Genomic DNA, 72,089 nt, shown 5'->3' with positions numbered 1-72,089 from the left:
CGCTGGCACCTTTCACCGTGCCCGAACGACGTTTCGACCACGTCAACGTGGATCTGGTGGGCCCCCTCCCCCCGTCACGGGGGTTCACACACCTGCTCACCATGGTGGACAGGACCACCAGGTGGCCGGAGGCCGTTCCCCTCGTCTCCACCACCACCGCCGACGTGGCGCAGGCTTTCATCGCCACCTGGGTCGCCCGCTTCGGCGCACCGGCGGACATCTCGTCAGACCGCGGACCACAGTTCACCTCCGAGCTGTGGGGCGCGGTCGCCCGCAACCTGGGGGTCAAGCTCCACCGTACTACGGCCTACCACCCCCAAGCAAACGGGTTGTGCAAGCGATTCCACCGCTCCATGAAGGCCGCGCTCATGGCCGGCCTTCAAGACGGCGGTTGGGCCGACCGGCTGCCGTGGGTCCTTTTGGGCCTTCGCACGGCCCCCAAGGAGGACCTCCAGGCATCCACCGCCGAGCTGGTCTATGGCCAGGTGCTACGCGTCCCGGGCGAATTCGTGCCCGACGCTACCAGTCCCTGGTCCGCAGCTCACCAGTGCTCGGACCTCCAGGAGGCCGCCCGACGGTTTGCCCCCGTGCCGACATCCCACCACGGTGACCCCCGGTCCTACGTCCCCCCAGCACTCCGCACAGCGGAGTATGTTTTTGTGCGTCACGACGCACATCGGTGGCCACTCCAGCCGCCGTACGACGGGCCCTTCCGGGTGCTGCGACGGGACGACAAGTCGTTCGTCATCGACATCGGCGGCAGGTCGGACCGGATTGCAGTGGACCGCCTCAAGCCGGCGCACGTGGACGTCGACCACCCACCACGGGTGGCCCTTCCGCCGCGGCGAGGCCGCCCCCCGTCCACGGGGCCCCCCACTCGACCGCCCACCACCTCACCGGACCCCCTCCCACGACCCGCCAGGGGTCGCTTCGGCCGGGTCATCAGGACCCCCCTCAAGTTGACCCTGCCGGTGCAAGTCGATTCTGGGGGGACGTGTGTAGCGGCTGCCGCTGGGGTTTCACAATCGCCTTGCACCTATCAAGGACGCGGAGCGATCACCATGCCGGGCTCGTCCAGGACGCCCGGGCAGGCCCGCGCTCAACTTGCCAGGCCTCGGTCGGGACGCCCGGGCATGCCCGGGCATGCCCGGGCAGGCTCGCCCTCAACTTGCCAGGCCGCAGCCAGGACGCTGGGCCACGCCCCCTGGCGCCGGGCCTGGGCAAACCCCCTGGGTTAATAGATATATATTGCTGACCGATAAACGGGTTTTCAGAGTGCCTGAGTGTTTGATTTCAATAAAGCAACTCAGATGAATTCCAGCTTTTTGTCGCGTCCATTCTTCTGATCGACGTGGGAGCCCCAGCTCCTTCAACGTCATCATTATTTGTTTTCTAAACTAATTTATTCCTTGATGATGCTCAAGAAATGTCATCTTGATCGGATGAAGTTTTGTACTTGTCGAATTATTACGTCATAATGGATGCATCTATGACAACATCATTAACATATTTTATTCCCCATGGAAAGTTCTTTACAATGAGCCATGTCTCAATTTTTTCTAATCAGCACTTTCGGAGATATAGAAGTGCAAAGTTTTTCCGTTTTTCCAAGATGGCGGCCGAACCACGTGACCGATGACGTCATCATTATTTTTTTTTCTCCACCAGTTGATGCCGACATGGCGCTCAAGAAATTTCATCTTGATTGGATGAAGTTTTGTACTTGTCGAATTATCAAATTATGACGTCATAATGGAGGCTTTGGGCCGAGAGAGTTAAAAATTGGGCACAGTCTATTCCAGGGCAAGACAAATATGTGTGTAAAGTTTGGCGATTCTATGTGCAACGGTGTAGACGTGGTGCTGCGAAAAATCTTCGATTTTGCAAGTAACAAACAGACAGAATGAAAAAATCACTCATAGTGACACTTGTAAAAAGAGAACAAAGTAGAATGGCACTCAGTAGATCATCCTTTTGACTTAAAAATAATTGGTGGTTGAAGTCAGTGACCTGATATGCAAATCGTCTTCAAATTTTAAGTTAATCCCATGAAAATTGACAATTTTAGAAATCTGGCCCATGTTGACCTTTTGGCCTATGTTGACCTCAAAAATAGTTGGTGGTTGTTAGAAACTATGTGTAGAATGCAAATATTCTGTCTACGTTTGTCTATCTGCTCGCAAGTATAAGGGAATGGACAGACAAACACACACACAAACACAAAAACACACACAAACTGGAGTGATCAACATACTTGTCGAAAAATATTTTTTTTGCCAAGTAATAATGTACAAGACCAACCAATAAACTTGAAAATCTTCTATTTTCGCAATTAATAACATACTGCCTTGTGTAACTTTTATATTAGGCAAACTGGATAAAGGCAGCAGGCCCAGCCTGAAAAGATTGAAAAACTTAATGAGGATTTTGTTATTTATGTGCAGAATGCTATCGGTATTGATCTTGAACATGGTAGATGTATGGGCAGCATCATTGGTGCTAAATTCTGTCTATGCTATCACTGAATCCTCACCTATAACCGATAAAACTGCATTCATGCACTCCCTTGGAGTTCGATCAGAATACATGCAAAGGTTGGGGCCGCTAGGTTTCATGGTTTTGGAGATATGGAGGAGACACACCGACTAATATGTGTGTGTAAGTGTGTGTGCATGTAAGTTGTTTTTGTTGACTGCTATCTCCATGGGTTGGTTTCAAGACATGGAACAGAGACTCAAAGTATCCACCTCTTTTAGTGTATGTGTCATTACTTGTTATCTCCATATGCGGCCTTCAGAATGTACAACGGAGTCCTCCCAAGTCTTGAAGTATCCGCCTCTGTTTCAGGAAGGGATCATGATTCATGGACGAGTTTGTGCAGTTTTCTTGTTCTCAAAGTTTTGTTCCGAGGGCTCTTTTTGAGGAATGTCAGCGACCCTCGGACAGCTTCCAACTGCAGTTTGTTTGTAGTAATATTCCCAGGGATGTGCTTGCTTTAAGATCTCTGAAAAGTTCTTTTTTTATATATAATTCCCATTGCTCCAACAATCACTGGTACAAATTTAGTCCTCTTCAGCTTCCAGGATCTTTAACTTAATTTTTGAGATTTTGGTATTTGGTCATTTTATTGATTTCTGCATTGTTTTGGGCCAAAATTGCTGGGTACTGACATCTCAATTAGCAATGCCTTCTTTTATTTGTTGTACCTCAGTACTATATCCGGTTGTAATGCTTTGTTACTTCCCCCACCAAAGGTGGATGGAGGTTATGTTTTCACCCCTGTCTGTCTGTCTGTCTGTTTGTCTGTTTGTTTGTGAACAAGATATTTCAAAAAGTTTTGGATGCATTCGGACAAAATTTGGCAGAGATGTAGCGATTGTGACAAGGACAAAATGATTAGATTTTGGTGAAGATCCGGATTCGGATCCGGCTACTAGAGTTTTTAAAGTGATGCTTCACCATTGGGAGATTGGGCGAAAAACGATACATAGCAGGATATCTCAAAGAGTTATCGATGGATTTGGACGAAACTTGGTGGACAGGTTGTGTTTGTGACAAGGAAGAATCGATTCAATTTTGGTGAAGATCCGGATCCAGCGAGTGGAATTCTTTAAGTGATTCTTCGCCATTGGTAGATAGGGCCAAAAACGACACAAAGCAGGATATCTCAAAAAGTTGTGGACAGATGATTGTGATTGAATGTGATTATGTATTGTGATTTTCTAGTCTACTCTAGGATACAAAACGTAAACTGTTCACCTGGTGGAGGTATGCTCTCTACTGAGTGCCCGTCTCGTTTTCTATGTTCATGCTCGATGGAATCATTAGGACATACGTGAGCATTACTTCCTTGTTTTCAGTGATTGATTTTGGTTCATGTTTCCATGAGTTTTCTACAAGTGGGAAATTGAAACTTTTGCAGATGTGCCAGTGGATTACTCTTCATACCTTGTTGTGACTTTTGGTGTACAGCTGCTCAGACATGAGTTCTTCATTCCAGTGGAGTTCGAAAAGTATGCTTGAAAGTTTGGGACTGCTAGGTTTCATGGTTTTGGAGTTATGGAGGAGACGCTTCGTACACATCTTTATTATGATGAAGTGAGAGAACAAGTTTGAGTTTTAGGGCATTTCACCAATCATTCACGGAGTTATGGCCTTTTTGGACTTAGAAAATACCACTTGTTATATACAGTCAGTTTTCCAAACTTTTCCCATTTACCCTTCACATATTTAACTGAAACTTGGCCGAATGTTGCCCACTGATTGGCCGAATGTTCGCGCCTTCCACACTGTTTGGCCAATCAGTGTGCCGCTTCCTTCCACCTTCCTTTCACCAATCAGTGGCCAGCCTCTTACCCCAGCCAATCACACGTTCCCTGGGCGTGGCTCCAGCCTGCCTTGCACGATGTTTGTTGCTATGCCAGCTGGTGATGTGGCTGGCTGCGGCCCCATTGGCGGTGCCCCGATCTGGCTTCCTGCCTGTTCTTCCTGTAAGTCTTATTGTGGCAGAAGGGAATTAATCAATGTGTGCACTAATGGATCTATCTAATGTATATGAGTGCGTTGCCATAAGGGACACTGGGTTGCTCACAGAGGGAACGACACATGAGGGAATTTTACCCATAGTCCCTGTACTAATTAGCATGCCCCGCTCCCTCATGGCGGGGACAAAGATACAAGCTTAATCCGAGATTTGAGCTACACACAGAACTTATTACAGGTGAGGTTCCCTATCACGACAGTCGAGCACCGACCTATGCAGATCTACCTGGCTCTAGATATTCCTCTACCCCTAATTCATAACAATATATATGTATATATACATATATATATATACGTACAGTAATCCCTCGCTATATCGCGCTTCACTTTTCGCGGCTTCGGTACATCGCAGGTTTTTCTCGCTAGTATATGTAAAATTATATATCAGATTTTTCATTATATCGCGGGATTCTGCGGCCTACAGGTATTTTTATTTTTTTAGATTTTAATTATTTTTGCGGTAAAATAAGCATTTTCTAGCCTAAAAAATTAATAATAATATAAATAATAATATAACACATTAATTATAACCTATATTAAAATAATATTACAGTAAATCGAAATAAAATACGCATTATAAATGAGTAGACAAAACAACAACACAACATGCATTTTAAAGGCCATTTTCCCTGCTAGAGCGGGGGTTAGCCTTGTGGTCCCCATGACAATCTTCTCCATTTTGCCCTATTTTCTGCATCTCTCCTTGTTAACCCCCTTGCCCGCATTTCTTCTTCCACCATCTTTAGCCAAGTCTTTCTTGGTCTTCCCCGTCTTCTACTTCCTTCCACATTCATTTCCATCACTCTTCTCAACCAGTCACTTTCATCCTTCCTCAACACATGACCAAACCATCTCAACCTGTTCCTCTTCACAGCATCAATCACAGGCTCTATTCCCATCATCTTTCGCAATTCATCATTTGTCTTCCTCTCTCTCAACGATACTCCGCACATCCGTCGAACCATTCGCATTTCCACCCTTTCCAACCTTCGTTGCTGCTCTACGTTCATTACCCATGTCTCGCTCCCATAAATCATAACACTTCTCACACATGCAGCGTATACACCTTTCCCTTCAGCTTCAACGACACTCCCCTCATCATCAGCACGCCACTCAATTCCCGAAACTTCTTCCATGCACATCTCACTCGAGCAACCGTTGCCGAGTCTGATCCACCTTCTCCATTCAGCATGTCTCCGAGGTAGCAAAATGTTTTCACACCTTCCAGCTTCACACCGTCTCCAAGATCCAACTCAACATTTCCTCCATCTGCAGCTCCCTCTGTGCACACCTTACATTTGAATGTAGGTGCCACACTGGTTAATGACCCTCTCAGACCACTACATTTTTGATGAACCCACTCAGCGCACATTGTACACTGAATGGAGTTCACTCCGACACCCTTCCTACACACAGCACAGGGCCACTTCGCAGTTCTTTCCACCTCACCACATGCTTTACCACTTGCCATCACCTTCGTCTTTCCGATATTCACCTTCAGACCTTTTGTCTCCATACATTCCTTCCACGTGTTCATCTTTTCCTTCAGTCCATCCATACTTTCCGCAATCAACACCAGATCATCTGCATACAACAACTCCCACGGTAAACCCTCCTTTACGTTCTGAGCCAGCACCTCCATCACAGCTACAAATAGTAGTGGACTTAGTACCGACCCCTGATGCACTCCCACCTTCACCTCAAACTCACCACTGTTCCCGTCCTTCGTACTTACAGCTGTGCGCGCTCTTTTGTACATTGCCATCACTACTCTGATCAACCATTCCTCCACTCCTAACTTCCTCAATGCCCATGTCAATACTTTGCGTGGAACCCGATCGAATGCTTTCTCCAGATCAACAAACCCAAGAAACAACTTCTTCCTCTTCTCCATGTACTTCTCCTGCAACTGCCTCACAATGAAAAGCGCGTCTGTAGTTCCGCTTCCTGGCATAAATCCAAACTGCATTTCGTCGATTTCACTTTTTTCCTTATCCTCCTCTCCAACACCCTTTCCAATACCTTCATTCCATGCTCCAATAACTTTATCGCTCGGTACGAGCCACACTCCAGAGGGTCACCTTTCCCCTTGTATAGAGGGACGAGGGTACTCAGTTCCCAATCCACTGGAATGCGGCCTTCTTTCACCACCAGATTACAGATCTCTGTCATTCTCTTAACACCCCAACTTCCTGCTGCCTTCAACATATCTCCCACAACTCCCGTCGGTCCTCCCGCTTTTCTACCCTTCATTGCTTTTATCGCTTCCTCAACTTCCTTCTCAGTTATCTTCTCTGCCGGTCCTAAAACTGGGTTACTCTCCATGTTGCCATCCCATTCATTCTCTGTATTCAACAGCATTTCCATATATCTTTTCTATCTTCCTTTAATTCCATCTGGGTCGACAACGATTTGTCCCACTTCATCCTTCAAGCAGCTCACCCCCATCACATCACACCTCTCTTTCGCTATCTGCTTTGCAATCCTGAATACCGCTCTCTGACCCTCTTCCGAATCCAAGCGTTCTCCGAACATTTTCCTACATGCCTCCTGCGCCTTTGCTACCTCTTTCTTTGCAGCCTTCCTGGCTGCCTTATAACTTTCATGCTCTGCTGTTTCTGCTCCCCGTACCCTTCGCCTTCTGCCACTCCTTGAACTTCTTCCTCTTCTCGTCAATCCTCTTTCCAACTTCATCATCCCACCACCATGTTTCCGAGTGCCTCGGTGGTCCTTTTGTCCATCCACATACCTCACCAACGGCTCCCAACAGACTAGCTTTCATTGACATCCAACCACTTTCAAGCTCAACCACCTCATCCTCTACCCTACTCAGCCTCTCTTTTAATGCCTCCCTTACTGTCACCTCTTTCAACCTCCACACCTTCATTCTCGGTTGGTACTTCACCCGCCGAGCTGTCCTCGCACCTTTCACCCTTACGTCGCAGACAACCAAGTGGTGCTGTGAAACAGCCTCCTCCCCCGGGATTACCTTTGTGTCTCGGAGGTGCCCCCTATCTCGCCTACGCACCATCAGGTAGTCAACGGTTGTCGTCGACCCACCTGACGTGTATGTAACAAGCTTATTATCCTCTTTCTGGAACTGAGTATTACAAATCAACAAATCAGCTCCATCAGCAAACTCCAAAATCCTTTCACCTTCTCCATTTCTCACACCATATCCGTAACCCTCTCCTCTCCGGCCTTGCTCCCCCAGCTCTCTCTGTGCTCTGTCCCCCAAATATTCCTACAGGTCGCACAAGATCTGCCAGCCACCCTCTGATGGTTAAACTGCCGAAATCTCGGCTCTCTGCTCACCTTCACTCTTTCATTCCTCTTTTCTCCCGCCTCTGGAACAAACTCCCACACTCACTTCAATCACACTCCTCCCTCCAGGTCTTCAAAACAGCTGTTCACCACCATCTCTTATCTTCCCCCATCCAAAACCTTGATCTTTTCTACCCCCACTAATTCACCCCAGATCCACCTTGTTTGAAATTCCAACTTCTTTCCTGGAAGTCTTGGCAGTGTCCATATGTTTTATACCTCTCCCACCCCCCCCCCCTCCTTCCCATGCCTCCCCCCCAAAGCCCTCTCCCTCCCACAGTTCTCTCGATGTCTCCATGTCTCTCGGTCCCTGCTCTCAAATGTTGTGTTTGTGTCCTTCCCCCTCTCTCCCCATCTTGTCTACTGCTCCCGATGTTATTTGTTTTGTGTGTCTGTTTGTCTTTCTGTGTGATTAATGTTCGCTCTTTCACGAGCCTCGATCTTGTATACAAAAAAAAACAAAAAAAAAAAAAAAAAAAACAACCCCATGTACTCCGTCAAAACCATCCATACTCCTTCCCACATGTCCATTTAGGTCTCCTCCTACCACAACAACTTCCTCATCTTTCACGTTTTCCATCAACTTCTCTATCGCACACCAGAACTTGTCCTTCTCTTCATCGCTCTGACCAACCTGCGGAGCATATCCCGAGATGACGTTCACCAAGAGCTTTCCAATCATCATTTTCACCATCATCAACCTATCACTCACTCTAGTCACACTCACCACACTGTCTACAAACTCCTCAGAAAACAGGACACCAACACCATTCACACCCTCCAGGCACCCTTGCCACACAAACTTGTATTTCTGTCCCTGCCTACCCTTCACCATTCTCACACCACTTCCCTTCCATCTCGCCTCTTGCACACAACATATGTCCACTCTTCTTCTGACCAATACTTCCACCACTTCTCCTGATCTCCCTGTCATTGTCCCTACATTCCATGTCCCAAACCTCAGAAACCGATCTCCACTTCGGGCTGTACCCTGCCCACATGTAGTTGTAATTGTCATGGTTCTCTTTTTGAGGCAATGTTTTTTATGGCCGGATGCCCTTCCTGACGCCAACCCTCTTAGTCGCCTCCTACGACACGCAGGGATACGGCGTACCTATTCTTATCCAGGGTACACACTGGGAAACGTTTAAAACATGGAAATCCTGGGGGGGGGGGGGGGGGGATCACCGCTGCGGTTTAAACATATTTAAATAAATATTTAAACAAAACCATGAAAACAATCTGGGAAAAGTCTCTAAGTGAGAACGTGGATTTGAGAAAGCAGGAGCAGAGGTGAAAGAACAAACGAGAATATAGGGGGCGGGGCACAAGTCGAGACGAGGAGGCAAATGAGTAGACAAAGAATCGCGCATTTTGAAAGTCCCGTATTCTGGGGGTAATTAACTTGTCCATGATTCTGGGGGTAATTAACCTATCCGTAAGGAGGGTTCTTGGACGGTTCTTCGCTACTTTAAGTAATTTGCAAGGTTGATGCCAAACTGTGTCCTGCAGTTTAATGATCAATATGGTTTTAAGAGTCATCATACTTTGGGTAACCTCTAATTTACAATAACTTATGTTTACAACTTAGAGACACATGATCATGATGATGATTTCGATGATGTTGTCTAAAGCTGCAATTAAATTAAGTCGCTGAGTAACATGAATGACCGAGGTTGTGGAGGATGGGATTTTTCGGTCATTACCTTTTGATACAGATGAGATATCTGCTTCATCACTGCATCAGATCAGGAATAACCACCCTCACCTCCTCTCCACCCCCCACTGCTTCCTACAAATTAACCATCAGGAAGCTGCTGCATATGCAAGAGGAAGCTAATGCATTTCTTATTAATTTTCAAAATTAATCATCATCTCTATTTTGAATAGCTCATGAAGACTTCTTTATGCTTAGGCCTCAGGTTTGATTAAAGGCACTTTTGTCAATTATTGCCTTTTGCTTTCAAAAACACAATTTGCATCAATGTAAATACTTTGTTGTACTGTTCTTGTGTAGTTCCATGATCATATGTGTATGTTTGTTTGTTAATTAATTGCAATTATAAAAGAACTTGCATCAATGTACTGTACAGCTATATATACACGTACAAATATTTTTCTAATACGTAAGGACTAAGGATGGGTCTCAAAAGTGTGTTTAAGAGTGTAGAAAGGGTTCATAAGAGCGTGGGAAAGGTTTATAAGAGTATGGGGAGGGTTTTTAAAGGCTTAAAATATATAAAAATAATAAAATAAATATATGGTTTCTACTTCGTGGATTTTCACCTATTGCGGGGGGTTCTGGAACGTAACCCCCGCGATAAACGAGGGATGACTGTATAAATATATATATATATATATATATATATATATATATATATATATATATATATATATATATATATATATATATATATATATATATATATATATATGTATATATATATTGTTGCGGATATGGGATTTGCATCCATCCATATCCGCTTGTAAATATTCCCCTATTTCCTCAATACTTCCCAACTATCCCCAATCCCCCATTCCCTAGTCCCATTTTCTGTAAACAACACTCTGTAGACCCGACCTCCCCCTATTTCCCCCATTAAATGTCACATCCAGGTCCACCGCATCTCACGTAGACAACTATAGGACATCTTGCTAGTTATTCTTAGTCTATGTCAGTTAAGGACTCGTTTCCATTAATTCTGACTCTTCGTTGCACCAGAATGTGATTGTATGGCACCGTTAGGAAGTTTAGGACCTCCCAATACCTCCCCGCAGCTCTTCCTCACGGTTCAGAAACAACAACAACAACAACAACAACAGCAGCGGTGGGCGCGGGGAGTGCGCGTCCTCACTCCGGCTTGGGGGTAGGGGGTGTTGGGAGGGCACGAGGCCTTCCCCACGAGCCGCCATCAAACATGTGCTCGACGGGGTTACCAACTAGGGGCTCCCCGTCAGCTCCTCGTCAAGGGCGGAGCTCGGTAACCCCCGCACCCAATGGGAGCGGCGGACCGGTCCCATCTGGGGCGGAGCCAACCAGCCGAGGGCGTGTGACTCCCCGCTGAGCATGCGCAGGAAGAGGGAGGTGACGTCAGATGCGCGCTGAGCTTGGAGAAGGAAGACGCCACCTCCGAGCGCTGTGAGGCCTCCCTGCATCTTTTGGACCGTGCTTGATCCTGTCCCCGAGCCAAGGTGCACCTTGTGCTATCAACCGACCTGTCCTTCCCTGCCATCAATCCCTGTGTAAGTCAGCCTTGTTCCGTTTGTCTGTGGTCTGTCTGGGGTAGATAAGATTGTATCTAAGTGCCTATCTCTTCTGTGTCTTTTACCTCACTCTACCTTGTAATCTACCCCTTTTCTCCACCACTAATTATATCCTCCTCCGGAGGTCTTGAGAACTGTACCCCTTGCGTCATTTCATCTATCCCAGTCGTTGTGTCTTTTCCATCATTGATTTAGCGTAGCGCGATTTGGCCAACGTCTGGGTGAATCGGGTGAGTTGGGGGTAATCGGGTAAACTGTACGAACATGGCGGCCATTCCGCTCGGTCAAGCAACATCTTTAGCCGTGTCCGTAACAATTGGTGTTGGGGAGTGAGATTCGAGGCCCGAACCAAATTAAAAAAAAAAAACATCGAGGAAAAAATTTGGTCAAAATTATAAAGTACCGAAATTTGCTTTTGTTTTACAAAAACCCGAATTTTGAAAGTCGCGCTATGGCAGATCAAGACGGCTGGGTTCCGGTAGAGGAGAGTGGGGTAGAATCGACCCAGGACCCCAGGGAAGAAGTGGGGAAAATGGTGGAGGAGAGTAAAGAAGGTGGGGTTGAGGGGGTATCAGGTGCACAAAATGGCGCTCTCGCGCACGTGGTTACAGCGGCACCAAATTTTGCCGCGCCCGTGACCGTAGCAGCGGGCTTTGATGTGGGGGACTTCATGGCGCAATTCACCGAGATGCTGAGAATAGAGGAGGAGAAATTGAGTAATAAAATGGAAGCAATAACGAACGGATTGGGAAACCAAATGGAAGCAATAACGAACGGATTGGGAAACCAAATGGAAGCAATAACGAACGGATTGGGAAACCAAATGGAAGCAATAACGAACGGATTGGGAAACCAAATTGAAGCAATAACCAACAGAATGGGTGACCGCATGCAAAAATGTGGGGAGACCATGGATCGCATGGTGGGCGAAAGGGTCCCAGGGGTGCACGAGGAGGTAACGCGGGTCGAAAAGCGCTGGTTGAGCGAAGCGGAGGAAAGCACGGGTAACCGGACGGGGGTAGAAATCGCGACACGGGGTTTGGAAAAGCCGGCGACCGATGAGGTAGAGGGAATTTTATTAAAGCCAACGGTCGTCGAGGGGAACAAAGACAAAGCAGTGCTGGGAATTAAAATTGAAGAGATGACGGAGGTAGCCCGGGAATTGCAGGGAGAAATGGAAAATGTGCAAAGTCCCTGCTCACATCATGATGCTGTGCTTAACCCGAATGGAAGTTTGCAGGTTTTGGTGCAGGGAGGAAGAAGAACCCCGAAGGTGAGACGTGCTGTGTATTGTGCTGGGAGATTTTGTAAAAGGATGTTTAGCGACAAAAGAATTGTCGCGCGATTGGGATCGATATGGCACCCGGGCGTTGGTGAAGGGTCCCGTGTGAGTAAAAATGGCACGCGTGTGAAGAAAAAGTGTGCGTCGGCGAGTGGGTGTGTTATAACGTGTGGGAGTGAAACCGAGTGCGAGCGAGAATGCACGTCGGGGTGTACCGAGTGTACGTGCGAGGGTGAGAGTGACACGAGGAGTGAGTTGGTGGTGGAGCGGGTGCAAGAATGCACGCTTGGAATGGTTGAGGGTGTGCGAGGAAGCACACCTGAGTTGGCCATGGCGCGAGTGTGGGAGAGCCCATCTGAGCGCGTTAGTGGGTGGATGCCAGAGTGCACGCCCATGGTGAGTGTTACGGAGGACGTAACGGAGGAGAGGTGTGGACCGAGGTGTGCGCGAGAGGTGTGGTGTGTAACAGGGAGAGCGTTGGTGGAATGTACGGACGGCGTTGGAACGCCGGGTTTTGTGAGGGTAAAAGGGGTAGCGTATGCGTGTGAGCATGCAGGTGAAGCATCGACGGTAACCGGGTTAGCGGTTAGGGCGACGGATAGCCGATGCGAGCACTCGGGGCGCGGTGTGCTTTGTTGGATGCGAGGCCCGGCGCGGATCGAAGCTGCGTCGTTTCTCTTCGAAGCGTCGTTGCCGATTCGGGCTTGGCCCCGCCCCGCACGGTCGAGTCCGGGCCTTGGCGGGCGAGGCGACCGGTCCGGTTCAAGGGCGAGTGGGAGGAAGCGGAACGGTGCCCCCTCGTGGGGACGGGGTTCCGACCGGGGGAGATTGAGCCATCGGGCCCGGGACCGCAAGGTGCCGCGCCGAGATGGTGCGTGGAACCTCGGCCCAACCAAACCACCTCCCTTGAACCGAAAGCCGGACGGATTCAACCTGCAGGCGACCAAACCACCCGAATTCATTGCTCGGCTTTACGAACCGAGTTTAATGATGTCATGACGCACCAAGGCTAGGATATAGCGGACTGTGATGATGATGGTAGTGATTTGATACGAAATTTATAATAGTGGGTAGAATTGGCAGTAAATGAAAATTTTTTGAATTGGTTGGAATTTGGACGAGCAAAATTGATAGTGGGACCTCCCCGATGTGGTGGGATGGGCAATCCACCATCCCTCACGGCGAGGGGGGGCAAAGGAGCACTAGTTATGGGGTTGATGGCAGTGAAAACTAGCCCGGGTGGGTTAGGATATTGTGTGTAGGGATCTAGAAGAGATTGACATTAGGTAACGTTAAGGTTTAGTGAGTGACTGATACCTGTAGTGGGGACGCAGGTAGATTAGTATGGATGATAATGACGAGGGAGCGCAATAGTTTAAAGGGACGACTGGGAAGCGCAAGTTTCAGAGGGGAGTAGTTAGATGAGATGATGCTGTGTGAGAACTGGACAGGTGTGTGGAGCAGTGAGGGAGTAGTGAGTGTTGTGGATCAGCGCGAATGCGCTTGGGGGAGAGAAGGGTGCAGGTGGCACCAGGTGTGAGTGCACAGGTGTGCACCAACAGGTGAATGGAATAAATGGTTGTGTGGAAGACATGGAGTGTGGAATAAGTGGAGTATTGGAATGGATGGTCGTGGAGTGAGTATGGTGGAAACGATGGAGTGGAGTGGGTGGTGCGAAGGTGTGAATGGGGGAAGAGTGGACCCCCATCACGAATACCCGGGGCGGGTAGTGTAAGTGTTAGGTAGAGGGTATAGGTAAATTGTGGTTGGATATTGGCATCTGTGGTGCGGGTGACAGAATGGTATTTGGATGGGTGCATTAGTGTTGTGGAAATGGCTGGGCGTGTAGCCTGTTAGTGTGTGTAGTTGGTTTGGGCACTCCACCACTGTGAGGATGTCGGCCAGGTGAGGCCGCAGGTGGGCTCTGGGAGCCGGTAGTTGTGGATGGGGCCCGAGGATCCGGAGGACGGACCCGGGTAGCCCAGTGCCAGAGGGCACCGAGTGGGGTGACAGAGCCAGGAGGGGCCTTCCCCAGTAGATAGGTTAGGTTAAGGAGCAGGTAAGCTCGGGTGGCAACTGCAGTGGTGGAGGTGTGCAGGTGGGTAGACCTGCTGGGAGAGCTACACGTCACAGCCCAGAAATTGTGCGAGGGCACCGGGAGATGAATCGGGGGAGTGAGACCCCAAATTGAGAAGCACCACAGTTTGGGCAATGGGAATTGGTTTTTAGAACCCATAGAGTAAGTTGGCCAATGGATTGGCAGGGAAAGACCCCGGGTAGTGTAAAGTGTGTTAATGTCATTTAGAGGATAGTTAGGATTGAAGTCTCCTCGCACCATCTACATGCACTCACCTGAGATGACGTACCTCCACACCATGCCATGTTTTGTTATTTTATTGTGCAGATGTTTGGAATGTGAGACGCATCATGACGTGGGTGTGACATTGTGCTTTGTTGTTCCATCTCTTCCTCCTTATGAGGATTGAAGACGAATTGGGTGATGGCAAATTTTGGATAGAGGGATTGTGGTGACGAATTTGGTATAGAGGAAATATGGGGAGACGTGACAGTAGCGACGGATTGGTAATGTGTAGATTTTGTACATATGGGGTAAGGGCAAGGGTAGTGTAGGTGATAGGGGGGTGACGTACGGTAGGGACGAGCTTTCTCACTTCGCCCTCCGTACGCATTTCGCCTTGCATTGCCTTATTGATGTGTACCCTTGTGACCTTACCCCTCGCTCATTTGTCTCTTTTGTCTCCCACATGACCTGTGCGCCATTGGGTGCCGAGGGGAGCGTGCGTGAGTCGGCCATTGTGCGCCCGGCACTCTCAGAACCAGCTGTCTGCATCGATGCACCACATTATGGACCCCATGTCTGTGGCCGAGCACCACTTATGGACCCCATGGGTTGGGGCATGGCCCCTCTGCTGGAACCGGCCATGAGGGCCCGAAATCTTGCTGGCGGGCCTTGGCCACAGGGCACCGATGCCCCACAGGTGAACCACACGTAGTCGGCCCTGTGGGCCATAAATAAAGAAAATAAAATGGACACGTTGGGCACACTTTATTGCAAATAGGCCGCCAGTAAGAAAATGAAAGAAAGACAACAACTGGAAGACAATAATAATAACCAGCAGAGGGAGCCGAAGAGCAAGAGACACCTGCAGGGTTAGGGGTTGTTGTTTTTATTTTCATGAACAATGGTGACTGCACCGATTGGTGCTTGGGTGTGTATTGGTGCGTTTTTGGGTGCTTTAATGGTGCATTGATGCAGAGCAGACTGTCTCCCCCCCAGAAAGAACAATCACAGGTCCTGGGTTAGTCTTGTAAATAAAGTAGCGTCAATTGTAAATAATGCTCCCTACCGGCTGTATGTTTAGTTTGAGAATGCTTTCTGCGATTCGGTTATCCTGTGGGTGTGTTTCTGTTAGGAGAAGGGTGCAACGTCGCAGGGGGACATATTTACTCATTTGTGAACATCTGTAAAACTGTCGCACTCAGGGTTGAGTTAATAGTAGAGGGAACTACATCTGAGTGCCACACTAACGTAGGTAAAAATTTATCGGGTCGGGACGCCCCGAGGTAGAGAAGGGTGCAATGTTGCGGATATGGGATTTGCAACCATCCATATCCGCTTGTAAATATTCCCCTATTTCCTCAATAATTCCCAACTATCCCCAATCCCCCATTCCCTAGTCCCATTTTCTGTAAACAACACTCTGTAGACCCGACCTCCCCCTATTTCCCCCATTAAATGTCGCATCCAGGTCCACCGCATCTCACGTAGACAACTATAGGACATCTTGCTAGTTATTCTTAGTCTATGTCAGTTAAGGACTCGTTTCCATTAATTCTGACTCTTCGTTGCACCAGAATGTGATTGTATGGCACCGTTAGGAAATTTAGGACCTCCCAATACCTCCCCGCAGCTCTTCCTCACGGTTCAGAAACAACAACAACAACAACAACAGCAGCGGCGGGCGTGGGGAGTGCGCGTCCTCACTCCGGCTTGGGGGTAGGGGGTGTTGGGAGGGCACGAGGCCTTCCCCACGAGCCGCCATCAAACATGTGCTCGACGGGGTTACCAACTAGGGGCTCCCCGTCAGCTCCTCGTCAAGGGCGGAGCCCGGTAACCCCCGCACCCAATGGGAGTGGCGGACCGGTCCCATCTGGGGCGGAGCCAACCAGCCGAGGGCGTGTGACTCCCCGCTGAGCATGCGCAGGAAGAGGGAGGTGACGTCAGATGCGCGCTGAGCTTGGAGAAGGAAGACGCCACCTCCGAGCGCTGTGAGGCCTCCCTGCATCTTTTGGACCGTGCTTGATCCTGTCCCCGAGCCAAGGTGCACCTTGTGCTATCAACCGACCTGTCCTTCCCTGCCATCAATCCCTGTGTAAGTCAGCCTTGTTCCGTTTGTCTGTGGTCTGTCTGGGGTAGATAAGATTGTATCTAAGTGCCTATCTCTTCTGTGTCTTTTACCTCACTCTACCTTGTAATCTACCCCTTTTCTCCACCACTAATTATATCCTCCTCCGGAGGTCTTGAGAACTGTACCCCTTGCGTCGTTTCATCTATCCCAGTCGTTGTGTCTTTTCCATCATTGATTTAGCGTAGTGCGATTTGGCCAACGTCTGGGTGAATCGGGTGAGTTGGGGGTAATCGGGTAAACTGTACGAACACGGCGGCCATTCCGCTCGGTCAAGCAACATCTTTAGCCGTGTCCGTAACAATATATATTTGTTACGGTCCGCGGATTAGGATGTTATTTTTACCGAGAGGAGGTATAACCGCGACCGAACAGTTGTTCCCTGACTAAACCCGATTTACCCAAACGTTGGCCGTATCGCGCCACAGCTACTCAATCTGGAAAACTCTAAAGCGACCGAATGCAAAGAGGAAGAAGACGTACAGAAGAGTAACTGGGTTTATTATTATTTACACACATAAGCAAAAAGAAAGCAGTCACGTTTATTTACAGGGGACATGAGACGCAGGTGACACAGTGCAAATTACTAGCTTATACTGACTTAGTTTACTACCCAGGACAGAACAAACAAAACAAACTCACGTAGGCAAAATGGGGACCTTGCAGGCAGGAATGGCTGGAAAGGCTGAGCAGGTGGGATCACAGGGCACAGTGAGCGGGTCCACTCCGGGCGGGAAGCGGGGGGGGGGGGGGGGTGGGGGCGGCGGCTCCTTGTAATCCTCTTTACAGCGCACACCGTCAGGGCTTCACGCGGCTGGTTGAAACGGGGCTGCACTCCTCTGCTGTATCTCTCATGTAGCTTGCTTCTTAAAAGCTCCTCGGCTTTCTCTTGGACCCTTCCTTTTCGTGTACCTCTCCACGCAGCTCAGCTCAGCCTTTCTCTCACTTCTCTCCAGCCCATCTGCCTGGGGGACACCCCCGCGGCGGGTTATATAGGCCCCACCCCTCAACCTTTGCGAACCTCCCCCAAACGCTCTTCCTCCGCCCTCTCAAACCAAACCCCTCGTGCTTGGTTGGTTGTTCGGGGCTGGCTCACTCCTCCCCTATATGACGAGGTGGAGACACGCCCTTCTTTCCCAACCCTGCCTCGTGGACAATGGTGGTTGAAGAAAACCGCCCAAAATGCAGTTGGCCATTGAAATGAAATGAAAGGGGATCTACTCTTATTTCACTTGGTGCAATGGAGTATTTAAATTAATGGGAGACACAGCCTTACCCTAAGACACATAATAAGATATAAGCTACTGAACAAGGGTTTTATCGTGTCCTGCAATGTGGTGTTTATGGAATAACTACCGAGACGCCCTTTGACCTTCACACTACGGAGGTATTTACAAGGAATTATTACATTTTACAGAGGGTGATATTTACAACAATTTACTGTACAATACAACACAATAAAAAAAACACAATCCTCATATCCGCAACAATATATACATATATATATATATATATATATATATATATATATATATATATATATATATATATATATATATATATATATGTAGAGAATAGAACCATGTTCCACACCTTGAGTTCAAGAGATAACAAGATTTAATGATGAACCAATATCACAGCGCTGTGGAGGGTGTAAGAGTCATACCATTCACAATTGGTACCATTCACAGCGCATTCACAGCCAAGTCATACCATTCACAGCGCTGCTGTCTCAACAATGGATGGAGATCCTCAATGCCAAACAGGAAATTAGAGCTGTCTCCCTTGACATATCACGTGCCTTCGACACGGTCTGGCACCCCGCTCTGCTCACCAAACTCTCCTCCTTTGGTATCAATGGAAATCTCCACGCATGGCTGGCGGACTTCCTCTCTAGTCGTCGTCAACGTGTGGCCCTGAATGGGTTTCTCTCATCTCCTCTTCCTGTTCAGGCTGGAGTTCCCCAAGGCAGTGTTCTGGGCCCCATGCTTTTTCTGGTCTTCATCAATGATCTCTCTGACTCTCTCGAAAATCCTCTCTATCTCTTTGCTGATGACTCCACTCTCTGCCGCTCCATTCCTCTTCCCTCAGATCGGCAGTCTGCTGCCTCCTCACTCTCTGAAGACCTGGACAAAATCACAGACTGGTCAAACAAGTGGAACATGTCTTTCAATCCTGACAAATCTCACACTCTTACTATGTCTCTCCGAAAAGATCGACTGGACAACCCTCCCATCTACTTTCTCAACAATCCTCTCCAAGAAGTTCTGTCGCTCAAGATTTTGGGTCTCACTATCTGCCATGATCTTTCTTGGGAAAACCACATTTCCAAGCTGGCCTCCAAAGCCAGTCGCCGACTGGGCATCCTCCGTCGTGCGAAGTCCTTCCTCGGCACACCTGAGCTCCTCACCACATACAAGGCTTTCATCCGCAGCTCAATGGAATACTGTTCTCCCCTATGGGCCGGTGCTCCTGCCTCACACCTAGCTCGGCTTCACGCTGTTGAAACCAAAGCTTTCAGAATTATTGGAATCTCCCGCGATGAAGCTATCTCTGAGGGCCTTTCACTCACTCACCGCAGGCAGGTAGGTGGTCTTTCTGTCTTCTACCGACTCCTCTCCGGCCTTGCACCCCCAGCTCTCTCTGTTCTCTGTCCCCCAAATATTCCTACAGGTCGCACAAGATCTGCCAGCAACCCTCTGATGGTTAAACTGCCGAAATCTCGGCTCTCTGCTCACCTTCACTCTTTCATTCCTCTTTTCTCCCGCCTCTGGAACAAACTCCCTCACTCCCTTCAATCCCACTCCTCCCTCCAGGTCTTTAAAACAGCTGTTCACCACCATCTCTTATCTTCCCCCATCCAAAACCTTGAACTTTTCTACCCCCGCTAATTCACCCCAGATCCACCTTGTTTGAAATTCCAACTTCTTTCCTGGAAGTCCTGGCAGTGTCCATATGTTTTATACCTCTCCCACCGCCCCCTTCCCATGCCCCCCCCCAAAGCCCTCGCCCTCTCTCAGATCTCTCGATGTCTCCATGCCTCTCGGTCCCTGCTCTCAAATGTTGTGTTTGTGTCCTTCCCCCTCTCTCCCCATCTTGTCTACCGCTCCCGATGTTATATGTTTTATGTGTCGGTTTGTCTTTCTGTGTGATTAATGTTCGCTCTTTCACGAGCCTCGATCTTGTATACAAACAAAAAAAAAAAAAAAAAAAAATATTGAACAGCATGGCCACATACACTCCTAGAAAATTGGCAACCCAGAGTTTCTTTATATACACAAAATTATACAAAAAATCTCCGCTGAAAAATGAGCACGGACAAAGGAAAACTGGCTCGACATTTCCCACCGAGACCCTATCTTCTTTGGCATGAGCACAAGAGCACCGTGACATTCTCAAAACTTATCTTCCATGCTGGCTTTTGGTCAAGGACAGACAGACGCGTTTTCACGAGGGGGTCTAACAGAGCAAGCAGTTTCACTATCTTTCTACATTCCTTGGCACAGTTGGAAAATATAGCATAGTTAAAAAGCAAGAGGGAACATAGTAAGCTTAATCCTTTTCACAAAGCAACCATTATTAAATGCAAACCACAATTACATAAGGCACAATAAAAGGCATGATCTCGACATTCCCCCATTTGGTCTCTACGAGACTACGTATCACAGAGACCAGGCCACATCGGCTTTATTTGCAAAGCAAAAGAGAATAGTGTTATATGTGGCCACATCGGGCTTTATTGAGTGTTGTATGTGTGTCCTCCAAGGGCATGCCACGCACATAAAGTACCTCGCATGCACGCTTGAAAGGTGTGTCATGTTGTGCGTGTTTGGAACATGAAGGTCCAGAACATGAAGATCTATTAACATTTCAGATCCGCAACGAAGGCGCCTGGTCCGGCCAAGGATGTTGCCCGGGGGGGTCTAACAGCCCACCCTTGGAGCAGCGTAGGTGCGGCTGAAATCCCCCCCAATCGAAGGGCTCCCCGTCCTCGCACAGACCCGGTCCTTGCCGATCTTCGAAGTTAATCGACGTCCATGCTGTTGTTCTGAGGAATACATAATGTAATTAATATCTTGTGTCACGTGTTCCTGGTCAGAGTACAGAGCATTACAATTCAAAGTAAAGAGAGAGACTTCCTTTTGTGTCAAAGACGTTCATGGACGCATAATCAGCTTGTGGAACCAGAGTATCAGTGTCAGGTCCTTTGGCAGCCAGACCCAGCATTGCAGTCAGATCCATAGTCGAATCAAGCGGAGATGTGCAGCTGTGTGCTTATAATACATAAGAAGCATTAGCCAATTCCCGCAGGGGATTTACAACAAAATCATCACAATAAATCAAATAAATCAACAGTCTTCTGATGCGCCGGTCACATCGGCATCGCCCAGGGGCTCGTTCAGGTCGACGGCCTCGGCGGTCAAGATCATGGTCTTCCGACGGCGGTTTCTTCATCGTCCATCCTGAAAAATACTTTCTTACACACACCATGATCAAATTCCTAGCCCCCCGTCCCACCAATTGGCATTTAGTTACCTTATCTCTCAGATGGTTGGCTTATTCATAGCCGCATTTCCTGTGTCGTGTCTGGAAATTCAAATGCCATATTTACTTTCACCAATTTCCGAAAATACCTTCCTTTTAATCATCTTCCCTACATCTAATAATACATGATTTACCAACCATTTCCCCCCCAACCATAATCGGTCAATGGAAATAATCGGTATTCTCCCCTTCAAAATTTCACTGTTATCCTATCAATACCTGGACATTTTTTCCCTTCCTTCCTAGATACGCGAATTTCACACCAGTATATACCCACTGGAAAAATTATCTGAAAAATAACGAAATCGTCTCCAAGTTCTCTAGCTAATCTCCGTCCGCAATCACCAACTTTACCCTCCTGTGCATTTTGCCTTAGGTTTTAGAACCTAGAGTCTACCAAAACAACAACAACTAGCCTCCCAAAGCCATTTCCCTGCAAGAGCGGGGGTTAGCCTTGCGGTCCCCATGACAATCTTCTTCATTTTGCTCTATCACCGCCCTTTGAGCAATAATTCAATTGATGTGATTCCCACGTACCTGGTGGAGTTCTGTTCACCTGGTCTGCAGAGCCGTGATCCAATCTTCACCAGCCCCCAATCACCTCCTCGATTGGGGTCATTCTGCATGTAGCAATCTAACGCAACGTTATGAAACGAAATTCACAACTTTACATTCATTGGTCCCCCCAGTGCAAGCCAACCCCTTGTATCACCTTCTTATCACAAAAACAACAGTCCATAACTAACCACTTTCCTTTATTTCCTGTCTTTTCCATTAACTTTTTACAACCTTTTCCTCTACTTCCTCAACAATTCCTGCAGTCACCTGTCATTGACAAATAATCCATCTGAGTCGACTTTCCAATCCAATCATCTTTGCACTTTCCACGACCTTCTTCACACTTCCTCCCAAACCTTTCCTTCAGACACAACCCACATGAGTTATGAATACAATTTCCCCTTTCAGGCGCGTGTCTAGCCACTCACAAAGTGTCCACAAGACAACGTCACCATATTTCACACCTCGGACCAGCCAGGGGTCCCTTGAGAGATGCATCCTCAGGTTAAAATCACCTCAGCTCTTGAGAGCTCAATTTTGTTCCATGGCCTATTCTGACCCATCTTGGCCCACCACCACCTCTACCTTCTGCCAAGCAAGAGGCAGGAGCATCATTACTCCCTCTTCCCTCTGCCCACCATAACTGGCAGACAGACAATGGCGAGCCACAAGCCCCAATGTTCTTAAACAGACAGATTCAACAACATCCAATAAGTGAATTCATTTTCCCAGAACTCATTCCCCTTTCCAACCAACATTTACACCTAAGCTTTAGGAACATGCCTTGTTCCAGGTGTGTGCGCATCCACATCCTTAAATTGGCCGACCCCCATTTGTATCCCGGCTGCCCCACCACCTGGAGCATGGTTACCCCCCAAAATGACATTGCACGAACCCTTTCAATACCTGTCTAAACCTACTACCATTTAACGACGCTTCCCCATACACTGTTATGGCCCCATCTGGATTTTTCAATCTTTATTTCAATTTAAATTTAACCCGATTTCCTCCAATTCCTTCCTACAGCATCACATGCACCTGTTACAGTGAATATATTTCCCCTGCCCCCTCCCCTTACTCAGGAGCCATCATTTTGATAAAATCATTTGAAAAATAGCCAATGGCAATCCATTCTGTTCAGATTGCGTGCTCCCAACAGAATACTGGATCCCAACCTCCAACCAAGCCACTGTTTCTCCGAAACAGCTCCAATTTTTTTCTTTTTCCCCCGCACAAAAGTCAGTCCAAGCCAGCAACTGTACACAAAGATATCCCAGCACGCCGTGACCTTCACACCCCCACCAAGCTAGCATTCCCAAAAACAAACCCATGTTGTCTTTTTTTCCAGTCATACAAACCAAAGTACACTTTTGTTTGCACATGTACTTTAACCACGATTATATGAGACTCAACACCAGGACTGCTCCGTGGAGCAAGGCACCAGAGACAACTCCCCTCTCCACCTGGACTTACCCCAGGTAGAATTTGGCTACCTACAGAGAAAGTACTTGCACAACACATTTACAAACCAATTCGTCCCCTCGTTGTATTAGGGGACATCTCGAATGTTCCACCACAATTCACAGTAGGTGACCACCCACCTGCCCTTGAAGTCCTTCTCAGTCATCTTTCCCACGAAAATGTAATCGATTTGTCTGACGCACGACGTCTGTTCAGCAAATTTTTGAGACACCCAAGCATGTCATAACACATGGGCTGTCCAATTCTGAAATCTCACGAAACCTTTTCTGAGGGTCAAATGTAACAGACAGACAGACCGGCAAATAGGCAGGGGCAAACCCCGAGGCCCCAGACACCATCACCACACACATACCCCGCATCACATAGGAGTATCAACATTTGTCATAGGAGTATCAGCTTGAAATATACACCCGCTCTAATCCCCCAGAGCTGAGGAAACCAGCCAGCCTGAGCCGGACAGCAAATGCCATATGTCTTCGTCTCAAATCGAGGGCAAAATTTTCACAATGGCAAACAATTAATATATTGTCCACATTCATCTTGGTCACCCCAACCCATCCTGGCTCTCCCCAAGAGCTCCGTGTCCGGACAGACAGACAGATAAACAGACCGGGTGAAACCATAACCATCCATCCTTCCGATTGGACTCAGCACACATGCCGCCCGCTCACCAGTCATGTACACTCAGCACCCATAAATGGCACACGCCAGCATCACATGTCATTCTTACCTTTATTCAACGCATTCCGCAATCCCAAGTCAAATCCCAAAACAAATTAAAACAGACGTCATCTTAAAAAATACAACTTGCCTCTGCAAGAGGGGTCTCACTAAAATCCAAAATGGAGCGAAATGGACCTCAAAATAACCAATAACTTCCCCACAGCCTTCCTAGGGAGGCGTGCTCTATCATGCAGCACCCTTTACCTGGTGCACACCTTCCGCACATTCCTCCCGCTCCCAGGCTTCGTTGCACACCTGACCACCGCACACACTCGTCGTTCGCACACTCCATTCCAGGTGTGCATTCCTTCTCACCTGCCACAACCAACTCGTACTCCGTGCCACTCTCAGCACCTTCCCTGTGTCTTTGCACCAATGCATCTCCAGGATGCATTACGCAACCCATCCACACATCATTCGCACGGTGTGAGCCACATCATATACCGACAGTTGAAACCTCGACCGTTTTCATCCCTCGGATGAGCGTTCGACCCACATTATCTTCTCCAATACTTTCCCCCATCCGCCTGTGGGGCAGCTTGTCTCGCATTATCTGCCCTGAGACCCATATGCATTTTCATAACTAAATCATACCACCAAGCACTATCGCTTGCCTGGAAAGCCGTTGTCCGGCGCATTGATCAACACAAATGTGCCGATGCATCGTCCAGCTGCCATTCCGCATCACATCCGTACCTCGGTCTTGTAACTGCCATTCTCTATTTCATCCGCTGTAGACAACCTCATTCACCTCATTCAGAGAGACCTCATCCACACTATACATCATTCATTGTATGGACAATGGACAAGAACAAGACTTCCTGTTGGCACCGGAAATTCATTATTGTCTTGAAATCCTACATTCAACCACGTCAATCGCCTCATTTAATATACTTCGCGTTACTATCAACGTTAATTCAGCATTCCTCTTATAATTCCATTATCAAACAATGTATTCCTCATGATATTGCATGGCAGGATTCACAGGCGACCACTATACCGACATGGCGCATAGCACACCGCATGAAGCACCTTGCTGGCAAGGCATGAACGACTCACGTGTAGGAAAGTTGAAGTGGCCCACAATGCATTTGGGCACACATCCTCCAAGCAACCTCATAGCAGGGTTCTCCCCCATACTCACGCATCTTCCTGTTCCATAATGCGCCTTTCTCTCCAGACGGCTCTCCCACACTCGTCCGTCTCAATCCCAACTGCACCTGTTCACAGGATTTTTGGGTCTCTCCCAATCTTCTGCTTATCTCGCCGGCCTCCATGCTAGCCGGGCTGCATCCCCATGCGGCAACTCCGCACGTTATTCTTTCCCTCATCTTCAGTTTTTCATAAAGGTGCAACCACCCGATGTGGCTGGTTGCATCATTTTCTTACCTGGCTCATTTTAATCCTTTATTCGCCTGACTCGGCCACCCGAATGCGTCGAATACACGCACTCCGTCTCCAGAACTCAAATCATTCTAGTTTACTTCAGATTGAGTATTACTCCGACATACCTTAATCTCCCTTAAGATATTTAATTAACGTGCACGGAACATTTTCCCGTCCATGCGCCCAGGCGGTCGCTCCCAGCGCACGGCAGCACGACCCCCATTTGCAAGAAGCAGCTCGTGATGCGTACAAGGCGCAAGGAAGCGCCCCGAGGCCATCCACCGAAAAATCCTGCCTTTTAATTTACCGCGCCGATATTTCCCTAATCCGGTCCTCCCGCGGCGCTAACTCGCGGTCAATGCTTGTATAGCGCTTCTAACTTGTCTAACTTATCCTGGCCATCCTCCTTGGGTCTTCGTTAGCCCGCAGCCAATACTTTCTCTGGTTACTATCAACCCCATCAACTCCATCTTGTCTCTAGACAGCCCTGCCTGGGAAGTTCTTGGCTTTACCAAGAAGTCCCCCCTTTTTGCTAACTGACCCCCATTTCTTGGTTCATCAATAGACGACTTGTTACCCGAGCCAAATAGGCCTGTACTTACACACCAGATTCCAATTTGTTCGTGATCCAAGCACGGAACGACGAAATAGAAGACAGACAGCCTGGGTGAGTGAACGGAGCTCAATTTGGAAAGACCCCTCAGTATGAAAGCTCACGTTAATCGAATCAGTGCTGGCCAGCCTCTCCGCTGTGTCCCCACAGGGTCTGCCTCCCAAATATCGCTCAGAGTCGGATCCCACTTCTGACACCAAACTGAGGAGAATAGAACCATGTTCCACACCTTGAGTTCAAGAGATAACAAGATTTAATGATGAACCAATATCACAGCGCTGTGGAGGGTGTAAGAGTCATACCATTCACAATTGAACAGCATGGCCACATACACTCCTAGAAAATTGGCAACCCAGAGTTTCTTTATATACACAAAATTATACAAAAAATCTCCGCTGAAAAATGAGCACGGACAAAGGAAAACTGGCTCGACATTTCCCACCGAGACCCTATCTTCTTTGGCATGAGCACAAGAGCACCGTGACATTCTCAAAACTTATCTTCCATGCTGGCTTTTGGTCAAGGACAGACAGACGCGATTTCACGAGGGGGTCTAACAGAGCAAGCAGTTTCACTATCTTTCTACATTCCTTGGCACAGTTGGAAAATATAGCATAGTTAAAAAGCAAGAGGGAACATAGTAAGCTTAATCCTTTTCACAAAGCAACCATTATTAAATGCAAACCACAATTACATAAGGCACAATAAAAGGCATGATCTCGACATATATATATATATATATATATATATATATATATATATATATATATATATATATATATATATACATATATATATATATATATATATATATAACATATATATATATATATATATATATATATATATATATATATATTGTATATATATATATACTGATTATGGTGTACCATACTCTGTTACAGACCATCGCAGTTTCTTGGCAAAGTTTATATGGGTGGTTTGCCATTGCCTTCCAGGCAGTATAGTTCGGGCAGGAATTTGGGATCTTGCAAATAACCTCGCTGAAAATACCGGTGGGAAAGTTGATCCAGGTGTCGTAACATATATATGTATGTATATATATATATATATACATATATATATATATATAATATATATATATATATATATATATTGTTATGAATTTGGTAGAGCAACATCTAGAGCTAGGTAGATCTGAATAGGTAGGTATTCGGCTGTCGTGACAGGGACTCTACATGTAATAAGTTCTTGATGTTTAGGCGTTTGTCGGGGGAAGATGTATGATTGTGGATCTACCTGGAGGTTCGAGTGTTAAATAGTGAGGGATTAAAGGTAACGCCCCTGTGAGTTTCACCTAGTAGTCAAACCTTTGTCCATTATGGCACTGCAAACCACATAAACATTAGTTAGGTCCTTAGCGCAACATTAAATAATTCCTTTCCCTGACAATGACTTCGGAACAAATGGACGGGAAACCAGGCCAAAAACACCGCCACAATTGGCCGCCACCGTTTACACCTCCAAGGCCTACAAACCTCGCCTGGCACATGTTATAACACAAGGACCGCGGGGTCGGGGACGGGAGAGTGGAGCGATGCCGCAGAGGGCGTGACCTGGGCGAGCCGGCGAGTTGGGAGGCTATTATTGGCTGAGGAGTGCGCCAATGTGACGTCATCGGCGAGAGATATTATCGACGGTCGGACGCCATTTTAGGGCAGTTGGCAGTTGGCACTGAGCAGTTGGCACTGAACAGTTGGCACTGAACAGTTGGCACTTGGCTGCCAGCACTCCCGCAGAGAGTCGAGTCGAGTCGAGTCAAGTGGAGTTCGTTTGCTTTGTGCAGCCCTGCGTTGGACCGTTGGAGCAAAGGAGCTCGTGGTGTGGGTGGGCCGTTGAACCGACGAGGCCTGGTGGCGCTTGGAGGCGGACGGAGAGGGCCGCGGGGCCGTGGAACTTGGAGTGAGGCGTGCCGCGGGACGAAAGGAGCCGGGGTGTTGGACGGCGGTCACCAAGACGACAAGGACGAGATAAGGCCGTACCCACGAATACACTTTGCATAAAACTAAAAGACGTGTTATTTTCGTATTCACCTCCCTCGTATCGTGTTTGATATCTGTTGTGTGTGGGATCCCAATTTAGGCTTATTCGAGTTATTAGTATTACCGGCGCGGGCTTTTTCACTGTCTTTACTAATAAATAATAAATCCTTATATTATTTTCTGTATATATCTGAACGCAGTTTTCCTGGGTGTTTCATTTTAATAGTTAGGGCTGCGGAGCTTGCTGTGTCTGCCCTTCCGCGCGTCTAACTTTGTGTTGAGTTTGAATCCGCCATTGAGTTTTCGCCTCGGGAGTGTAAAGTCTCGCAATCGGCCATCCGTAACTGTGGTGTTAATCACGGTTGCGTAACAAGTGGTGTCAGGAGTGTAGGATTCGAACCCGTCGGACAAATTTTTTTGTCCGCGGCGAGACATCGACACGGTCGGGCGTACATTGCGCCCGACGTTCGAACGCAAAATTTTTATAGGCGAGGCGGAGAAATTTAGTAATCAATTGGGCATACGGAGCGCGATATCGCGTCTTCGTCAAATTTAAATTGTGTTTTTGGAATTGAAATAAATACGCGCGCGGGGAACGACCTTCCGAAAAGCGGATGTCGGAGGTCGACGAAATGGAGGTGCGTAGCGAGGCCTCCGTCAGCATTGGGAGTGAGCCGGAAATAGGGGAATTTGATGCAGAGGTGAGCCTTGGAACCTCCCTCGTCCCGAGCACCAACTTATGCCCCTCCCCTACCGGGGAGTCGGGAACAAGTGGGACGGCCCCTAGAGACGACCAGGCTTTAATGAAATTTTTAAAGGAATTAATGGATGCTCAGAGTGAGCGAGCCAGTCGGGAATTGAATGACAAAATTGAAGGAATGGAAAAGAACAGTGAGCGATTGGGAAAGCAGATGGGAGACATGAACGCACAGGGTGAGCGAAACCTTGCAGAAATTCGGGGAATAAATGATAAAATTGACGGGCTGGAAAATAAAATGAGTAATGATATGGGAGAAATGAAAAGTGGGTTGGAAAATAAAATTGAAGGGATGGAAAATAAAATGGAGTCGCAGGGGAAGGAATGGAGGGAAGGACTGAAGGACATGAGTGACCAAATTAATGGATTAAAAAGGGAAATGGCAATTGTGGTAAGTGTACAGGTGAGCGGAGAATGTCCACAGTTCGATGGGGAATGTGTACAGGTAGATGGGGAATGCCTGCAGGTAAACGTGGAGTGTCCACAGGTGAGCGGGGAAGGAAATTTGGAATGTGAGAGTTGTAATGGGGAATGTTTCCCACATTCTGGCCTGGTTGTTTATCGGGACCGTGTGGATGTCACAACACCCCAACCGGGGGATGAATTTGGAATTGTGCAGCACCAGGGCGGTGGTGCGGAGCAAGAGGAGGTAGAGCTTGTCCAGGCCCAAAGGAGTCTGGGGGAAGAGGTGAGTTGGTCCAAGGAGGTGGTTGGAATGACCGAGGGGACGCTCACCGTACACTGCTATTTGGAAACAGAGGCTCCAAAATTGGACAACCATTTGGGGGAGTGTGTTGGCTCCGGGCTGGATTTGGATCTTGGAGGATCGGGAGATAGAGCTTCTGGAGATTTGGTCCCTGTAGGGAATTTGGATCAACTGCAGGGAGGGGCAGAACAACCGGTGGTAGAGGTTGTTCCCTGCAGCTGCGGTTTGGCAGTGGGAATGAAAATTTGTAAAAGAAAATTTAAAATAAAATTACAATGGGAAATTGATTTGGAGCAGCCATGGTGGGGATTGGTCCCCGGGCTGCGGGATTTGGACATGGAGAGGTCATGGGTGATGGCCTCGGGCAAAAGTTGCCCCTTTCAAAATTTGGGTATGCCGGCCAGCTGGGGGGCTGTGATGGCGAGATTTGGACGTGGGGTCCAGCCTTGGGTGTCGAGGTACGACCTGGGTCCCACGGGGGGTCTGGTGGAGTGTGGCGTCCCTTGTCCGTCGGGGCGCCATCCGAGCCGGCGGCTCGGGCCGGCAGGGTCACCGGACCCTGGTGGGGGTTAAGACCTCCAGGGAGGTCCGAGGTGGTTTCTCAAGCCTGGGATGGCAAATATTGAGGACCACTAGGGGGAGGTGTTGTGGGTCGCGCTTTGGTGGTGGCACTGCGGACGGCCAACTTGGGACTGATGTGGTGACCACCCGGGCATGCGGCCTGGCACTCTCCTCCAGGGACTCTGGGACAACCAGCATGTGGTGACCTGGCATGGTGGTTGGTCTATGGACGCGGGTCAAACCGAATGGACAGGGATGGAGATAGCCTGCCGGACAACCATTGGGGCATCTGTGGAACGTGATGGTGTGAGTGACCTTCCACAGATGCTCCGTTATGATTTATGGACTCTCGGGTTGGGAAGAGAGCCATGGGGATGTGAATCGGGAGATGTGTAACGAGCCGAGCATATGGGCCATGCTCGGCTGGCATGTGTATGGCAAAGCATCCTTCTTTGGTGAGGTTAGTGAAATGTGACAAATGGTTGGCATGGGTAATCTGTGGGTTAGATGGAAATTTAAGGGTGGATTTTGAAATGCCATGGTGGACACTGTACAGTGACGCCATTATTGATCCAGGTGTGTAGACCAAAGTGTTGGAGGCTGTGATGAAATTAATAGGGTAGCAAGACACAGCTTTCAACTGGTTGCGGGGGCAACTGTGCTGATATTTGGGACGCGGGATGATGGGGATGTAGTTGTGTAGCCTGAGGGTCAACGTGGTGCTGTGCGTGTCCGAGGTGTGTGGACCATGTCTTCTGGGTGGGTCTCCTGGTGGAGCATGGCTGTTGACTGGACCTTGGTGTGGTCAAGTGTGGGTGAGCACTGGGGGGCTGCAGTTCTGTAGTCGGACTGGGGGATGATGGGGAGGTGCAGGGGACGTGGCTGTAGGGATGCCACGCACTGCGACCGTGCCCCCCAGGGCCGAGGTTGTGTGTGCGGTAGAGTGTGTTGTGGCAGCAAGTGCTCACCACATTGGCCAGCTGGGGCTGCTGCAGCTGTGTTCCTCGCAGGGGGGCCGAAGGATGGATGGTGGGTCGCGCCCTTATGGACACTCATGGGCCATGTTGGCGTTTTGACTGCTCACCTTGTCCCGGTGACCCTTGCACGGTAGAGGTGCAGAGCTGTCGTGGCCACGGGTAGTTGTGTAGCGAGGATCACGTTGGATGCGGATCCACATACCTGCCAGTGTAGTGGGGACAAAAGAGAAATTTGGAAGTATTTGGTAGGCCCAATGTGAAATTTTGGGAATTGTATGGGTGGATTGCACTTTGGACCTGACCAACCTGCAACTACCTGCACTTGAGGTGAGTGTTTTAAGGAGTACTGTCCCAGGCTTCAGGATTTGCTTTGGGAAATTGGGGACATGTAATTTGGAGTTGGGAGGCGGGTGAGAGTGATGACATGGCCGGTGAGGGGATGGAATGGGAGCCACAGTGTCTTGTGGGTGGCGTATGTTTTTGTATTGTGGTTAGGTGTTTTGATGTGGTCGTGAGAGTGGAACCTGGAGAGTGAGTGATGATTATTGGAGATAATGAGGGGCGATACTTGTGCTTTTGGAAATGTGCTTTTGGAAATGTGTGATGGTTTAAATGGGAACTGGGGGATTTCACATGTGGCAGGCCATGGCAAGCCTTGTAACACCTTTTACACCAAGAATTGTACTGAATTGTGCTGAGTTGTGTGGAGAATTGAATGGCAGCGGGGGAGGAAGTGTGTTTTGGGGTCTTGTGGGTGGGGAAGGTGTGTGTGTCCGCAGGTACAGAGCAAGCTCTGATGCCTGCGGGCCCCCCTCTGCGGCAATTACCCCTGGCAGCCGGTGGTAACTGGAAATTGGAGCTCGTCGGTGGAGGGTCTGGTTGGGCGCCGCGGGGTGAGGAAGTCCCCCGGTGACCCGTGTTGCTGCGTGAAAGCAGGAGGCAAAGGAGCCTGGTGTGTGTGGAGACCCTCACCGGCGAGGTAACGGCGGAAAGGGGCTGTTGGGCTGTCACGGGGCCAAGAGGTAAAAGGGGGGGGGGGGCAATGAACTTGTAAGTCGGTTGACTTGTTTTTGGGACTGCGGGCACCACAGCCTGATGCGCCCCCACCATCTTTTTGTGCGGTACCTCCCCGCTGCCTAGTTGAGGAATGCACACACACGTGAATGACATCAATGCCATGGTCCTGCAGGGGGTGTATCGAAATAAGTGCTTTGTTGATTTTTGAAATGCCTTGATGACCTATGGAATGAGAATGAGTGGTTAAGGGGTCTGTGTTGCATGAATGTGGGCGAAATCCACCGAGCCGTGTCACTCACCTGTAACATCTGGACAGGGCCCGTGGAAATTTAGGGGGATGCATTGGGGATGGCCCCGCAGGTAAGGTTGTGTCTTGTGGCATCCACCGGGGGACGCGGTCTGTAGACCGGGGTATGTACAAAGGTTAGAGTTTTGAGTTTTGGAAAGATGGTTAAGTTTTGTGGTTAAGTTAGTGTTGTGTGTTGTTTGTTTCCTCCCTCCACAGGAACAACGAAGAAAATGTACATACTTGCATGATGGTTAAGGGGTTCAGCATGTTAAGGAAGTGTAGGTAGGTAGTCCGACTCACTTCCCACAGCCCTTCCTGATTTATTTCATAGGTTAATTAAGTGTGTGACAGTAAGTGTTAAGGCTGGAATGGTAGCGCCTGCGGTGAACCTTGCAGGAGCTACGGTTCCAGGGGGGGGGCTGTGTTATGAATTTGGTAGAGCAACATCTAGAGCTAGGTAGATCTGAATAGGTAGGTATTCGGCTGTCGTGACAGGGACTCTACATGTAATAAGTTCTTGATGTTTAGGCGTTTGTCGGGGGAAGATGTATGATTGTGGATCTACCTGGAGGTTCGAGTGTTAAATAGTGAGGGATTAAAGGTAACGCCCCTGTGAGTTTCACCTAGTAGTCAAACCTTTGTCCATTATGGCACTGCAAACCACATAAACATTAGTTAGGTCCTTAGCGCAACATTAAATAATTCCTTTCCCTGACAATGACTTCGGAACAAATGGACGGGAAACCAGGCCAAAAACACCGCCACAATTGGCCGCCACCGTTTACACCTCCAAGGCCTACAAACCTCGCCTGGCACGTGTTATAACACAAGGACCGCGGGGTCAGGGACGGGAGAGTGGAGCGATGCCGCAGAGGGCGTGACCTGGGCGAGCCGGCGATTTGGGAGGCTATTATTGGCTGAGGAGTGCGCCAATGTGACGTCATCGGCGAGAGATATTATCGACGGTCGGATGCCATTTTAGGGCAGTTGGCAGTTGGCACTGAGCAGTTGGCACTGAACAGTTGGCACTGAACAGTTGGCACTTGGCTGCCAGCACTCCCGCAGAGAGTCGAGTCGAGTCGAGTCAAGTGGAGTTCGTTTGCTTTGTGCAGCCCTGCGTTGGACCGTTGGAGCAAAGGAGCTCGTGGTGTGGGTGGGCCGTTGAACCGACGAGGCCTGGTGGCGCTTGGAGGCGGACGGAGAGGGCCGCGGGGCCGTGGAACTTGGAGTGAGGCGTGCCGCGGGACGAAAGGAGCCGGGTGTTGGACGGCGGTCACCAAGACGACAAGGACAAGATAAGGCCGTACCCGCGAATACACTTTGCATAAAACTAAAAGACGTGTTATTTTCGTATTCACCTCCCTCGTATCGTGTTTGATATCTGTTGTGTGTGGGATCCCAATTTAGGCTTATTCGAGTTATTAGTATTACCGGCACGGGCTTTTTCACTGTCTTTACTTATAAATAATAAATCCTTATATTATTTTCTGTATATATCTGAACGCAGTTTTCCTGGGTGTTTCATTTTAATAGATAGGGCTGCGGAGCTTGCTGTGTCTGCCCTTCCGCGCGTCTAACTTTGTGTTGAGTTTGAATCCGCCATTGAGTTTTCGCCTCGGGAGTGTAAAGTCTCGCAATCGGCCATCCGTAACTGTGGTGTTAATCACGGTTGCGTAACAATATATATATATATATATATATATATATATATATATATATATATTTGTTACGGTCCGCGGATTAGGATGTTATTTTTACCGAGAGGAGGTATAACCGTGGCCGAACAGTTGTTCCCTGACTAAACCCGATTTACCCAAACGTTGGCCGTATCGCGCCACAGCTACTCAATCTGGAAAACTCTAAAGCGACCGAATGCAAAGAGGAAGAAGACGTACAGAAGCGTAACTGGGTTTATTATTATTTACACACATAAGCAAAAAGAAAGCAGTCACGTTTATTTACAGGGGACATGAGACGCAGGTGACACAGTGCAAATTACTAGCTTATACTGACTTAGTTTACTACCCAGGACAGAACAAACAAAACAAACTCACGTAGGCAAAATGGGGAACTTGCAGGCAGGAATGGCTGGAAAGGATGAGCAGGTGGGATCACAGGGCACAGCGAGCGGGTCCACTCAGGGCGGGAAGCGGGGTGGGGGGGGGGCGGCTGCTTGTAATCCGCTTTACAGCGCACACCGTCAGGGCTTCACGCGGCTGGTTGAAACGGGGCTGCACTCCTCTGCTGTATCTCTCATGTAGCTTGCTTCGTAAAAGCTCCTCGGCTTTCTCTTGGACCCTTCCTTTTCGTGTACCTCTCCACGCAGCTCAGCTCAGCCTTTCTCTCACTTCTCTCCAGCCCATCTGCCTGGGGGACACCCCCGCGGCGGGTTATATAGGCCCCGCCCCTCAACCTTTGCGAACCTCCCCCAAACGCTCTTCCTCCGCCCTCTCAAACCAAACCCCTCGTGCTCGGTTGGTTGTTCGGGTCTGGCTCACTCCTCCCCTATATGACGAGGTGGAGACACGCCCTTCTTTCCCAACCCTGCCTCGTGGACAATGGTGGTTGAAGAAAACCGCCCAAAATGCAGTTGGCCATTGAAATGAAATGAAAGGGGATCTACTCTTATTTCACTTGGTGCAATTGAGTATTTAAATTAATGGGAGACACAGCCTTACCCTAAGACACATAATAAGATATAAGCTACTGAACAAGGGTTTTATCGTGTCCTGCAATGTGGTGTTTATGGAATAACTACCGAGACGCCCTTTGACCTTCACACTACGGAGGTATTTACAAGGAATTATTACATTTTACAGAGGGTGATATTTACAACAATTTACTGTACAATACAACACAATAAAAAAAACACAATCCTCATATCCGCAACAATATATACATATATATATATAAATATATATATATATATATATATATATATATATATATATATATATTAGGGTGGTGCTCAAAATAATTTTGTTTAAATATTTACTGGGACATGGCTTTATGTTGTTCCTTTTGTTCCAAAATGAAAAGACACCAAATATGAAAGCAATCTGATTTTATTTAGGGGTGCCACATCAGCCTTCAAACTAAAGGTGTCTACAAAACTTTTCTATATATGGATCGAAAGCAAAACCAGAAGTTTGTTTTATGAAAATCCACCCTCCACTCACTTTCTATGTATTCTAGCAAACACAAGTTACAATAGCTGCACAAATAGCACTATATTGCTATGAAAACTCAAATTCAATGATAACAATCCAAATGTTCAGTTCATAAAATGAAGAGACACCATATCACATAATATTAAAAAACCCAAATATAATGAGAAATGTAACTCCTATTTCTGGGCCTGTTTCACCACTGTTGCCTTTTTGGCATCGGGGTACATCTTCCTGTGAGCAGCAACAACTTGGAGCAGAGCTTGCTTTTGCTCTTCATCCTTTGTAAGGAGCTTATTGTAGTCTTGTATCAATGCGACACCCCTTTCTGCCCTGTCGTTCACCACGACTAAGCCATTGGCGGCTTTCTTTGCTTCCTGAAAGCTGGTTTCTTGCTCCCATGAACCAGGATCCTTATCCATCCAATCAGTTGGGGTCCCTAGGATGCTGAAGAAATGCTTGGTGTGTTTTGTTATGAGGCCAGCGATTGACAGGGCGGTTCCTCGTTTGATAGCTGGTCTCTTTGGAGAGGGGTTTTCACCGTCATTTTTCAATGCTTCAATCATATTGATCTTGCTTTCTTTGTCAATTCTGGTGTCAAAGAATGCAAATGCCACTAGTACTGGGCTCATGTACCACGTGTGGCGGCCAAGTGCCTTCAAGGCTGCCTGAGCCATCTTCTGATTGATTTGTTCAAACTTTTCCAACTTCTTGAAGAGGTTAATGTCATTCAGGGGAGCCTCAATAGCTTGTGGAGCCCGAAACCAAGCCTGTACATACACAAGGCAGACAAAAATGTTGAAGGCTCGGAGTTCTCTCGCCTCTCGAAGTGTCAAGTGGAACTCTGACCGAAACATGAACACCTGTAGTGAATATAGTGCTTTTGCCATCCATCTGGCTCTGTGCATTGCTCCTGGAGCCATGATCCGGATTCCACGAGGTGGGATTCCTCCCATGTAGATGACAGTCAGTTCTAGGAGTTCACGATAATCATCTCGTGGCTGCTGATCTTTCAAACACACAAGAGCAAATTCCAGAGCTTCATCCATCATGTCATTGTTCTGTGCAAACTCAGCTGCCGTATCAGGATCTGTGAATCCATTTTTTGGTTGGTGATGGGCAATGGACGGCCACTTCGCCTGAAACCGCTTAAAAAGCTGGATGTCAGGGCCTGATGAAGGACCGAAAAGAGTGGTGAAAACATCTCCCAGAATGATTTCGTGCGCATGATGGCGGCAAGCCAAATGAATTAGTTCAGTCTGTAGCTTCTTTTCAATGAGGACAGCAGCCCCTCCACGAACACCTGAATTGCTGGCCGTTGTGTCAAAAGACAAAGCCTTCACCTTGCCCACAAGGTTCCAGCTCTTCAGTGTGTCCACTACAGCGGTTGCCATAGATTCTCCTCCCCCGTCAGGTAACTTGGGAACATTCAACAGCTGCTCCATTCCATGGTACTGGTTGGACACAAGGATTGGAAGACGATCCACCTTCACATGAACAAAATCTCCAGTGACATCAGGAAGAAGCTTTCCATCCCAATGGACCACTAAAGGACCCTGCACATTATGATGAAATGCTTCTTTTATTTCGTCCATGGTTTTGCATCGATGCATCATGCGATTCCGCCGCACTGTCCAGCGGTTCAGTGCCAGCTCTGCAGGATCCCATCCTACTGCTCTACAAATGGATGCCAAGTTGTGGACAGCCATTCGGTCACTTGTTTTCGTACGATCCAAAGAAGCTGCGACTTCAGGAGTGACAATGTTGATAGGCCTTCTTTTCTTGGGACGAGATATCCCACCATCAGATGATGAAGAACCAGCCTGTGCCGTGGTCTCAGAGTCAGAGTCTGAGTCTGTGACTTCCATAGCAGTAGCACCCTTCATGACCATTTCCTGTCTCTTATTTTCCTTCTCTGCCTTAGTCTTCTCCTTTTCTTCCCTTTCTTTCTTTCGCTTCGTTTTTGCTTCCAACACAGTGTCTACAGATCCCATTGAAGCCTTCCTCTCTGAGAATTGATCGTGAAGAAACTTCCTGTCCTCGGGGTTGGTGATTATGGCCTCCGAATCTGCATGCCTAAGATCAAACGTCTTCTCCAAGGAGGCCTTGAAGGATGCTTCCTTTTTCTCTTGGGTCGCACCACCCCGCTTTGCACCTTTTTGGAGGCTCCTCCATTCTTCATATAGCCTCTCCAAACGATGGATGCAGTGCTGCTTCGTCGTTGTAGGTAGGTGAGCTTTTTCCCAGAACTTCACAACCTCTTCAATGGTGAGGGTTGCACTCTCCCGGGCAGTGCGATTCTCCTTCTTCAGGTGATGGAAAAACAGGACAAGAGATTGATGCACAGTCGGGAGCTTGGCACCTTTGATGGCATCTCCAGAAGTGGACCCAATGAGATACACATTATCCTGAGCCCGAGTTTTCAATGAAACACTGGTACTAGCACATGCCATATCTGCAAAATAAGCAAGAATGTGGGTAAAATCCTGTTAATTCGTACTCCACAGGGCCACTCTCTACAAAAGAGCCACAGTCAATAAGTTAGGCCTACATATTACACACTAAAAAAGCGTACCCATGACCCCGGGAACCTGTACAAAACATGCATGAAAATTGCCCAGATAGTGATCATAGGAAGTCTCAAAACTGTATGTATAATATATTGTATATAACTATATATATAATGTATAATCTGTATTTATGTATATTTATTATTTAATGTATATTTACTATATATTTATTTTTAATATTATATTTAATGTATATATATAATTATGTATTTATTTTGTGTATATACAGCCCAAAAAATGGGAATTCCTATTTTTGCATGGGGGAAAATCCATCACTGATGTGGCACCCCTAAATATTATTGGATTCCATTCAAATTTGGTGTGGTTTCCTTTGACACCAAAAGGAACACAAATAGACCATGTCCCGGAGAAAATCTACATTTTGATTTTTTGAAGCCCACCCTAATATATATATATATATATATATATATATATATATATATATATATATATATATATATATATATATATTGTATATATATATATACTGATTATGGTGTACCATACTCTGTTACAGACCATCGCAGTTTCTTGGCAAAGTTTATATGGGTGGTTTGCCATTGCCTTCCAGGCAGTATAGTTCGGGCAGGAATTTGGGATCTTGCAAATAACCTCGCTGAAAATACCGGTGGGAAAGTTGATCCAGGTGTCGTAACATATATATGTATGTATATATATATATATATATATATATATATATATATATATATATATATATATATATATATATATATATATACAGACTTGGCATTTAATATGGAATATTTTTTTTTCCTTGACTTGGGTTTACTTTCTTAACTCACTATATCAATCTGGTGAGTTTCTTTTACACTTTGGTGATTTATTTGTTGAAAGAAGCATGTCACTGATTGTCTGTCGCAGCAAGAAGTCAACAACAGGATTGTATCACAGGTGGCGTGGCAAAATGTACGGACAGGTGCATTTGATGATTGGCTTCACAGTCGGGTATACAAGGGTTGTTGCGTTCTGTATTAGTGGAAAACAACTGCTGCACGTCTCCAAAAGTTATTGCCGCTTCCTCTGGAGGTGGTCCGTCAACTCGACAATGCTGTTTGTCATGGAGTGGTGGCTTTACGAAATTACGGCATGAAACAGCGTGCTATTGCTCGGCAGTATGGCATCACTCAAGGTCAGGTGTCAAAGATCCTGAAACGAAATGCTCAGAGCGGTGTCCCTAATCCAATACCGAGGCCGGGACGTCCCGCAGAACCACAAGGAGGGATGATCGCCAGCTGCACCGGTAAGTCCGCAATGGCCGTACCAAGTCAGCTAATCGGCTTAGGGCTGAGTGGCAGCAACTGACAAATGTGCCTGTATCCAGAAGGCTAATCAACCAACGACTGGTTCAAGCAGGCTATCGTGTCACGTGTCCCCTGAGAAAGCCATGCCTGACCAGACAACACCACCAGCACCGAATGCAGTGGGCCAGAGAGCACCATCAATGGCAGCCAGGACAATGGAATCACGTGACCTTCAGTGACGAGTCTAGATTTCTGGTCTATCGTCAAGATGGCCGCGTCCGAGTGCGCAGACAAGTGCATGAAGCCTACAACAAAGATTGTATAGTGCCAAAAGTCCAAGCTGGAGGTGGTGGGGTGACCGTTTGGGCTGCTTTTCATGCAGGGGGCAAAACTGACCTGGTTGTTCTGAATGGAAACCTGAACCAGTTCAAGTACAGGGCCATTCTGGAAGAAACATTGCTTCCATTTGCTCGTGCAGCCTTTCGAGGAAACTTTGTCTTCCAAGATGACAATGCACGTCATCATCGTGCTCGCATGATCCAACACTTTCTTGCTGACCGTGGTGTAGAGCATATGGAGTGGCCTGCCATGTCCCCGGTTATGAATCCGATAGAGAACTTGTGTGGCAGAATTAACGCGTCAAATCGACCACTTGGACCAGCAGCCTGCCTCTGTGCGTGAATTGCAGCAGGCTATTGTCACTGCATGGCAAGCGATTCCTGTCCAAACCTTGGCAAATCTCGTGAACAGCATGCCTCAACGTGTACTTGCTCTCCTGAATGCTCGTGGAGGTTACATGAAGTACTGAACTGTAATTTTACTGTCCGTAATACCAGTCGTAATTTAACTTTTGTTTTTGTTAAAAAAATTTTTGGCTAATGTGCAAAATAAAGAGATATTTCTGTAAAACGTACAGAAGTTTAACACAGTACTGTCCATGAATTGAGTTCGATATCAGTTTACATCACTTTCAAGGATTTCAAGGATTATTTGTTTCGAAATGTCAAATGTGGTTTTTGTTTATTTTAAAGGTCACATTAACAAAATCTAGAATAATTTCAACATAATTCCAATGAACTTTTGGTTCTAAGACATCTTGAAAAGTAAGTTCACCCCCACAAAAAAAATATTCCATATTAAATGCCAAGTCTGTATATATATATATATATATATATATATATATATATATATATATATATATATATATATATATATATATATATATATATATATATATATATATATACACACGACATGACCAAAATGATGCGGACACCCCTTCTAATTGGTGGATTCGGCTGTTTCAGCCACACCCATTGCTGACAGGTATTTTTAATCAAGCACACAGCTATGCAATCTCCATAGACAAACATTGGCAGTGGAATGGGCCGTACGGAAGAGCTCTGACTTTCAACGTGGCACCGTCATAGGATGCCACCTTTCCCGCAAGTCAGTTCGTCAAATTTCTACCCTGCTAGAGCTGCCCCCATCAACTGTAAGTGCTGTTATTGTGAAGTGGAATCGTCGAGGAGCAACAACAGCTCAGCCGCGAGGTGGTAGGCCACACAAGCACACAAAATGGGACAGCCGAGTGCTGAAGTGCATAGCGCATTAAAATCGTCTGTCCTCGCGCTCGGTTGCATCACTGACTACCGAGTTCCAAACTGCCACTGGAAGTAACATCAGCACAACAACTGTTCGTCGGGAGCTTAATAAAATGGGTTTCCATGGCTAAGCAGCCGCACACAAGCCTAAGATCACCATGCGCAATGCCAAGTGTTGGCTGGAGTGGTGTAAAGCTTGCCGCTATTGGACTCTGGAGCAGTGGAAACTCGTTCTCTGGACTGATGAATCATGCTTCACCATCTGGAAGTCCAACGGAAGAATGTGGGTTTGGCGGATGCCAGGAGAGTGCAACTGCCTGAATGCATAGTGCCAACTGTAAAGTTTGATGAAGGAGGAATAATGATCTGGGGCTGTTTTTTATGGTTTGGGCTCGGCCACTTATTTCCAGTGAAGGGAAATCTTAACGCTACAGCATACAATGACATTCTCGACGATTATGTGCTTCCAACTTTGTGGCAACAGTTTGGGGAAGGCCCTTTCCTGTTTCAGCATGGCAATGTGCCTGTACACAAAGCGAGGTCCATACAGAAAAGGTTTGTCGAGATCGGTGTGGAAAAACTTGACTGGCCTGCACAGAGCCCTGACCTCAACCACATCAAACACCTATAGGGATGAATTGGAACGCCGATAGCGAGCCAGGCCTAATCGCCCAACATCAGTGCCCAACCTCACTAATGCTCTTTTTTTTCTTTTTTTTTGTATACAAGATCGAGGCTCGTGTAAGAGCTAACATCAATCACAAAAAAACGGACACACAAAACATATAATAAAGGGAGCGGAAGACAAGATGGGGGGAGAAAGAGGGAAGCACACAAGTACAACAGCAGAGAACAGGGACAACGGAAGATCCATGGGAGGGAGAGGGCTTCGGGGGAGGAGGCATGGGAAGGCGGGTGGGGGATGGGGGGAGTGGGAAAGTTATAAAACACATGGACACTGCTGGAACTTCCAGGAAAGAAAGAAGTCGGGATTTCAAAAAAAAAAGTGGATCTGGGGTGAATTAACGGGGGTAGAAGAGATCAAGGTTTTTGGATGGGGGAAGACAAGAGATGGTGGTGAACAGCTGTTTTAAAGACCTGGAGGGAGGAGTGGGATTGAAGAGAGTGAGGGAGTTTGTTCCAGAGGCGGGAGTAAAGAAGGAGTGAAGGTGAGCAGAGAGTCTTGATGTTGGCAATTTCACCAGAAGAGGGTTACTGGCAGACCTTGTGTGACCTGTAGGAATATTTGGGGGACAGAGCACAGATAGAGCTGGGGGAGCTAGGCCAGATAGGAGTCGGTAGAAGACTGAAAGACCACCTACCTGCCTGCGGCAAGTGAGTGAAAGGCCCTCAGAGTTAGCTTCATCACGGGAGATTCCAATGATTCTGAAAGCTTTGGTTTCAACAGCGTGAAGCCGAGCTAGATGTGAGGCAGGAGCACCAGCCCAGAGGGGAGTACAGTACTCCTTTGAGCTGTGGATGAAAGCCTTGTATGTGGTGAGGAGATCAGCTGTGCCAAGGAAGGACTTTTCACAACGGAGGATGCCCAGTTGGCGACTGGCTTTGGAGGCCAGATTGGAAATGTGGTTTTCCCAGGAAAGATCATGGCAGATAGTGAGACCCAAAAGCTTGAGTGACAGGACTTTTTGGAGAGGATTGTTCAGAAAATATATGGGAGGGTTGTCCAGTCGGTCTTTTCAGAGAGACATAGTAAGAGTGTGAGATTTGTCAGGATTGAAAGACATGTTCCACTTGTTTGACCAGTCTGTGATTTTGTCCAGGTCTGCAGAGAGTGGGGAGGCTGCAGACTGCCGATCTGAGGGATGAGGAATGGAGTGGCAGAGAGTGGAGTCATCAGCAAAGAGATAGAAAGGATTTTCAAGAGAGTCAGAGAGATCATTGATGAAGACCAGAAAAGCACAGGGCCCAGCACACTGCCTTGGGGAACTCCAGCCTGAACAGGAAGGGGAGATGAGAGAAACCCATTCAGGGCCACACATTGACTACAACCAGAGAGGAAGTCCACAAGCCATGCGTGGAGATTTCCATGGATACCATATGAGGAGAGTTTGGTGAGCAGAGCGGGGTGCCAGACCGTATTGAAGGCACGAGACATGTCAAGGGAGACAGCTCTAGTTTCCTGTTTGGTATTGAGGACCTCCATCCATTGTCGAGAAGAAGCAGCATGTCCAGAGTGAAGTGACCTTATCTGAAACCAAATTGATGATCAGAGATCAAGCCATTGGAGAAGAGAAAAGATATGATATCTGAAGCAATGATGGATTCCATTACTTTGCTGATAATTGTGAGAAGGCTGATTGGTCTGTAGTTCCAAGGATCTGTTTTTGCACCTTTTTTTGTGTAAAGCGGTGATGTTGGCTGATTTCCAAGGTGATGGCAGATGACCTTGATCAAAAGAGAGGGTGAAGAGAACAGAGAGAGGGAGGGAAAGAGTGGCAGAGCAGGATTTTAGGACCGGTGGGCTGATGCCGTCTGGTCCAGTTGCAGAATCATCGTCGAGGATTGACAGAAACCTCTCCACCTTGTCAGGAGAGAAGGACACAGAGTCCAGGAGCAGCTGGGTACAGTGGGTACAGAGAGGGATGGGTTTGAGACACAAGATTTTGAGGCAAACACAGAGTTGAGGCATTCAGCTTTTTCACTTGTGGAGTCAGCTGTGTAGCCATTTGAGGTAAGTGAGGGGATGGAAGGGAACAAACATGCAATACATCTGATGAGGAATGGAGCGGCAGAGGGTGGAGGAATGTCTCTGTACCCACTGAATGAGTGTTTGACGAGATGGGATAAATCTGTGCAAGAGAGAGAGCAATTTACTTTGGAAGAATTCTCAGGAAGAGTTGATGTCAGAGGCAGTAGAGATGGGAGACCAGTCCAGATGATTGATGGCTGCTTCAAGGCCGTGCCAGTTGGCCTGAGTGAAATGCCAGACTCGTCGACGCTGAGGAGGCTCTCTGAGAATGGCCAGAGAGATTTCCACTTTAACAAGCACATGATCAGATGAGCCGATTGGATCAGAAGAAGAGCAGCAGACATTTTCAGGGAAGTTAGTCATAACCAAGTCTCAAAGAGAAGATGCTCCATTGACTGAGATCCGGGTCCGTAAATTGACAGATTGTGTCAGTCCCAATGAATCACAGAAGTACTTTGCTGAGGAGCCATGCTGGTGAGATAGGTATCCACACCCAGACAGCTGGCATGATGACAATTGAAATCACCACATATGAGGAAGAGAGAGTTGGGATGAGTTGATAAAAGTTGGTCCATATTATCAGACAGCGAGATGTAGATGGAGTCATCACTGTTTAGTGGACGGTACAACACACATATGAACAAAAGGTGGAGCGAAGGGGAAGCCGTAGCCAAAGGTACTCCTGGGGGTGAGGTGGAGAGAGTGCAGTGCAGGGCTAGTGAGGAAGAGAGTTTTTGATAAAGATAGCAACCCCACCACCAGGACGAGGCTCAGGTCTATCTTACCGGAGGAGGGAGTAACCCGGGAGAGATACTAAGGAATCAGAGACATCATGAAGGAGGAAAGTTTCTGTTAAGCAGATCAAGTCTGGTTTGTCAGAAGCAACCTGTATGGAGAGATCAGTCAAGTTTGAGCAAAGGCCCCGGATGTTTGAGGTCCAATGATGTTTGATGGATGTTTGAGGTTTACCGTATATTCTTGTGGCTGAATGGAAGCAAATCCCTGCAGCAATGTTCTAACATGTAGTGGAAAGCCTTCCCAGAAGAGTGGAGGCTGTTGTAGCAGCAACGGGGGAGACCGACTCCATATTAATGCCCATGAATTTGGAATGAGATGCGTGACGTTCGGGTCTCCACATACTTTTGGTCATGTAGTGTATATACAGTCATGTGAAAAAGTAAGTACACCCCATGTAAAGTTTTGACTTTTTCAACATATTTCAACATACAGCTATTTGATCTTCATTTCAACAATATTGATAGATAAAGGTGATATAATATAACAAATATCATGAAACATTTACATTTTGAAGTCCATTGTATAATTTAAATGAACATAAATGCAAATTTCGCATGTGGAAAAAGTAAGTACACCCTTGGCTCTAATAGGTGGTATTGCCCCCTTTGGCAGAAACAACCTCAAGTAGGCGTTTCTTATAACTGTCTACCAGTCTCTGACATTGATTGGGAGAAATTTTTGCCCACTCCTCCATGCAGAATTCTTTCAGCTGTGCGATGTTTGAGGGGTTTCTTGCATGCACAGCTCATTTCAAATCCCCCCACAACATCTCGATGGGATTTAGATCCGGGCTTTGACTTGGCCATTCCTGAACCCTCCATTTCTTTCTTTTCAGCAATTCCTTGGTGGATTTACTGGTATGTTTAGGGTCATTGTCATGTTGCAAGGTCCACCTTCGGTTGAGCTTCAACTTGCCGACAGATGGCCTCACATTATCCTCAAGCACCCTCTGGTACAATGAAGAATTCATAGTGGATTCTATGATGGTGAGCTGCCCAGGCCCTGATGCAGCAAAATTGCCCCAAACCATAATATTTCCACCACCATGCTTTGCAGTTGGTATCATGTTCTTGTGGTCAAATGCTGTCTTTGATTTTCGCCAAACACGTCTTCTGGTACTGTGGCCAAATAGCTCGACCTTTGACTCATCTGTCCAGAGCATATTGTTCCAGAAGTGCTGGTCTTTGCCTAGGTGTTCATTGGCAAACTTTAGTCTTGCCCTGATGTGCTTTCTGGACAGCAAAGGTTTCCTCCTGGCACACCTCCCATGTAGATCAAATTTGTGCAGCCTCTTTCTAATGGTAGACTCGTGCACTTTGACATCAACAGTGGCAAGAGCTACCTGTAGGTCCCGTGATGACATTCTGGTGTTCTTAGAGACTTCTTTCAGCATCTTGCGGTCTGCTCTCGGGCTGAACTTGCTGGGGCGGCCTGGCCTGAACAAGTTGGCAGTTGTTTGGAATCTTCTCCACTTGTAGATGATCTTCCGGACAGTCGAATGATTGATTTCAAATTGTTTGGAGATCTTTTTAAATCCCTCCGCAGACTCGTAGGCATCTATAACCTTCTTTCTGAAGGCCTCAGAGAGCTCTTTTGATTTTGGCATGGTGACGCCGCACACTTCAACAACAAAGAGCAAACCAAACGAAATGTCTGAGGTTTAAATAAGACAGGTTCCTCCAAGATCCTCTCTAATGATGTTCTAATCATTTGCACCTGAGCTGGTGCACCTGATTCTAATTTTAGGTATTTGAAGTAGTGATAAATGTAGGGGTGTACTTACTTTTTCCACATGCGAAATTTGCATTTATGTTTATTTAAATTATACAATGGACTACAAAATTTAAATGTTTCATGATATTTGTTATATTATATCACCTTTATCTATCAATATTGTTGAAATGAAGATCAAATAGCTGTATGTTGAAATATGTTGAAAAGGTCAAAACTTTACATGGGGTGTACTTACCTTTTCACGTGACTGTATGTTGTCGTGTGTCTACCCTGTACTGAAGACCTCAGGGTGACAGATGGCCGATGGAGCTTTACCTCCGAGGTGTTTACCCAAAACTATGGCGGTGTTATCTCTTTAGCATGTGTTGGGAACGGAGTCCCTGGTCTTCGATCGTCACAGACAAATAAACGTACAAGACAGGCACGACTAGGAAATGCAATAAATAATGATTTAATGAAAATAATACCAGGATAACAAAAATGAATGTACGGTAAAATCTAATTCCTAATTGGGGCACCCCCATACTGACTCGTATACAACACAAGGGGATAGAAAATGCAAATAAATGCGCAGTGTGGTGCTTTGGCTGTTACTCTGCCTGGCATATTTGACCGATCCCTGAAACACCGCACAGGAACCACACAAGATGGAGCGCAGTCGTGCCCAGAGCAGCCACCGACCCGTGAAGTAGCGGCAAAACTCCTTCCTCCTCCACTCGTTCCACGCTCCACAAAGCTCCGCAGTTTCTCAAGCGCACACAGCACGAAGCACAGCCGTCACAAAGCCAGCACCAAGGAGAGTATATCAACTGTGACTGCTCAACATGAAGGCCAGACCAAGAGAGAGACATGGAATGCGTCTGCTCGCAATGAAACCCAGCACAAGAGAGAGTGAAAATGGTGCGACGTGTCCCTTTTTACTCTGACGCTAGAATGTTCTCTCTGAAGTCACCCGCGCTCCAATCGTGCCGCGCCATCGCATCGCCCCAACCAATCGTACTACGGGGCGTGGCCTAACGGCCACACTTGGCGCCCATTGAGAAGATTTGAGCTCGGTGGTGTCGGTGGTAGTGGCGGATCCGGTCGGCGATCACTTTATTTAATTTAGGCGCTGATCGCATGGCTGGTGGTGTAAGTGTTATAAGAAAAAAGGGAAAACTACAGAGGCGACTACACACAGGGAATTTACCCTTATACCCTAACTAATTAGCATAGCTCGACCCTTCGCCATGGAGACACATAACGCTTCCACGGACATCCGGGCCTGACTTGGGTATATGAAGGTGGCTTCACGGCATATGCTAATCTATCCAATCCTATCTGGACTAAGGCACTTCATTGCCTATCCCCATAAACGTAACGATATACATATATATATATATATATATATATATATATATATATATATATATGTCAAGTAGTAGATTTGTTATTGCCTAAAGTTCAGTTATAGACGTTGGTTGCTAATGTGTTATGATTTAAATCTGGTTTAAAAATGCTATTTTCATGAAGTTAATAAAGGGTTTTTGCTTCGTTTTAGTTTTGGATGAGGAGAGGCTCGCTGAGGTCATGCTGAACAAATTGTATACGTGTGCTTTTTCAAGGCTAGATAACATAAACCTGTTGTTTTTACCATATGTATTTTGTTTTAATCTCAGCAACGCATAACTCTGTATAAACATGCTTTGGATTACTCATGTACACAAACCCATAAAATATATGGGTTTGTTTGGCTAAGCATACACTCTCCTCTTTGTGAGTTACATTTCTGTTTTCTCGGAGCCCAGAGAAACATTTGGTCCAAATGATAAGGAAGGGCTGACTCCCCCGAATGATAACGGTGGGAGGGACTCTCGCCAGTCGCTTCGTTCTCTCGGAGATTTTCTGATAATCGTATTCGTATATAAGTGAATGAGAATCAATGCGTTTTCAGGAAGGCTTGACGTGGCATGAGACTGGCTCTTGCTATAGATGTCTTGGCCTCCTCCGGATCTGTATAAGTTGGTTTTTAATAAAGCTGCGCCATTCCAGGCTATTGTGGACTTCTTTTGCAAACGAAGAGCTGATTCTTCACAGATGGTACCAGGAGTGGGGTGTCAACAGACGCGGAGGACGGGAAACGGAGCCCGAGGGACAGGAGGAAGGCTGACCTGAGGCCGGCGCCGGCACGTTGATTTGATTAAAGGTGGGAGTTGTTTTATATCAGAGGGCTATTATTCCAAATTCGTACCTTCCTCCCTCGCGCGGGTTCAGTCTCCTTGTCTTCCGCGCTGTCTGCACTCGAACAGAAATTGTAAGTAAAGGCTCATTTAGGCCTCAGAATGACGTGGTTTTGTTAAAGCCAGGATAAACAAGTAAGGATACAAGTAAGGACTTAACAGTAAGCTTAAAGTTACAGTTAGCACCAGGAGGGGAAAGTGAGGTCGGACAGCCATATAGGTCGAGCCAGGCCGAGAACTTTCCAGGAAGGAACAGCCCAGAGACAAGATGGGGTATGCCATTGCATGCCAGGGAAGGAGGGCTGTGGTTAACTTAGACGGCCAAAGGGACATGGCCAGGAAGGGTGAAATGCGTAGGTACCAGGTAGGTTTGACAAGAAGGTAGTGACAACTACGAGGTCAAGCCAGGAAGCTCTAGACTAAGTTCTAGACAAGAGGTCCAGATAAAGCAGGCCAGGATCTGGTGGACAAGAGAAAATAAATAAGCTCACAGGAAATGGGCCAGGTGGCCACAGGGTGAGAAGGACAGGTTAGGTTTTGAAATATTGAAAATTGAAGCAGGAGCTGCATTGTAGGAATTTGAAGCTTCAGAGCCAAAGGAAGCAAGTTCAGGAAGCAAAGTTCAGGACAAAACAATTAAGGAGGTAGTTAAACAAGTAAAACAGCGAGTGATGCCGCTGGACCAGATACCAGACCAAGACCCCCCAACCCCCCAAGACCTGAGCTCAGTCCCGGGGCTCTAGGCAACACCCCCCACCCCCCCCAAGACCTGAGCTCAGTCCCAGGGCTCTAGGCAACACCCCAACACCCCGCCCTGCCTTCCCTTTTTTCACCTCAACCCACCCCCCGTCCAACCAGTCCCAAAAATCCTTTTCCTTGAATGAGAGACGTAACATGAATGAGCAAAGATTGTTTGGGAGTGGCTGGAGAAAGGCATGATTTGAGTCGATCTGAGTTTCGCGCGAAGTCTGGGAGACTTCTATGAGTATATGAATGAGGAATGAATGTATATTGGGATGTTAATTGACGTGTGTATCTAGCCAATGTATTTGTCTGTATGACATATGCAAAGCAGAGGGTTTCGGTGTGAAGCTTTGTAAGTGATCTGCTCGACGTGCGGGAAATTCAGGCCGGGAATGTCCATTTTAGCGTCTATCCGAGAGAACAGGCGAGGTCCTGAACTGAGTCCGGATTTTCATCTGTTTGGGAGTTGTTTGGGAAGCGAATTGATATAAATCGGGTCAGGAAAGCACCCGGAGTGCCCTTGTCGATCTACTGTTGATATGAAGCGGTTTCTTGGAGATGGTTGCAGAATTCGAATCAATATGTGTGTTTTACTTGAATTGAAGAGTTCATTCAATGGCAGATATTGTGTATTGTATGTGTGGGATGTATCGCTGAGGCAGCTCACCTTTGGAATTGGTGTCATATAGTGCATTTTGGATCAGAGAGGTCAAGCGTCGGAGATCCTGTTTTTTTGCGATGTTTACGAGTTAGGGATGAGTTCTGACAGCTCAATGTTCTGCAGCTCACTACATGTCAGGTCGCAGATTTGTTATGACAGCTTTTCGCACTTTGTTATGACAGCCGACTGCATGTCCCAACGTGAGGTAAAACCCCGCCGTGAACGCGAATAGAGCGGCGTGCAGGGAGTGTTGGGATTCGTGTGGAGGCACGAGGGTGCGCGCCAGGACGGAGGGCGGCGTGGCGTCGTCGCGTTGAGATGGTTGTGCCAGGTCGATCGGCGATCTCTGAATTTAAATCGGATTTTTGTCATGTGTGTTGTGAAATTAAACGTCTATCCGAGAATCCTGGCAATGTTCGTTTAATTATCTGCTCAGAGTGCCGGCGATAACTCGCCCACTCTCAGAGGAGGATGTGTGCCCAAATGCATTGTGGGTCATTTCGACTTTGCTGGATGTCGGACGTTCATGTCAGACGAGCCATGTCGGAATAGTGGCCGGCTGCGACATATATGCCAGGCAATGTTACAAGATGGATTTTTATTTAAGATGGATTTATAAGATGGATAGATGGATGGATTTATTTAAGATGGCTAAAATAAACGATTTCAAGACAGAGTAATTAATTTCCGGAGCCAAGTTCCAACAGGAAGTCTTGTTCATACAGTAAGGTACAGTGCGGAGTGGCGGCTGGAAGATGCATCGATGCATTTGTGTTGACCAATTCGAAGTTTGACCTTTTAAAGTTTAGTTGACCTTTGTTCGAGATTTGTAAGGGAAAGAGGTCAGAGGCAATTCACTAACCTTGGAAGAACGACAGGCGGAGTCAGTCTACAGGGTGTTGCTTTAACGACAGGATATATAGGACTTAAATCTGGAGAAGATGGATTTGAGTCACGTTAAATGGAGGACATTTGTGAGGATGAAGAGATGCAAGTAACGTGGATTAAATTGTGGTATCACGAGTTGGGTGCCAGAGATATTGTGGTTATTATAACTCACTGATTATAGGGGGCGCCGGGCGCACCGAGTACAGATCGGGTTGCATGATGGAGCACGCATGCATGGATTTTGGCTTTGCGAGGCTCCGGATAGAAATTGGCATTTCGATGCTGTGGATTATATTGTGCCTGCCCGGAAAGGTGATGTCCGGTGCTGGGGCTGGCGACATGCCTCTGTTATTTGTCTGTCTGTCGGTCTGATTGTAAGTCTTTGGTACTGGGAGGGCTAATTGAGTGCTTAGGCGTCATTGTTCCATGGAGGCAGGTCCGGGGGTTTTGGTCCAGCCTGCAAGGAGTCCAGGGGCTTGTTTTAGGGCTGGGTCGCCAAAAATGGGATGCTGTGCCCATCTGGATGTAAAATTATCCATCAAGGACGGGGAATAATGTGCAGTGTGATTGGGTAAGAGGTAAAGGCCATAAAACACCAACCCCATGAGGAACGAAATAAATGGAGAGATGTTGGGATCACATGATGGTTGGGATTGAAGAACAACCTACTGGGATTTCAAACCTGTGTTTGGGTCTGGGGCAACTGGGTGATGGGCAACAGTGTATGAGTGAGTAATTATGATCTGTTTAAGTGTAAGAGGCGGTGGAGAAGAAAGGGGTGATGAAAAGTTATTTGTTTTAGTGTGAAGTAGGTTGGTTGCTTATTTGTCACAGTAAGATGAGAGTTGTGTTTTTAAGCTTGGTCTTTGAATGAATTGTTGCTTGGAATGTGTTGATTGGAAAAGTGATTTCTGATCGCTGATCCGATCTGGTTTTGAATTGTTGATTTAATTTTGAATTGATTGGAGGTAATAAGGATTTGTGTTGATTTCCTGATTTGAGTTGATCTGGAAACAAAGACAGATGGGATTAATGTGTATATCAGGAACATTTTGGAAAAGAAATATGGATATATGACATTACTAAAATATAACCAAGCAATTGAGAGTTCTTGGGTTAATGGGATATAAATAAATGCATCTACAAGTTGATGGTTTATAAAAATTTAGTTCTGGATGATACTTAAACGATGAACAATGTTGGCAATATACAAAGAATGTGACTTGTTTTTTGGGGGGAAAACATGTGGTTTAAATTTGGTTGGCTAAGTTTTAAAGATGGAGATGTTTCGCAGAACTCTTATGATTATTTACATGAGTGGTGGACTATTCCATGGCGAAGCATTTTCCAGTTTATTGAAAGTTGGATAAGAGGGAGTATCCAGGAAAAGATGTTCAAGTGAACTTGGTGCTGTGAAAAGAATGTCGAGTTAATGGAAGTGTTTTGTTCGATTAATTTTGTTCAATTTGTGTTCAAATGACCATCGATGTTGGGGGCAAAGTTATGGGTGAATTTGGTGAGTGGTTGTGGGCAAACGAAGATTAATTTAGATTTATCATAGTTAAGTTCGAGGAAGTTGATTTGAAGCCAGAATTTTATTTGGATGTCAGAAAGGAGAAAGGAGATGCTGAAAGCCAGAAAGGAGATGCTGTTGTCTACTCTGAATGACAGGTGGCGGTATCCAGGGCGCTGAGGAGTTTTGTTCACGTTGTAAAGTTTGTTTATTTAGTTTGTTTATTGTAGAGAAGAGTGCTTTTGGGATTCCGGAGCCAGAGTGGATAATTTGAGGGTAGTAGGTGGAGTAGAGGACATCTTTGTAGTGCTGTAGGCGGTCCTTGTAGGCTTGGGGGTGAACTAATTTGGGTTTAATAGGCACAAGCTGGTCTAAACAGGGTGAGGAGGATGGCGTGATTGATGATGTCAAAGGAGGCGTTGAGGTGAGGAGGATGAAAATGTTGAGGTTGCCGGCATCAGAGGAGAGAAAAGGTCGCTGGTGATTTTGAGGAGAGCAGTTTCAGTACTGTGGCTGGAGCAGAATCCGGATTGGGATGTTTCATACAGGTTATTGGCAGAGTGGTGATGTTTGAGTTGAGTGGCCACAGCATGTTCCAAAACTTTTGACAGAAAGGGTAGATTGGAGATGGGTCTGAAGTTATTTAGGGTGTCAGGGTTTAGTCCAGGGTTTTTCCAAAATGGGGGTGAAGTTTCTAGTTTTTGGGGAAATCGGTATGTGAAGCTGGATTAAGTTGGAACTGCTTGATGAGCCATGGAGATGGATTGGGTTTTGTTGTTGGTTGTCTGGGAGTTCGGTTGTTGCATTGCCAAAGGTTTCTGTGTGGTGGACACACTCGTTGGCTGTTGTCTTGTGTGACGTGGAGGGAGATGTATGTGGCTGTGTGTGGCTGCCTGGAGGGGAAGGCGGCTACAGTGGTTGATATTGGTTGTGGGTTGTCCGGGGTGCTTCGATTTGCATAAAGGGTGAAGATTGGGATATTACATTATTTTAAGTAAGTATTGGTATGAGTAATTACATAAGTAATTATGAGTTATTATGAGTAATTAGTGGTATGAGTATTAGTTATGAGTAAGTGATTATTTTAGTAAACTTACATGTTTCGCTGTGTTGTGGATCTGCGGACAAGCTAGTTTGATGGGTACCCTGGGGTCTTCGGCGTGTCTATGTGTTTGGCTGTCTGTCACACCGGACTCTTGAATGGGTTTTCATGAGACGAATTTCAGACATAACAGTGAGAATCTATTTTGAGCGAATCACAGTGGGTGAGGAAAACATTGTGTGTGACCAGACACCAGAACTGACCAGAATTGAAATTGGAAGTAGACCAGGTTATTTCTATTATTTGTTTATTCGTGAAAATAAATAAATAATAGGGGGAGGTTAATGGAGGTTAATGGTGGTTTGTTTGTGTTAATGGAGGTTAATGGTGGTTTGTTTGTGTTAATTCTAGTTGAAACTCTCGCTGAAGTAATTTTCGTTTATTTTTATTTTTTTGATTCGATTTGAGAGTTGAGATGATTGATTTTTTATTAATTTTATAATTTTATTTTTATTGATGTTGGAAACAGGTAATGGGATGCTGAGAGAAGGATTGAATTTAATTTGAATTGGACTGGATTAAATGGGATTGAATTTAAAAATTGAATATTGGATAAAATTGGATCCACTTGAAAAAAAAGTGGATTAGGAAATTGGAGAAAAGGTGTTCTATGAAACTATGAATTGAATGAATTGAATCTATGAATTGGAGACCTGTAGACCAGGCGCTCCCAGGAGACTTGTGGACCAGGTGTTCCACCAGAGGAAAAAGACCAGGTGTTCGTGGAGCACTTCACCTGCAAGAACGCCTTGGAACCAAGGTGGAAGGGACCAGTCCAGGTGTTGCTGACTACACCAACGGCAGTCTTTCGCGAGGGCAAGACCTCGTGGATCCACGCCACGCACTGTAAGTTGGCCATACAAGCACCAGACACTACACCACAGCAACCACAGTAAGGATGGGCCTAATCATAGGTACAATACTATTGATAGCGACAGCAGCTAGGGGAAACTCCGATTCCAATAGATGCGAAAACGAAACCCGACACCTCACCGTAACATGGGGACAAAGAGTATCACTACCATGTTTCGAACAGAAAGCCCTGCACACAAATTGGGTGAACATAAATTGGCTAGCACTGTCGGCAGGGCCTGGACGCGTTGGCATGGTACTACAAAAGCAACGAGAGTTCCGGGAAGACGGGCAAGCTAGCATTAAGACCTTGGCCCAACCAGGATACCAATGGGGAACCCCTGATTTTAAGCTACAAACACGCACGCGCCTAGAGAAAGGCATGACTATGCAGGTCCGGTGCAGCGTCTGGACCCCTGGCGCGGCCGGTGGCGAAAAGAACTACATACCATGCATCGAATACATACTCACGCCACAACCCCAGAATAAGGCCCCAAAGAAGGGTGAAAACACATATTGGAAAGTGGCCAGGGAAGTGGCAACAATTCAAAATAGGACACACTGCTGGTCGTGCATGCGCTTTCCCCAAGCAGGCACCACAGGAATACACATGATAGTGCTACCTCTGTCCCTCAATGACCTCTGCTCACAACCTATCGATTCCCCATGTTTAGTCACCACGCTGGAAAGAGAAGGGGTTGACAACGGCAAGAGTTGCAATCGACAATTTAATTATCGCCCGTCAATGATTGCCCATGTGGCCGAGAGGCCTGCCCCCGTCTGGGTCAAACCACAGAAAGGGAAGGTCTGCCTCCAGGGTTCCGGCCACTTGCGTATGGGAGAATCAGAATGCGCCTACACTCTCCCCGGGAAGCTGGGACAAGGGAGCTCGGGGATTACATTACGAATAGTACTGCAAGATAAACGCAACCACAACATAACGGCTATAACATTCTCTAGGGGGGTTAGTAGGATTAATGGGGTGGTAAAGGGACTCCAGTGCTTATCCACCCACCTGGTCCCACCCCATGGGACAATGTTTATATGCGGCGACAAGGCTTACCCCTATTTACCAAATAATTGGGGGGGCACATGTTATCTGGGTTCAGTCCTTCCTGACGTTGAGATACTGGATGAGCTAGACCCAAAGTCCTTGGACAGGCGTTATAAGAGGTCAGTCATGAACGAAGATGGAACCACTAAACTACACGGGAGTCTATGGGAAAAGGTGTTTGGTTTCTTCTTCCCAGGAGCGGGCACAGTCATGGATAGTTTCCGGATAGATAAATTGGCTTTGGCCCTAGAAAAGGTGGCAAACGACACCGCTACGGCTCATGACATACTATTGGATCGATCGGATCGCGCGCGAAAATTCTTATACATTTAGCTGGCTCACTGACTGGTTCCAGGGATGGACGGGCACCATAGTGAAGTGGTTATTGACCGCACTGGCTGTGATAATCGGGGTAGTAATTTGGGGGGCACTAATGAAATCTCTAGTCCTCCTCTGTATGAGAAAGTACTTTACAGGATGGAAAGTGAAGAAGCCGCCGACAACGACTATGGCTCTGACCACAGAGGCCGTCGACCTGAACGGGTCCTTCAACAAGGCAGTTGCGACCAGCGCTCCAGAAAATTGTATTGAATTTTGTGACGACTGTGATACTTGTGTGGATCCCATGTGGGAACTGGCTGCTGCCTGTAACGGTGTATGTGATGACTGTGATACTTGTGCTATAAACCCCTTGCGTGTACTGGCTAACGCTGCTTATGTATTACAAGCTGACAGCTGCACGCCCCCTTTAAACCCAACTATGGATCTGATTGCGACGCTGGGTCTGGCGGTCGAGGGACCCGACGTGGATATCCTAGACCCGCAAGCCGACCAGGCGCCCAAGGGAGACTTTGACATAAAAGGAAGTTCCTCTCTTTGCTTCATATGTATTAAGTTCAAATGCTTCAAGTGAATCGGATTTTTACGCTCTGTACCCTGACCAGGAAATTGAGACACAAGATACTGACAATATTATGTATTCCCCAGAACAGCAGCACGTGAGGGACCTCATGGGCATGATCGTTGATTAACTTCGAAGATCTGCAAGGACTGGGTCTGCAAAGGGTGGGGGGAGCAAGTTCCGCAGGGGAGGTGATGGGCCCTCTGGCGGAGCAGAACCTCATCTGGACCAGACACCTTCGTTGTGGATCCGAAACGTTAATGGACTTTCATGTTCTGAGCCCTCAGGCTCCGAGCACGCACCACACGACACGTTCGCCAAATGCACGGGCGAGGCGCTTTGGGCGCACGATATGCCCTTGGGAGATACCCGCATTACACAATTATTTTTTCAATACCCGCATTACACAATTATTTTTCAATAAAGCCCGATGTGGCACGTTGTCTCTTAAGATACTTTGTCTCGACGAGACAAGAGGAAGGAATGTCAAGTAGTAGATTTGTTATTGCCTAAAGTTCAGTTATAGACGTTGGTTGCTAATGTGTTATGATTTAAATCTGGTTTAAAAATGCTATTTTCATGAAGTTAATAAAGGGTTTTTGCTTCGTTTTAGTTTTGGATGAGGAGAGGCTCGCTGAGGTCATGCTGAACAAATTGTATACGTGTGCTTTTTCAAGGCTAGATAACATAAACCTGTTGTTTTTACCATATGTATTTTGTTTTAATCTCAGCAACGCATAACTCTGTATAAACATGCTTTGGATTACTCATGTACACAAACCCATAAAATATATGGGTTTGTTTGGCTAAGCATACACTCTCCTCTTTGTGAGTTACATTTCTGTTTTCTCGGAGCCCAGAGAAACATTTGGTCCAAATGATAAGGAAGGGCTGACTCCCCCGAATGATAACGGTGGGAGGGACTCTCGCCAGTCGCTTCGTTCTCTCGGAGATTTTCTGATAATCGTATTCGTATATAAGTGAATGAGAATCAATGCGTTTTCAGGAAGGCTTGACGTGGCATGAGACTGGCTCTTGCTATAGATGTCTTGGCCTCCTCCGGATCTGTATAAGTTGGTTTTTAATAAAGCTGCGCCATTCCAGGCTATTGTGGACTTCTTTTGCAAACGAAGAGCTGATTCTTCACATATATATATATATATATATGTATATATATATATATATATATATCTATCTATCTATCTATATGTAAATGTATATATGCATATAAATGTATATATATAAATGTATGTATATATATATATATATATATATATATATATATATATATATATATATATATATATGTATGTGTATATAATATATATGTATATATATATGTATATATATATATATATATATATATATATATATATATATATATATATATATATATATATATATATATACATACATACATACATACATACATACATACATACATACATACATACATACATTTGAGATTAGGTTTCTCACTGGATGTGTAGCTACCTGAATACCTTTGCTGAGGAGATGAAACCAACTGAAAAGGGCACCAGAAATGAAACAATGGCAAAATCAAACCTAGAATAAGGTTATAAAGTTTTAAAATGTTTTAAACTGTTTGGCAATAATTAATTGTAGTTTGATCCAATTCCTTTCAAGAATAATAAAAATTTCTACCTCATTCAACTTTGATCATTCTTCTTTTTTCTCTCCTTTTGTAGCCCTACACATTTAGTGGCTCACAACCTGGTTTCAGGTGAATATCAATTTAAAAAATAGTTTGTTTGAAGGCAGACTGGGGAGATGTATAACAGTCAATGTACAACAGCTACAGTGAAGGTTGATGGTAAATCAATACAAGTTTGGAGCTGAATCTCACCTAAGGGTGTAAATATTTGCATAAAATCGAAGGTACACTGACTGCCAACAGGAACAGACATGTTCTGATCCATAATGCCATTCCATCAGCAACATGTCTCATTGGGTGGGGATTCATTTTCAGTCATGATTATGAATCCAAACAAACAGCCATTATGGTGAAAAACGATGTGAAATGTCTAACATGTTGATGGAAAACTGAAAAGGATACCTTGGCTTTCATAACACCCTGCAATGAACATCATATCGGAGTAATAATACCACATGACAGTAATGCAACAATTACAATACCTCCTTCGACATCGAGTGGAATCTGGTGTTGGCTTAGCGGTTAGGGTGTGGCTTGGGATCCTAGGATCCTGGGTTTGCATCCCGGTCGATCGCTGAATTAACACCAGGGGGGTTGACTCAGTCTGTCATCCTTCTGATGTCGGCAAATTGAGTACCAGTTCACTGATAATTTCCTGTGTTGCGCACACTAACAGTGTTGGTGGTAGGAAGGGCATCCAGTCATAAAACAATGCTTCAAAAAGGGGCCCTATGAAGGCCAACCCCCACTCTGCAGGGAAAAATGGTCTCTGAAGGGAGTCCGTTTGACGTCTGCCGTTGTCACGGCACAAGATAATTTTTCTCCATGTGCGGTGTGGAAAAACCGACAAAATACCATGTGTTATGGTGCTAAATGCTTCCTGAATGCGTTTCAGTTTATCAACAAATACCCTGCGATGCTCTGCACTGCAAGCTTAGCTTTGACGTACCTCCACAGAACATTGTCGCAAGTAGTCAGGTCAGGCCTGTGCGGTGCCACAGAAGTGTTGGCAAAGACCTGCCAATCCAATGGTTGATTGTGGTAATTTCGTACCACACATGATGCGCAGGTCATCATGCCAGAAATAAATATCATGGGCGAGTCCACGTCCAAGTTACAGTTGTGAGGCAATTCTCCAACATAATATGCAGATATGAATGCTCGTTGACCGACACATCAAAAAAGTAAGGACCAATAAGGTGGTGGGCAGATAACGCTGCCCAAATCATAGCATGTGGTGGATGTTCTTTCCCTTCTTCAACATATTGTGGATTACCATCACTCAAAAAGTAAGCATTGCGTTCATCACTAAACATAACCTTTGATCTTTTCGGAATTGCATCGGAGTGCTGCAGAAGTCCGTCACAACCTGTCAACTCGTTTTCATGATCTGCATCTGACAATTCACAAATGACAGTTATTTATATGGTCTTATGTGAAGGTCTTTCATTGTGTGATGTAACGATTAATACGATACACCCAACTCTGCAGAACGTTTCCGTAATGATTTTATTGGAGATCTGAGAACAGATGTTTTCATATTTTGAATTCCCAAATCACAAAGTTTTGGTTGTCCTCTGTATTTGCTGTCAAGTACACTCCCAGTCTGAAATGCCTTTTTTCCACAAAGATTAAGATTTCATTTTGACGGTGCTGGCTTCCGAAATGCTCCTCAAAGTCTTCTTGCACCTGTTTCATGTCTTGTTTGTGTTCTCCTCTGCTTGTACCACATCAGTGCTACCAGCCTATCCTTCACTGTAAATGGCCTGGTGTCTACCATCTTGGTTTAATGCATTATTTGTATTATCTTAAAAGGAATGAGTATAAATACATGTGTTACGGATTCGTCACTTCCGTCGTTGTGGTTTTCATCCACTGTAAGCATTTTTGGTTCCATGTACTATTATTGTTATTGTTTAAGTGAAATGGAAATAACTGTTTTCAAAAGGTGAAAAATTTGTGTTTTAAAAGAAACCGGAAACCGGCTCGGTTGAAACCGGAAGAAGAAGAGGAGGAAGCGAAAAGCGGAGCAAGTGAGGTCGGGGAAGAGAAAAAGCCGAGCTGCTTTGAGGTCTCGAGGAGACGCTGGCGAACGTGGGTCACGAGCGAACTTTGGTTTTCCCGGGAAAGGGATTCCTGCGACAGAGTTGTGATCGCGGTGACAGATAAACCTGCGTGATGGGTTTTGCGGTTGATTCCGAAGAGAATCGTTGTTGGAGAGCAGGTACGCCTCCATTACGGGCCCGCCCGCCATTTCGCCTAGCTCCCGCCATTTCGCATCGCTCCAGCCTTTCCACCTCGCTCCAGCCATTTCACCGCACCCAGCCGTTAGCCTGGTTTGCATGTGTAACGTGGATTTCGAGTGGGAATTTGCGGTCCTCCGTTTGGGAGCCGTTGAACGTTCATACCGGAAGGTGTGATTTCCCAGTCGCCTTTTGGGTGCACCTTTGCACCTCTTTGGCAGTGTTGACTGACAGCCGACCTGGATTCTGGTCTCGATACGACCTTTTCCTTGCAATCACCGGAGCGTGGATCGACTTTGGCTTGGTGCCGGGACAGAGACTTTGGAGAATGTTCTTTTCGCTCGCTTGGAGCACAGTGAGTTATTGAGTAAGAAACTGATCATACCATCATAGGAATGATATAATATTTGTTGTACAATTGATTAATATTGTACTTGTGCTGTTATTCTTGTGTGACATTAATACAATACTTGTTTTTTGGTAACAATTGGTTGGTGTGGTTTCACCATTGGTCATTGACACACAGAATAACACATCTTTCTGCCGTGACTCCTTTCGGGGCTCGGAGGTACACCGTGACCGGGGTTTAGGGAGGAGCACGTAACACATGGTATAAACGAGTACGGCACTCAGTAGAGAGCATACCTCCACCTGGGTGGCCATATCACTCAATGGTGAAGAATCACTTAAAAAATTCTACTAGCTAGATCCGGATCCGGATCTTCTCCAAAATTGAATCTATTCTTCCTTGTCACACACACAACCTGTCTAACAAGTTTTGTCCAAATCCATACATAACTTTTTGAGATATCCTGCTTGTATCGTTTTTGTCGCTATCTCCTGATGGTGAAGAATCACTTATGAATTAAATAATTCTCATGTCTGAATCCATATTCAGATCTTTACCAACATCGAATCGATTCTTCCTTGTCAGACACCCAACAAGTTTCGTCCAAATCCGTCCACAACTTTTTGAGATATCCTGCTATGTATTGTTTTTGGCCCTGTCTCCCAATGGTGAAGAATCACTTAAGTTCTAGTAGCCGGATCCGAATCCGGATCTTCACCAAAATCTAATCATTTCGTCCTTGTCACATACGCTACATCTCTGCCAAATTTGGTCCGAGTCCGTCCACAACTTTTTGAGATATTTTGTTCACAAACAAATGGACAAACAACCAACATACTTGACGGAATCTTTTCCGGCAAATAACAAACAGACAGGGGGTGAAAACATAACCTTCATCCACCTTTGGTGTCGGAGGTAACAACTGTTGTATACGGTAAGCAGCTGGGACTTATGACTCACTCTGTAGAATGAGGGGAAAAAGGCCAATGGTTACTAAATGATGGTCTGAAAACACAGATGGAAAATGACTTGAAGAAAAGACAGTCTTCCATTTTCACATGTACATTGTACATGGACATGTAATTCACATATGATGTGAAGTAAATAAACATACGTAGCAAATTGGAGGCAACGAAAAGCGGGTTGGTAGGAATCAAAAGCGGGTTTTATTTTAATTCATTTATTTTTGCCAAATCTGGTTAAACGTTTTGAATTCAAGAGATTGAAAGTGACACAAAATAGACCAGAATAGTGACATAGTCGTTTATTGACGAGTAATGGTTAGGAGGTTCCAAGTAAGACAATTTTAAACTACGTTGATAACCAACGTTAGCTCTTTCACGAGCCTCGATTCAGTATACAAAAAAAAAAACACGTGATTGTGGTGACAATATATGAAATATATAATGATTGCGGTATGAATGCCCTTTCACTTTTATGATTGGGAAGAGGGGAGGAGAGGACAGAGAGGACAGAGAGTTGGGGTGGGGTGGTTGGGAAGAGCAAAGATAGGAAAGAGTTGGGACGGACGAAGACGTTGAGACATTTGGGGGACTTTCAGTGGGGAGAGAGGTTGATGACTTTCATTTGGGAGAGAGTGGGGAGGCTAAGGAGTTGTGTTGGTGGGTGGGGGGTGGGGGTTTGAAGGATTTGGACCGGAGGGGCGAATGAAGCCTTCAGGTTGGGAGGGGGAGGTTGAGGATTTGGGTTTGGGGTGGGTGAGTGGGGTAGTTGATGACTTGGGGTTAGTGATGGGGGAGGAAAGAGTAGAGGACTTAAAGTCACATTTTACACTGTGCGGATGTTCCATGGGTCCAAGGTAGAAACGGCATGTCCAAGGTAGAGTGATCTGGTCTGAAACCAAACTGATGATCAGAGATGAGGTTGTTGGAGAAAATTAATTATTTTATGTCAACCGCAATAATTGTTTCCATGACCTTGCTGATGATTGGAAGTAAGCTAATTGGTCTGTAGTTGATGGGATTGGTCTGTAGAGTTTTTGCACCTTTTTATGTAATGCTGTGAAGTTAGCTGATTCCCAATCAGATGGAATATGACCTGTCGTAAATGACAGGGTGAAAAGGGCAGAGAGAGGAAGTGCAAGAGCAACAGAGCAGGTTTTTAGGATACGTAATCTGATGCCATCCGGTCCAGTTGTAGTCGGTGTCGAGAGTTAGGGTTTTATGATTAGTGATTTGGCAGCACATTACATATTTGATCTTTTAGATCAAATATCAAAATTAGATGAATGATATTTGATCTTTATGATCCTGTTCATTAATCGAATTGCTTCACTACGCCCCCAGTGGTGTTTATATTAGAGGACATGGAGTGGTCCTCCCAATGGAGGAAGACCCTCTCGTGTTCAGGCCGTCGGTGCTCCTATGTTTGGCAGCGAGTGTCCCGGAAGCATTGACGGAAAGAGTGCCAATCATATGTGTGGGAAAATTGAATGCTCAGTCAGGGGCATCCATATAGCTCAGACGGCAGAGCACTGGTACGGTTTTCCAGCGGCTCTGGGTTCGATTCCTGGTCTGGGCACTAATTTTCCCACATATACCAATTTAAATTTTGATCTGCAGTGCTGACAAAACACTCATTTGAAATTTGATGTTGTCCCACCATAAATTTACCTAAGTGAAAGAGAGCTTTCTTAAGATTTGAATGGCTTAGAAAGCATGGAAGGCTTTTTAAATAAGCAATGTTCTTGAAGACCATTATTAGTCTCCTTTTTAAATAAGCAATGTTCTTGAAGACCATTATTAGTCTCCTTTTTAAATAAGCAATGTTCTTGAAGACCATTATTAGTCTCCTTTTTAAATAAGCAATGTTCTCGAAGACCGTTATTAGTCTCCTTTTTAAATAAGTAATGTTCTCGAAGACCATTATTAATCTCCTTTTTAAATAAGCAATGTTCTTGAAGACCGTTATTAGTCTCCTTTTTAAATAAGTAATGTTCTCGAAGACCATTATTAGTCTCCTTTTTATATAAGCAATGTTCTTGAAGACCGTTATTAGTCTCCTTTTTAAATAAGCAATGTTCTTGAAGACCATTATTAGTCTCATTTTTAAATAAGCAATGTTCTCGAAGACCATTATTAGTCTCCTTTTTAAATAAGCAATGTTCTTGTGTTATGGATTCGACACTTATTATTATTGTTGTTACTATTATTATTTGGGTTCTAAGTATTATGGTTGTTATTGTTTAAAGGAAATGGTTATTGTGGTGAAAAGGTTAAAAAGCACTCTTGGTAAAATGTGGCCGGAAATCCGGATCGTGACCCGGAAGACAAAGGGAGCGAAGAAGAAGAGGCGTGGAAAGAAGTAAAAAGACGATCTTGGTTGAAGCTCCGTACCGAGCGGTCGAGCGTGCAGTGCGAGTGAACTTTGAGTCCCTGAAAGGACGTTTGTGCGATAGGTGACATCGCCGGAGTGCTGTGGAGCCTGCGTAGTCGGGTATCTGCATTGAGGGTCCGGAGTATCCTTGCCTCGAAGCCCGGCTCGAGTGAGAGACGTCCGCCATTTCGCCACATGCGCTGCCTTCAGTGAAAAGGTTTTTGTCGCGTCGGCCGGGCATTATTCCCCGGTGGGTTGCCGGGGACGGCTGTGCAAGAAAGTGGCTTTTGAGGATTATAAGGAGACTCGCTGATTGAACCGCAAAGGGTACGTCGGAGCGCGTCTTTGGGAGGTTTCCCATTCCACCGCTATTGTGCTGGGTGTTGGACCACGTGACCTCTGGGTTGCTTCGATCATCCATGCCTCAATTGATTTTGGATCGGACATTGATCCAACGATCGCTGGAGCGAATCGACTTCGCCTTGGAGGGGTACAGAGACATTGGGGGAGTGCCGTGAGTTTGGGTTTAAGGACTAGATAAGGTGGTACCATCTTAAGATCGTGATTGTAGGGTGAATTGCTATTATTATTATTTGTGTCGTGATTCCTGTGTGATTTGTAATATATTATTGTTTGTTCATAACCCTTGGTGTGGTCTCATTATTGATTTGATTGATTTCAACCAAGGATAACATATCTTTCTACCGGGGACCCTCTCGGTGTTCGGAGGTTTACCGAGACCAGGGGATAGGGGAGGACCCCGTAACACTTGAAGACCATTATTAGTCTCCTTTTTAAATATGCAATGTTCTCGAAGACCATTATTAGTCTCCTTTTTAAATAAGCAATGTTCTCAAAGACCATTATTAGTCTCCTACCCGGAGGGGACTATAGGTTTTCTCTCTGTCTATCTATCTGTCCGTCACTCAGTCTGTCCATCAGTCCATCCCACCTGTGGTGTTCTGCACCTTTTTCCATGCCCTTTAACATGTTCAACTGAAACTTGTTACATTGCTTTATTATGATGAAGTTAGAGAACAAGTTTGAGTTTGAGGGCTTCACCAATCTTTCACGGCGTTATTGCCTTTGTGGACTTAGAAAATATCACGTATTATACATGGGTCAGTTTTGCAACCTTGTCCTTCTTACCCTTTCACATATTGAACTGAAACGTGTAAGGGGACATGTTTTACAAAGCAATTCTCCCTCTTGGTGAATTTCCAGCACACACCTTTACATATAGACTGAGGGAAAAAAGGCCCATGGGTTACTAAATGATGATCTGAAAACAGATGGAAAATGACTTGGAGAAAAAACAGCCTTCCCGAAACAGCCGTTATGTACCATTGGTCAAGTCTTGCAAAGTATAATTGCCCAATGGTGCAACGACCCCACATATACTGAGATTTGTTGGGGGAATGTAACTCCATCCATCTAGCAAACCCAACACAGGAAAGAAATTAGAAAAATCAATGCATATTAGATTCAGGATGAGGTCCTGCTCGATTTGTGTCTCCACCTGGTTTAAAGGTACAATTAAAGTCACCCCAATTCAAACACTGAGATCAACTGACTGAAAGTGGTTGCTTATATAAACAAGCGTTACGCCTAGGTCCCCCGTCGGTGAAGTGATGTGAGTTGACAAAGTTTAAGATGCAGAAAACATGCTATGATATGATATTTCGCTCACAAGGTTCAGACATACATGGAGGTGGCGATATTGGATTTTGACATGGCCACCCAATTTTCAATAGCGTTCTTCCTTATGCCTAGATACACCCACACACCAGATTAGAAGTTGGTACTTCGCTTATTTTTCAAGATATTCCGCTCACAAGGTTCAGACATACATGGCGGCGGCCATCTTGGATTTTGACGTGGCGACACAATTTTCAATAGCGTTCTTCCTTGTGCCGAGATACACCCAAACACCAGATTAGAAGTTGGTGCTTTGCTTATTTTTCAAGATATTACGCTCACAAGGTTCAGACATATATATGGTGGCGGCCATCTTAGATTTTGATGTGGCGACCCAATTTACAACAGCGTTCTTCCTTATGCCGAGATACACCAAAACACAAAATTAGAAGTTGGTACTTCGCTTATTTTTCAAGATATTTCACTCACAAATTTCAGACATATATATGGTGGCGGCCATCTTGGATTTTGACGTGGCGACCCAATTTACAATAGCTTTCTTCCTTATGCCTAGATACACCCACACACCAGATTAGAAGTTGGTACTTCGCTTATTTTTCAATATATGCAGGTTACAAGGTTCAGACATACATGGCATCAGACATACATGGCGGCGGCCATCTTGGATTTTGACGTGGGTTGCACCCACACCAAATTCGAATGCGGTCCTTCGCTTACGCACGCACGCACGCACACACGCACGCCCGCATGCACGCACACACGCACGCACGCACGGACGGACGGACGGATGGACGGACGGATACACGGACGGAGGGGAAAGCCATACTCACCCTTTCGCTCCGCTGAGCGACGGGGGACAAAAAGAAAGCTCTTCATTCTACACTGTCACTAGACATGGACATCAAATAATGTGAAATGGAAATTGTTAAAAATCAGTTCAAGAGAAATTAACCAGCCTTTAACAACCTCCTGGAAGTGGCATGACTCAGGTATAAGTTCAGGTATGAGTAAAAATTCAACACCTGCATAAGAAGACAGATTGTCCTTTAAGTGAAATTCATCCAGTTTCTAATTATATATATTGCAGCCTGAATCATTGAAATTAAATCAGGAAATGACCTTTAATGACCCACATTTCTTTGTCTAAAAGTTTCATTCAAAAAGGAAAAGAACAAGTTGGGGAGCTAAGTTCGAGTGACGTGATGAAGACTGCGACAACTCGGTCACCTCACCATCATCTGATTCTGTCAAATCAGATACAGTGCCACAGGGGTCAGATATATTAGTCTCCGCAGTCACTGTTTGGAATTCAGTTAACTCCAAACATTTGCTAGAATTTTCTACCATGCAATCAACATTGCCCTGGTACCTGCATGCTATCCTCAACAGGAGTTGAACCCTCAGTTTCACACATTTTTGGAGTGACATTCACTACCTTAATAGCTCAATTGAAGAACCAATAATATGATTTAGTGTAGCAGCATAGCAAACCTGTTGTGCATTTTGTGATACAAGCACCAAATTTGGCACAAATGTACATTAATATGTTGCGAACATTTTCAGATATTGGGCCACTTGAAATTCCGTAATTTTTTTTCTTCAAATTTTTTCAAATTTCGTAATTTCAAATTTTTCGGGTGACACCGTCACAATTTCGGTCTTCGAGGCCGGCCGATATAGTGGGGCGGCTTAGCCCAAATATTCAAAAGAATTGTGCATTTTGTGATACAAGCACCAAATTTGGCACAAATGTACATTAATATGTTGCGAACATTGTGTGGTCAGCAATGAAGACGAGAGTCTGAATTACATGTATGCAAAAGACCTTGTGAACCAGTGAAGCAAATACACGGGTAAGCATGAATTAAATCTAGGGCATGATATAATTTCCATGATGTTTACCTCTACACTCAATGGTGGAAGGAGGTAATGTTTTGATCCCAGCTTGTCTGTATGTCTGTTTGTCTGTTAGTCCACAAAATTCCAGACAAAGCTTGTAGTAGTGGTAGTTGTAGTGGTAGTGGTGATAACAGAAATTGTTATATAGAACTGAACTTATATTATTATTATATGCAGAAAATAACTTCATTTCTATATGCCCTGCAGTGGACAGGTTAATTGGTTTATGCACTGAAGGGGTCACCCTGGTGTGCACTGCTGTGTTCTGCCTCACTGAGTTGTTCAGGTATGATGTACTCAGCACAAGCTTCCGGTCGGCCCGGAGGTGGGGGTGCGGGGCCTGTCACGGAACGTCAAAACAAACGGCCTGCCGGGGCCGCCCAAAAGTCGGGCGTGAGGGGCGCGTCCACTAATGGAACGCCTCTCGCTTCCCAGATCGAGGGCCACGTGGTCAGGAGAACCTCGTCCCTTCCGGTCACACTTTGCCTATCGGCCGGCCTCGAAGACCGAAATTGTGACGGTGTCACCCGAAAAATTTGAAATTACGAAATTTGAAAAAATTTGAAAAAAAAAATTACGGAATTTCAAGTGGCCCAATATCTGAAAATGTTCGCAACATATTAATGTACATTTGTGCCAAATTTGGTGCTTGTATCACAAAATGCACAATTCTTTTGAATATTTGGGCTAAGCCGCCCCACTAATTTAGATTCTGCATTAGTAAAGGGGAACCGAAGAGGGCTGAGTCAATTTCATCCTGCTCTGTCTCAGTAGCAAGTGATGGTGGCAGACCATCTATGGGCTTACTCTTCTCTTTACCATCACCATCTACTTCGCCCATCAGATGAACGGTGTTGTACAGTAAGGTTTAGATATGCTTTTTGTTTTCGATGTTTTCTGGTTGTCCGACTGTCCATCCATGCATCCGTGATAGGTTTTTGTTACCTCGATAACTTAGGAACTGCTGAAGGGATGCAAGTAAAACTTTGTACAAGAATATATAACTCGCAAGAGTAACCGGCGTCGCCGGGTAACAATGAATCGCTTCCTGACGGTAATATGATATACGCTATCTGTGTCCATCTTCTAGAGGGAATTTTAAAAATAGATCGCAGGTACAGTGGACTCTGATGCAGTGAAGTAACGCCCTATGCCATGGAAGTTACACTCACAAACTCCTTACGAAGTACCAGGCCCTGCTTATGCAATTTAATAAACCATTTGTGTAAGACAATGACATTATTTTGCTCCTTCAGCTGATAATTTCGTTCAGTTTCAGTAACACATACAGTAAAACACACACACACACACACACACACAAATATTTAAAAAACACACGCACATAGTAACACACACACACACAGTAACACACACACAGTAACACACATTAACACACACACACACACACAGTAACACACAGCAACACACACACAGCAACACACACACACACACACACACAGTAACACACAGTAACACACACACACACACAGTAACATGCACACACAGCAACACACACACATAGTAACAAACACACATAGTAACACACACACACACACACACACACACACACACACACACACACACACACACACACACACACACACACACACACAGTAACAGTGTTTGCAGCCTTACCAATGGAAAGTAACTCCTGCCTTTGTTCGTCTTCGTTCGTGTCACGATTTGTGCACCCGCAAGCAGCACACGACGGCATTTTGCCTTAAAGTAGAGTAACACACACACACACACACACACACACACACACACACACACACACACACAGTAACACACACACACACACACACACACACACACGCACACACACACCAAGACACACACACACACAGTAACACATACACATACACACAGTAACACATACACAGTAATAGTGTTTGCAGCCTTACCAATGGAAAGTAACTCCTGCCTTTGTTCGTCTTCGTTCGTGTCATGATTTGTGCACCCGCAAGCAGCACACGACAGCATTTTGCCTTAATTTACAATAACACACACACACACACACACACACACACAAACACAGTAACACACACACACACACACACACACACACACACACACACACACACACACACACACACACACAGTAACACATGCACACACACACACAGTAACACACACACACAGTAACACATGCACACACACAGTAACACACACACACACACACAAACACACACACACACACAAACACACACACACACACACACACAAGGTAAAACACACACATAGTAACACACACACACACACACACACACACCACTGTATATATATCACCGGCACCGATATCGTATAACAAGATGCTTTTTATCTGACAAGGTTAAATAAATAAAAAATCTAACACCAGAACAAGAATCCCAGCCTCTCTTAAATAAATGTATATATACACTTAGTTATAAAATCGCAAGGTATGGTATATTTCGTCAGATTTAACTGCAGATTTGGACATTATTTATTCTACATTCTACAACATTTAACTCTCTTATCTGTCTCCCTCTTCCAAATCCTGGTGGCGTCTGGTCAAATCTGTTTCTGGTGTTTGTTCCCCCTCCATCCCCTCCCTCACCTCAAATGGCCACACGGCTGACTCCGCACATGAAAAAGCTGAATGCCTCAACTCTGTGTTTGCCTCTAAATCTTGTGTCCCAAACCCATCCCTCTCTGTACCCACCGTACCCAGTCGTACCCAGCTGCTCCTGGACTCTGTGGCCTTTCCTCCTGACAAGGTGGAAAAGTTTCTGTCAACCCTCGACTCGGATTCTGCAACTGGACCTGACGGCATCAGCCCACGGGTCCTAAAATCCTGTTCTTCCGCTCTTTCACTCCCTCTCTCTGTTCTCTTCACCCTCTCTTTTGCTCAAGGTCATCTTCCATCTGCTTGGAAATCTGCCAACATCACCGCTTTGCACAAAAAAGGTGCAAAAACAGATCCCAGCAACTACAGACCAATCAGCCTTCTCCCAATTATCAGCAAAGTCATGGAATCCATCATTGCTTCAGATATGAAATCTTCCCTCTTCTCCAATGGCTTGATCTCTGATCATCAATTTGGTTTCAGACCTGGACACTCTACTCTGGACATGCTGCTTCTGCTTTCTCAACAATGGATGGAGGTCCTCAATGCCAAACAGGAAATTAGAGCAGTCTCCCTTGACATATCACGTGCCTTCGATATGGTCTGGCACCCCGCTCTGCTCACCAAACTCTCCTCTTTTGGTATCCATGGAAATCTCCACGCATGGCTGGCGGACTTCCTCTCTAGTCGTAGTCAACGTGTGGCCCTGAATGGGTTTCTCTCATCTCCTCTTCCTGTTCAGGCTGGAGTTCCACAAGGCAGTGTTCTGGGCCCTGTGCTTTTTCTGGTCTTCATCAATGATCTCTCTGACTCTCTTGAAAATCCTCTGTATCTCTTTGCTGATGACTCTACTCTCTGTCGCTCCATTCTTCATCCCTCAGATCGGCAGTCTGCAGCCTCCTCACTCTCTGCAGACCTGGACAAAATCACAGACTGGGCAAACAAGTGGAACATGTCTTTCAATCCTGACAAATCTCACACTCTTACGATGTCTCTCCGAAAAGACCGATTGGACAACCCCCCCATCCACTTTCTGAATAATCCTCTCCAAGAAGTTCTGTCACTCAAGCTTTTGAGTCTCCCTATCTGCCATGATCTTTCCTGGGAAAACCACATTTCAAATCTGGCCTCCAAAGCCAGTCGCCGACTGGGCATCCTCCGTCGTGCGAAGTCCTTCCTTGGCACACCTGAGCTCCTCACCACATACAAGGCTTTCATCCGCAGCTCAATGGAATACTGCTCTCCCCTCTGGGCTGGTGCTCCTGCCTCACACCTAGCTCGTCTTCACGCTGTTGAAACCAAAGCATTCAGAATCATTGGAATCTCCCGCGTTGAAGCTAACTCCAAGGGCCTCTCACTCACTCACCGCAGGCAGGTTGGTGGTCTTTCCGTCTTCTACCGACTCCTCTCTGGCCTTGCCCCCCCCCAGCTCTCTCTGGGCTCTGTCCCGCAAATATTCCTACAGGTCGCACAAGTTCTGCCTGCAACCCTCTTATGGTCAAACTGCCAAAATCAAGACTCTCTGCTCACCTTCACTCCTTCATTCCTCTTTTCTCCCACCTCTGGAGCAAACTCCCTCACTCTCTTCAATCCCACTCCACCCTCCAGGTCTTTAAAACAGCTGTTCACCACCATCTCTTATCTTCCCCCATCCAAAACCTTGATCTTTTCTACCCCCGCTAATTTCACCCCAATTCCACTTTTTTGAAATACCAACTTCTGTCCTGGAAGACCTTGTGTTTTATACTTCTCCCCCCCCCCCCCCCCCCTTCAGTTTATCTGCTCTGGAGACACATTATCCCGGATATATACACACATTATCCCGGAGCGTTTGCCCGGGAAAGGCGAGAGCGGGCGTGGCCGGGCGTCCTGGCCGAGGCCTGGCAAGTTGAGCGCGGGCCTGCCCGGGCGTCCTGGACGAGCCCGGCATGCTGATCGCTCCGCGTCCTTGGTAGGTGCAAGGCGATTGTGTAAACCCAGCGGTAGCCGCTACACACGTCCCCCCAGAATCGACTTGCACCGGCAGGGTCAATTTGAGGGGGGGTCCTGATGACCCGGCCGAAGCGACCCCTGGCGGGTCATGGGGGGGGGGGTCCGGTGTGGTGG

At 46.2% G+C, this 72,089-nt stretch overlaps 1 protein-coding gene across 1 annotated transcript; it reads left to right on the top strand.

Moving 5' to 3' along the window:
• Positions 1–53,434: 53,434 nt before the first annotated feature.
• On the top strand, positions 53,435–56,948 carry LOC144892556 (uncharacterized). Its single transcript, XM_078779555.1, has 2 exons — positions 53,435–53,718; positions 53,749–56,948. The coding sequence occupies exon 2, from the start codon at positions 54,327–54,329 to the stop codon at positions 55,665–55,667; it is 1,341 nt and encodes a 446-aa protein (XP_078635681.1). The 5' UTR covers positions 53,435–53,718; positions 53,749–54,326; the 3' UTR covers positions 55,668–56,948.
• Positions 56,949–72,089: the final 15,141 nt, after the last annotated feature.

The sequence above is a fragment of the Myxine glutinosa genome, chromosome 1, assembly GCF_964187855.1.
Source record: "Myxine glutinosa chromosome 1, kmMyxGlut1.1, whole genome shotgun sequence".
NCBI classification, from domain to species: Eukaryota; Metazoa; Chordata; class Myxini; order Myxiniformes; family Myxinidae; genus Myxine; species Myxine glutinosa.
The sequence above is the reverse complement of the archived record's forward strand: the minus strand, read 5'-3'. Positions and strand labels throughout refer to the sequence as shown.

Bases quoted from the DNA above. Each gene is read 5' to 3' on its own strand.
- LOC144892556 (XM_078779555.1), top strand. From the start codon at position 54,327: ATGGGCCTAATCATAGGTACAATACTATTGATAGCGACAGCAGCTAGG.